This window comes from Lynx rufus, unplaced genomic scaffold, assembly GCF_022079265.1.
Source record: "Lynx rufus isolate CCGP_SWC_20201006 ecotype Redwood Valley unplaced genomic scaffold, mLynRuf1.p SCAF_13, whole genome shotgun sequence".
In the NCBI taxonomy this organism is placed as follows: Eukaryota; Metazoa; Chordata; class Mammalia; order Carnivora; family Felidae; genus Lynx; species Lynx rufus.
The window spans coordinates 36,382,289-36,454,377 of NW_025814827.1; the positions used below are offsets into that span (position 1 = coordinate 36,382,289).

The 72,089-nt window shown below is 39.1% G+C and overlaps 1 protein-coding gene and 2 pseudogenes across 1 annotated transcript; all 3 read right to left on the reverse strand.

Annotated features, from left to right (window-relative positions):
- Positions 1-17,914: 17,914 nt before the first annotated feature.
- Positions 17,915-33,333, reverse strand: TMCO5A (transmembrane and coiled-coil domains 5A). Its single transcript, XM_047074710.1, has 11 exons — positions 33,296-33,333; positions 32,133-32,282; positions 31,352-31,475; positions 30,668-30,718; positions 29,879-29,950; positions 26,855-26,911; positions 26,387-26,446; positions 25,894-25,958; positions 24,456-24,513; positions 22,449-22,489; positions 17,915-18,113 (listed from the first exon to the last, which is right to left on the reverse strand). Exons 1-11 carry the CDS (start codon positions 33,328-33,330, stop codon positions 17,915-17,917), a joined length of 912 nt encoding a protein of 303 aa, XP_046930666.1. The 5' UTR covers positions 33,331-33,333.
- LOC124509036 (uncharacterized) lies at positions 21,983-22,080 on the reverse strand (annotated as a pseudogene).
- Positions 33,334-51,905: 18,572 nt separating the features above from the next.
- LOC124508254 (tropomyosin alpha-3 chain-like) lies at positions 51,906-52,719 on the reverse strand (annotated as a pseudogene).
- Positions 52,720-72,089: the final 19,370 nt, after the last annotated feature.

The window sequence follows — 72,089 nt, forward strand, 5'->3', positions numbered from 1 at the left end:
GACTGCGAGATCATGACCTGAGCTGAAGTCGGCCGCTTAACCGACTGAGTCACCCAGGCGCCCCTGACAAAACTCTTAATTTTTAAAAAGGAATCCCAAAATCTAGACTTGAGATGGTATCTCTAGAATTTTAAATATTTGCAACAAGGGTAAATTTTTAAAAAGCACCATGAGAGGAACAAGATGTAACTAAATTTGATTAAGCCTGTGAGCCATCACTTTGTTATGCCTGATTTGTGATAGATGGAAAAATTCCTTCAGACTCATTCTTGCTTGTACCTCAAGTCATTCCTTGGCCCCAGAACTTATGACTGCTGAACTCTGGCCTTTGTTGACTTGTAGTTGTCCCATACGCTATCTTCTCAGGATTTGGCTTCTTGATATTGGAAGGGTAAATTAGTCAATCTAATGAACTTAATCTAGTGGGAATTGTTCCTTGGATCTTTCCCTCTACCTCTGTCAAGATGTTCATTTTATGAACTAAATTTTAGGGATAAGATTCTTAGCAGGTCTTGTCTAAAGCTGGGGATTTAAACATGTGAAAGGATTACAAGTCCTTGGCAGGCCAGAGGGAGATATTTGGGTACAGCGGCAAGTGGCACTTTGTACAATCTCCCAAGTCAGAGGTGTCAGCAAGCTGCCAGCCTCTAGGGCCAGGTCTGAAAACCTTCTGGACATGTATCATTGTGCTCATGGTTGTCATTGTTACCAGTATCAGTGTCAGGTAAGTACTGACTTACAGAGGACCATTGACAAACTTTTGTCAGGTCTCCCTTTCTAAAGTTGAGAGTGTTTTTGGTGTTGACAGGTAACCTTGTTTTAAAATTTGTTGGTTTAGGGGCGCCTGGGTGGCGCAGTCGGTTAAGCGTCTGACTTCAGCCAGGTCACGATCTCACGGCCCGTGGGTTCGAGCCCCGTGTCAGGCTCTGGGCTGATGGCTCAGAGCCTGGAGCCTGTTTCCGATTCTGTGTCTCCCTCTGTCTCTGCCCCTCTCCTGTTCATGCTCTGTCTCTCTCTGTCCCAAAAATAAATAAACGTTGGAAAAAAAAATAAAAAAATAAAATAAAATAAAATAAAATTTGTTTGTTTATGTACCTGGTAATTGGTACCATTTGGCATCTTCTATGTTGCCTAAACAGTATTTAGCATACTTAATGAGATTCCCCTGAGCTTTTAAAACATTTAAATGAAACATTAAGATTCCACAAAAAGAGGCAGCTGGTGACACTTGGTTATAAGATAAACGTGGAGAACATGTTTTGGGGGTTTAGAAGTCAAAAACACATTTTCTGATCTTCTCTGCCCATTGGCCTGGAAGGCACCCACACTGAACCTTCCTTTGATTCATTGACACCAGTGGAATGTCTGCTGCTCCCATCTTCTTTGACTCCAGCAGAATTTACAAGGACCCAATGAAGAGCCTTAGATGGCTCATTGATCAGCTCTCCCCAGGCCACCCCAGCTCCCTCTCAGGAATAATAAGGTTCTGTGCCAGGATTGCACACATCCAACAGCCCATCATGAGTCATTCTTTTCCCCCTGGGTTAGTAAAATTTGAATCAGTGAGTTGAAAAGGATGGTGATTTGGTTCCATTTATCCCCCCTGGGAAGCAGGGTGGGGATGAGGATTAGGACAAACGATTTTAGGTATTTATTTGCAGAACTAATGTATAGTCCCCTTAGACAAGTGATGTCTTAACCACAGAGTACAGTCTTGTCATTAATGAGAGGAAAATGGAACCGGTTTCATTTCCCTTTTTAGGCAATTTTTTTGAGGCTAGCACCACCGTGTGGATAAAGTGGATACAGACTTTGTTTGTATAACAGGCCAGCATTATGCCTTTGGAAATGTGATTTTGGTATCTTCTTGCCTTTTTACCCTCCCTCCCTTCTTTCCTTCCTTCCTTCCTTCCTTCCTTCCTTCCTTCCTTCCTTCCTTCCTTCCTTCCTTCCTTTTTTCTCTTTCAAGTATAGTTGACACACAATGCTATATTAGTTTCAGGTGTACAACAGTGATTCAGCATTTATCTACACTACAAAGTGATCACTATAAGTCTAGCTTCCAGCTCTTTCCCATTTCTTATATCTTTTCTGAGTCATCATAGAGCATAATAGTGATAAAAATATCTTTTTGCAGCAGTGTCATACTCTGTTGGGCTCTCAAGGATCTTGTGCTTCTACAAAATAACTGAACTGCATGCTGGAAGATGGCAGTGGGAGATTCACAGGGTAGTTTTGTATCAGGCAGAGTGTAAATTAGATACCTCATTTGGGATTAGCCACTGGGATCTCAAGTGGAAGTTTCCGATGTGGACTCTGTGAGAAACACCAGAGCCATTACTGAGGCAATTTTCTGACCTGTATTGCTCGAGAGATACAGGCTGAATCAGAGCAAAGGAAGAGCAATAAAATCTGGTTGTAGGATATAAGAGAATTTTACCAAACCTCATGGTTTGGCTTCTGAGGGGTGGGAAAGTGAGGTAGAGTTTTTTTTTTGTTTTTGTTTTTGTTTTTGGTCTTTTGGAAAGAAGAGAACAATGTAGAGACTCTTTATGGACTGAGGCTTTGAGTCCTAAGAACATGGTAGGGGAGTGGTTGACAAAGATAGGAGAAAGAATTTCACTTCCATAGTGGCCTTTCCTGTGTAGCTGGCACCAAGATCTCTGGAGAAGGGTGAGGCTTGCTTCTTCTTGAGGATTGTTGCTTCATTTCGTAAGTATGTGTGTGTTGAGAGTGGGCTCTAATGGGTGGAGGGGGGAAGAGCTGTTGCTTATAAAGATTTAGCACCACTTAACATCTAATAGACCATTCTTCTAGCCTTATTCTTTCCTTTGCATAGTCTTCTGACCCCAAAAGAGAACATTTCCCCAGCCCTTAGGAGATGAAGCTGTGATTGTAGAAATTGGGGGAGTCAAAAACAAATGATGTGCTAACATAACCTCCCTTTGATGAGCTATTATAATGATAGGAAAATGTATAGAACAGTCCTTGCCACCCACCACTGTTGCCTTTATACATCTCTTTATATCCCTTCGTATAATTAGCTTGGCCCCTATAGCTATGGATATTAATATAACTGGGATTTCAGACTGAAAAAGCTTCTTGTGTTTGAATATGGGCTGATGCCAATCTGACAGGAGTTTCTAGGGGTGAGTTGTGGAACTCTTCTTGGTAGAAGGGCTATTTGTGTGACAGGAAAATAGGTGGGCCGGATGATCTGTGAAGTGCAGATTTAAGATTAGATTAGGATTAGAGCAGAGATAAATCGAAAAAAGAAAAATAGAGAAAACCAACAAGATGAAAAGTTAGTTCTTCATAAAGGTCAACAAAATTGACAAACTTTTATCTGAAAAAAAGAAGAACTGAATAATTAAAATCAGAAATGAAACTGTGGCCATTACTACTGATGTTACAGAAATAAAAAGGATTATAAGAGTACTATGAATAGTATGGGAACTAATTGGATAGCCTAGATGAAATAGGCAAATCTAGCAACACAAAATCTGCCAAATCTGGATCATGAAGAAGTAAAAAACCTATGTAAGGAGACTGAATCAGTAATTAAAAGTCTCTCAACAAAGCAAAGCCCTAGACTTGATGGCTTCACTGGTTAATTTTAACAAACATTGAAGCAAGCACTAACATTAATCCTTATCAAACTTTTCTAAAAACTTTAAGAGGAGGGAATGCTTCCTAACTCATGCTACGAGGCCAACACTTCCTAATATCAAAGCTGGACAAAGATACTATAAGAAAACTATAGACCAATTTCCTTTATGAACATTGATGCAAAAAGTCTCAACAAAATACTGGCAAATCAAACTTAGCAACATACTCTAAGAATTTTGCACCATGATCAAGTGGGATTTATTTCTGGAATGCAAAGATGGTCTGACATAAGAAAACTGACCAACAGAATATAACACATTAACAGAACGAAGGAAAAAAACACACATAATCATCTCAGTTGATACAAAAAAAACCCCACATTTGACAAAATTCAACATCCTTTCATGGTAAAAAGCATTCAACAAACTAGGAATAGAAGGAAACTACATAATTGAAAGCCATATATGAAAAACCTACAGCAAACATCACACTGTGAAGTAAAAGATTGAAAGCTTTTCTCTGAAAATCAGAAATGAGGCAAGAATGTGGCTTTCACCACTTCTGTTCAATATAATGCTGAAAATTTTAGCCAGAGTAATTAGACAAGAAAAGACATTCAAATGGGAAAGGAATAAGGATAATTATCTGTGTTTACAGATGATATGATCTTATATATAGAAAACCCTAAAGATTACACACACATGCGTGTGCATATATGCACATACACACATACATACACACGTGCTGGAAGTAATAAAATTGGCAAAGTAGTAGGATAGAAAATCAACATACAAAAATCAGTTGCACTCCCAGATACTAACAATGAACAGTCTGAAAGGAAAGGAAAGTTAGGAAGACAATTCCATTTACAATAACTTCAAAAAGAATAAAATACTTAGGAATTAGTTTAACCAAGGAAGTGAAAGATTTATACAGTGAAAACTACAAGACGTTGCTTCTCATAAATCAATGGGAAGACATCTCATGTTCATGAATTGAAAGACTTAATATTAAGATGTTAATGTTACTCAAGGGAATCTATAACTTCACTGTAATCCCTACCAGAATGCCAATGATTTTTTTTTCAGAAATGCAAAAAACCATCCTAAAGTTCATAGGGAATCACAAGGGACAGTGGATAGCCAAGACAATCTTGAAAAAGAACAAAGTTGAAAGACTCACACTTCCTGATGTCAAAACTTACAACAAAACTTTGGTAATCAAAACAGAGTGGTGCTGGCATAAAGACCTACATATAGATCAATGGATGAGAATGGAGAGCCCAAATGTAAACTTTTGCATATATATCCAAATGATTTTCAACAAGGATATCAAGACCATTACATGGGAAAAGCTCAGTCTTTTCAATAAACAGTGCTGGGAAAACTAGATACCCACATGCAAAAGAATGAAGTTGGATCTTCACCTAACAGAAGATACAAGAATTAACTCAAAATTGATGAAAGACCTAATTGTAAGAGTTAAAACTATACAATTTTTAGAAGAAAGTACAGTACGAAAGCTTCACAACATTGGATTTGCAATGATTTCTTAGATATGATACCAAATGCACAGGAAACAAAAGAAAAAAAGAAACTGGAGCTCATGAAAAATTTTAAAAATTGTGTATCAAAGGACAGTATTATTAGAGTGAAAGGCAACCCACAGAATGGAAAAAAAATATTTGTCATATTTGTCATACCACATATCTGGTAAAGGCTTAATATCCAAAATATATAGAGAATTCCCAGAACTCAACAGAAAAGCAAATAGCCTGATTCAAAAATGGGCAAAAGACTTGAATAGATGCTTTTCCAAAGAAGATATACAAATGGTCAGCAAGCACATGAAAAGATGCTCAACATAACTAATTTTTAGGGAAATGCAAATAAAAAAAAACAAAAAATATCACTTTGCACCTATTAGGATGGCTATTATGTAAAAAATACTAGCAGAAAATAACAAGTTGGAAAGGATGTGAAGAAATTGGAATCCTTGTGCACTCTTGGTAGGAATCTAAAATGGTGTGATGCTATGGAAAACATTAAGGCTTTTCCTTAAAATTAAAAGTAAATTTAAAAATATATGATACACCAATTCTCCTTCTGGATGTATATCCAAAAGAATTGAAAGCAGGGTCTTGAAAAAAAATGTGTACATCCATGTTCATAGCAGCATTATTTACCATAGCTAAAATGTAGAAACAAATAGAGTGTCCATTGACAGATGGATAAAATATATATCCATACAATAGAATATTAATTAGCCTTAAAAAGGAGGGGTATTTTGACAAATGCTACAACATGGATGAACCTTGAGAGCATTGCGCTAAATGAAATAAGCTGGTCACAAAAAGACAAATATTGTATGATTCCAGTTATAGGAGGTAAAGTAGTCAAGTTCATAGACCTACCAAGTAAGAATAGTGGTTGCCAGGGGGTAAGGGGAGGAGGAATAAGGAGTTATTGTTTAATGGGTATAGAGTTTCAGTTTTGAAACATGAAAAGAAATGTGGAGATGGATGGTGGTTATGGATGTACAACATGAATATTCTTAACACCACTGAACTGTACGCTTAAAATGGCTAAAATGTTAAATTTTATGTTACGTGTATTTTACTACTATAAAATGTTTTATTTTTTACAATTGAGTTTTCTGTGATTCTTTGAGTTCTGTCTTCTAATACTCTTTATCTATACAAACTGAGGCAATTCACTTAATTTCTCTGGGACTCAATTATCTTGGTGGCTTTTTCTAGCCCCCAATATCTACAAGTTTTGGAAGCTGAAGGATTATTCAGGCATAATACTTTCTTATTGATTAATTTCTTGAGTAGAAAAGACTCTAACCAAGTCATGTTCTTTGTATAAATAATGTAGTAAAATTTGGTTTAACTTTGGAAAGGCTAATGTGAATTAGTGAGAAACTGAGTTTCGAGACATATTTTAATTCATTAAAAAATTTTTTTAAGAAAAGTAATCTGTACACCCAGTATGGGGCTCAAACTTACAACCCTGAGATCAAGAGTTGCATGCTCTACCCACTGAGCCAGCCAGGCACCCTTCAGGGCATATTTTAAATAAATAGTCTTAAACACAATTGGATTTTAGAGGAGATAACAGGGTAGCTGGATAGAAGAAGCCACGTTTCATTTAATAAGAGTGAGCAAGTCAAAACTTGAGTCTGTACACATCTGAATGAACATAGTTTCTAAGTTAAGGGGACCTAAGGTAATATGGGTTATTATTCTTCCTTGAAATTCATGTTTTCATGATTCTCTGTGATGTCTGTAAAGGTGAAAAAGTCAACCTACTTGATTATTTTCTTAAAAATAGAATGAAAAGGAATTCTTAAGTTTCTTTTTTTAAAAAATTTTTTGATGTTTGTTTTTAAGAGAGGCAAAGAGTGCGAAAGGGGAGGGGCAGAGAGAGAAGGAGACACAGAATCTGAAACAGGCTCAAGTCTCTGAGCTGTCAGCGCAGAGCCTGACGTGGGGCTCGAACCCAAGAACCATGAGATCAGGACCTGAGCTGAAGTCAGACAGTTAACTGACTGAGCTACCAAGGCACCCCAGGAATTTTTAAGTTTCTAAAAAAGTATTTCTTTACCATGGTAGAGTACAGCATTTCCTGTATTCACAGAACTTCAAAAAATTTACAGAACTCCAACAGAAACTTATGAATATTATGCGCTTTGGATGAAAGAAGACAAAAAAATCATAGAATTTTGGTTCATTTGCATTAAAGTATTTTTATGAGCGTGGAATTCAGTAATAAAAGCCAGGGAAAATTATTCTAATTTTTGAAGAAAAATTAAAACCCCTGTAACCTCATAATTAAAATCTGGTGGAATTCTATAACCTTTCCACATGGTTTGCCTTCTGTGTGATGGGAAAATGATGGGGGGGGGGCTTTTTCTGACTATTTTTTTTAAATCTCCCCTCTCTCCCCATGCCCCAGGCTCCATTCCATGCCCCAGACCACCATTCTCTTTGTTATTGAGTTCAACTTTTTTCTTTTCTTTTTTAAAAGATTCTACATATATGTAAGAATATGCAATATTTGTCTTTTTGTGTCTGGCTTATTTCACTTAGCATAATGCCTTTCAGATTCATCAGTTTTATCTCAAATTTTCGTTTCTTTTCTTTCTCTTCTTTTCCTTCCTTCCTTCCTTCCTTCCTTCCTTCCTTCCTTCCTTCCTTCCTTCTCTGTCTTTCAGGGGTGAATAATATTCCATTGCATATATAGATATACGTATATATGTGTATATATAGAAATGCGTATATATGTATATATACACATACAAATAGATACACGTATATATATATGTATATATATATATATATACATATGTATATATGTATATAAAGTACCACTTTTTTTTCCCATAGATGTATATCTATATGTATATGTGTGTGTGTGTGTGTGTGTGTGTGTGTGTGTATATATTCTTGATCCGTTCATCTGTCAGTGGTCATTTAGGTTGTTTCTGTATTTTGGCTGTTGGTAATAATTCTGCATTGCACATGGGAGTTCAGATATCTATTTCAAATGGTGATTTTATTTCCTTTAAATATATACTCAGAAGTGGAATTACTGGATCATATGGAAGTTCTAGTTTTTGTTTTGTTTTCTGTAAATTTTTTAAAAATTTATTTTTGAGAGAGAGATCAAGTGTGCAAGCATGTAAGTGAGGGAAGGGCAGAGAGAGAGAGCGAGTGAGACAGAGAGAAAGAGAGGTATAGAGAAGAATACCAAGCAGGCTCCGTGTTGTCAGCGCAGAGCCCAATGTGGGACTTGAACCCATGAACCGTGAGACCATGATCTGAGCCAAAATCAAGAGTTGTATGCTTGGGGCGCCTGGGTGGTTCAGTTGGTTAAGCGTCCAACTTCAGCTCAGGTCATAATCTCACAGTTTGTTAGTTTGATCCCTGCGTTGGGCTCTGTACTGACAGCTCAGAGCCTGGACCCTGCTTCAGATTCTGTGCCTTCCTCTCTCTCTGCCTCTCCCCCACTTGTGCTCTCTCTCTCTCTCTCTCTTAAAAATAAACATTAAAAAATATTTTTAAAAAAGAGCATGCTTAACAGACTGAGCACCCAGGCACCCGTTTGCATTTTTTTTGAGACTCTCCATGCCGTTTTCCATGATGGCGGTATCAGTTTATATTCCCATGAGTAGTATACAAGTGTTCGTTTTCTCCATATTCTCACCAATACTTATCTTTTGATTTTTTGATAATAGCCATCCTAATAGGTATAGGTGGTAACTTATTGTGGTTTTGATTTGCATTTTCCTGAGAATTAGTGATTCTGAGCATCTTTTTATACATCTGCTGGCCATTTGTATGTCTTCTTTGAAGGAGTGTCTTCTCAGGTCCTTTATCCATTAAAAAATTTTTCCATTAAAAAAAGTTTTTTTTTTTTGAGAGACAGAGAGCATGAGTTGGGGAGGGGCAGAGCGAGAGGGAGACACAGAATCTGAAGCACAATCCAGGTTCTGAGATGTCAGCGCAGAGCCTGGTGCGGGGCTTGAACTCATATCTTTGACATCATGACTTGAGCTGAAGTTGGCCACTTAACGGACTGAGCCACCCAGGCACCCCTTCTTTACCCATTTTTAAATTGGGTTATTTGTGCTTTTTGCTATTGAGTTGTAAGTGTTCCTTTTAATATTTTGGATATTAACCTCTTACCAGATAAATTGTTTATAAAAAATTTTCCGTTCTGTAAGTTGCTTTTTCATTTTGCTGATGGTCTTCTTTTACTGTGTAGAAACTTTTTAGTTTGATAAAGTACCACTTGTTTATTTTCGCTTTTGTTGTCTGTGCTTTTGGTGTCTTAAGGAACTAGAAAAAGAACAAACTAAACCCAAAGTTTGTAGAAGTAAGGAAATAACAAAGATCAGAGTTAGAAATAAATGAAAAAAAGAAACTAGAAAGACAGTAAAAAGGATCAACCAAACTAAGAGTTGGTTTTTGAAAAAATAAACAAAATTGACAAACCGTTAGCTAGACCAAGAAGAGAAAAGACTTAAATATTAACAGAAGTTAAAGAGAAGCGGTTCCTGGGTGACTCAGTTGGTTAAGCTCTTGATTTCAGCTCAGGTCATGATCTCATGGTTTGTGGGATTCAGCCTGCATTTGGTTCCACCCTAAGCATGGAGCCTGCTTGGGATTCTGTCTCTCCCTCTCTCTGTCTTCTCCTCCCCCAGCTCAAAAACAAACAAAGAAACAAAGAAATGCGAGGGCATCACAATTGACACCATAGAAGCACAAAGAATGATAAGAAAAAAATATGAATAATTATATATCAACAAGTTGGATGACATAGAAAAAAATGGACAAATTTCCAGAAATACACAATTTACTAAGACTAAGTCATGAAGAAGTAGAAAATCTGAACAGACCAGTAACAAGTAAGCAGATTGAATCAGTAATCAAAACTTTCCCAATGAAGAAACATCCAGGACCTGATGGCTTCACTAGTGAAATCTACCAAGCATTTGAAGAATTAATACCAATCCATCTTAAACATTTCCAAAATATTGAAGAGGAGGGAACACTTCCACCTCATTTTACAAGGCCAGCATTACTATGATGCCAAAGCCAGACAAGGACACTAAAAGAAAACAAAATTATAGGATGAAACCCTGGTGAACATAGATGAAAAAATTCTCAACAAAATGCTAGCAAACCGAATTCAACAGGACATTAAAAGGATCATACACCATGATCAGCTGGGATTTATTCCAGGGATGCAGGGTTATTTCAATATATATAAATCAGTAAATGTTATGCACCACATTAACAAAATGAAAGATAAAAATCATATTTCCATCTCAGTAGATGTAGAAAAAGCATTGACGAAATTCATCATCCATTCATGATAAAAACTCGCAGCAAACTGGGTACAGGGGGGAATATACCTCTACCTAAGAAAGGCCATATATGACAAACTCACAGCTAACATTATACTCAATGGTGATGAGATGAAAGCATTTCTTTTAACATTAAGAACAACACAAATATGCCTACATTTACTATTTCTATTCCCTATAGTATTGAAAGCCCTAGCCAGAATAATTAGGCAGGAAAAAGAAATCAATAAATCCAAATCAGAAAGGTATAAGTAACATTGTCTCTGCAGAGGATATGATCTTAAATATAGAAAACTCTAATAAAGACTCTACCAAAAATCTGTTAAAACTATTAAACAAATGCAGTAGTGTATCAGCATACAAAATCAACATAAATAGTCATTTGTGTTTCTGTGTACTAACAATGAATTATCCAAGAAAGAAATTGAGAAAACAATCCCACTTAAAATAGCATTGAAAACAATTAAATACTTTGGAATAAATTTAACCAAGGAGGTGGAAGATCTGTATACTGATAACTATAAAACATCAGTGAAAGAAACTGAAGAAGACACAAATAAATGGAAATACATCCCATGTTTATGGAGTGGAAGAATTAATATTCAAAGCAATCTACAGATTCAATAAAATTGCTATCAAAATTCCAATAGCATTTTTCACAGAAATAAAAACAACCCTAAAATTTGCTTGGAACCACGTAAGACATCAAATAGCTCAAGCAATCTTGATGAAGAAGAACAAAGCTGAAGGCATCACACTTCCTGACTTCAAGCTGTATTACAAAGCTGTAGTAATCAAAATGACATGGTATTGGTATAACAACAGAAATATACATCAACGGAACAGAATAGAGAACCCAGAATTGATCCCATACATATATGGTCAACTAATTTTCAATAAAGGTCCCAAGAGTGCATAGTGGGGAAAGGATAATCTCTTCAAAAAATGATGCTGGGAAAGCTGGATATCCACATGCAAAAGAATGAAATTGGATCTTTATACTGTATACAAATAACTCAAAGTGGATAAACTCAAAAGACTCAAATATAAGGTCTGAAACCATAAAACTTCAAGAAGAAAACATAGGGGAAGAACTCCTTGGCATTGGTCTGGCTCTTTGGAGAGAACCTTGGAAAGAAGAGATGTAGAAGTTTCTTCTATAATTTACGTGTCACCAGGAGCTACCCACTCTTGGACGCTAAGATTGCCTTTCTTGCCATCTTCCACGTTCCATGTGTGTACTGATTTTTGTCCTTTTCCTGAGGACTTTTGCAAAACTTTTCTGCTAGTTACTTTTCCATTTTATAACTTAAGGCTGTTTCTTTAGCTGTGATCCAGTGTTGACTCAGACTTGAGTCAAACATAATTGCATTTCTCCCAAAATTCACTTGTAAGAGTCACCAAAAGGCAACTTGTGGAGGCAATACCTACAACTCTGTGTGGTAAATTTTACTGGTGATTGAAGCATGTGGGGGTATACATTGCAGCACCACTTAGGAGATAATCTAAAATTGAATATTAGCTTTTCTGGTCTTCTGAAAGTCTCTTATCCATTTCCACGAACTTGGAGCTCACTGTGTCTTCATGTTATTCAGCTTTCTCTCTTTCTTCTCCTTCCAGATGTGATAAAATTCCTTGTATTTTATTATGAAGAGCATTTCATCTCTAGCACTTAACACTCCCCCACAATTCACACTTTACTTAACTCAAGATTTATTAATGTGCTTTCCTAAAAAAAGGTTCATGTATTTCAAGTGTTACCCTTTCTTTTCTCCCCTTCCCTATTAGTTTTTATAAGAGCAGGGAGAGAAATATGGAGGCTTATTTCCCCAGAGTTAAGAGTTATGACTTTACCTTAGAAGACAGGAGGGTACAGTTGATTTTGTGCTTAAATAACAATTGCAACAGAATCGCCATTATGTTAGTGCCCCACTATAAAGAGTTGGGAAATGCTAGTTTACTAGAAGGGCCACTGAAAAAAGACTCAAGAGACTAGATTCTTATCCTGGTTCTGTCATTAGTTGTGTGATTTGGAGGAAAGTACCTCACTGGGCCTGAAAGAGCAGTATCTAAATTCCTTGCCAATTCTGTGAATCTATGAATTGTCTGAGAGTCTCCCTGGTGGCTAGTTCTTATATAATTGCAGCCATGGTTGAGATTTCTCCCTTGACAGGTGGGTGGACAACCCACTCTGGACTATGTATGCCCCACCTTCTCCTTGGCTAGCTGTGTGGTCAATGTCTGACGTCAGAAACAATAGAAGTTTTATAGTTCAAGCTTGGAGCGAGACACAGGCACAGATTCTGATTTTTTTTCAACTCAGAACTGGCTTCCTTATTTGTACACTGGGCATAATAATAATCTACTTTGGAAAACTGTGTTTAATACAGTAGTGCAAGTGAAACACTTAGTAAAGTGCTGGCACGTAATATACACTCAGTAAATGGAATTTATGATTGTTAATATCATGTCTGCTATAAAAGGGCCAGATGATTGTCTTGGCAGAGTCTTTCTGGGTTTGCTGATATATGTTAGTGTATGTGGTAGAATGTACTCAGGTTACCATACAGGTTAACTCCTGAACTTTGGTTTTGTTGAGTGGTAAATATAATCTGAGAGGGAAAGCTGAATGGTTCTTAGTAGCCATTTCTTTTCAAGTTGTGTGGAAGAAGAGAAAGGTAGATTGATTGAAGAGTTGAGAAGAGGGAAGTCTTTGAAAAGGAAATATTAACATGACCAAAGGGGGATTTGATTTAGTTTTTAAAGTGATAAGCGACATGTGTCCTTTACCTGTGTCTCCATGAATCTTTATTTTTTAATTGAAGTGTGACACACAGTATTATAATGGTTTCAGGTGTACAATACAGTGATTCAATAATTCTCTACCTTACTCAGCTCATCACAAGTGTGCTCTTAATCCCCTTTATGTATTTCACCCAGCCATGAATCTTAAATTTATATATTTATAGCATTCAATATAAGTAGCACTATGGAGTGAGATCTATTTTGGGGATTCATCAAAGCGTGGAATCCTGTTTCATGGTGGGCAGAGACTGTAAGGAAATCCTTCCGCTCAAGACACACATTCTGAAGATTTTAGGCATTTTGTAATTGTAGGTAGTGATTCAGCCCTTGGGATAGGATACTATATCCTCAGTGCTCGATGTTCACACCTGACTCTGGCCTATGAATCTGTGAAAAATTGAACAGATTTGTTACTATTGTGGACCTTCTTTCCCCTTTCTACATCCAATAGGGGTGTACTTTACCGATGGAAAGAAATGGCTTCTGAGGAGATCCTGCAGACACCATGGAACAGTGCCCTCTACTGTTCCTGAGGGAACCTTGTGGCCGCAGTCAAATCCTGAGGGAGGCACACTGTTCCAGAGCCAAAGCAAGATGGTCTGCTTTCTCCGATGATTAAGACACTGAAAACTGCTGCACCTACAGCCAGTCTCTTCTGTAAATATTCAGCAGGGGAAGTAACCGCCACTTACCTCCCCTGTACTTGTTTCTAGGCAGGTTCCAACCCCTCATTACATATGAATGACCCCTTCCTGTTTTCACTGAGTAGGGCTTCTACTAGTTTTGCTCTTTAATGAAAAGAACTTTTAAAACAGTGATTTTAACCATTGATTTTAACCATAGCCTTTAGAACTCTGTTTCTCAGAATTATAAAATCAAAAATTTGATACCACTCTCAGAAAGCATAGTTACTAGCTGTGATGAGATAAAGGCATATAGCATACAAACCAGCTAGTATATATTATACTAGTAGGGGATCAACCTATTTTTCTTCCTTCCTTTCTTTTCTTTTTTATTCCTCTTTCCCCTTTCTGCCCCTTCCTTCCCTCCTCCTCCTCCACCTTTCTAATAAAATTATCTAAAATACAACAGAATCTCCTCCAGTTATGATATTACATGATGAAAATTGTTTTCCTGAGTTTCTCTACCTTTTTTTTTTTCCTTGCTGGCTTTCTTTACCCTCTGAGTAAACATCCGTGCTCTGAATTCTCTCAGCTGCTGCATTCTGGGTATAACCCCAAACAATACAGTCAACATTTACCTTTACTGAAACAACAAACAGAGAAATTCTGTGGATTTCAAGCTGGTGTTAGGGATTTGTGTCCCCTACAATAACTTTTGAGCTGTTTTTCAGCATCTTTCCACTTGGCTACAGCAGAGAAAATATAGTGAATAATGAAATATGCATGAAAGAAAACTTTAAAAAAATTCTCTTAAAATAAATGACTCAAACCACAATGTGTGAAAGTACTCTTTTTTTTTTTTCATGATTGAGTTTCAAATTCATGCATTTAGAAGGTGTGGATTTCTTGCTTTATCATGCGGTGGGGTAAATGGGAGCTGGCCCAACCTGATCTTTTTCTTCTGCCAAGAATGAAATCCAATTCAATGTGGCATGGCCACCCAGTAGGAAGAAAACTGCCAGATTCCGCTGGATCCTAAAATTCCAGTGCCATTCAGCGTAGGAATAAATGTTGCATGCAGTGCAGACCTTTATTGACATGGTGGGTGCTAGGTAAATAACTCAGGTATGTGTACTGTCTGCAGGTGTTTTGTGTTTTTACTCTAATAATTGCCAGGAGAAAAGGGTTTGGGGTTTTGTTTTTTTTTTTTTGAAACCTGGGATTAAGAAAGAATTTACTTATTGTAGGTAATTTGTCAAGAAAGAGAGTTGTTTAATTTTATGGTATTTCAATCTGGTTGCTTCTATTTAAAATATCCATCTAGGGTAAAAGATGTTTTTAGCTTTTCAGCAGAACGGTTTTGCTGACACATGGTCGGCTTTAGTGCTTGGCCTCTTACTCTTCCTCTCAGGCTGGCATCATCCTTGGATCTGATGTCCCCTCCTATTGGACATAGGCATGGGGTATTACTCCCTCCTCTGTTTTTCTGCTGTGGGACTCATCGTGTATGCACATAATCTGTCTCTTCTTTTCACCTGCCCAAAGACAGATGGTATGTCTTCTTTATGTCCCCAACACTACACAAAACTAGGGATTTAACTTCTTTTTCTTCCTTTTCTCATTTCTCTTCCTTTTCCTTCTGCTCTCAAATCTTGAGCAATATGACCTCATCATTTTGAGGAATGATTATTTTTAAAATGTAGATGTACAGAAATGTTGCCTAAACAGACCAGTTGATACTAAGTTAGAAAACCCAGGTTTGACTGTAGAAAAGAATGGCGTGTTGAATATTGACTTTAGTAAATAAAGGTTTCTCTTCTCTAGGGGCAGAAGTTCCAGAAAAGCCTGAAAAATGCCTGGAAGGGAAGGTGTGCTCCTTGGGGCCTCCCTTGGTATTTTGAGTATTGAGACTTCAGACTGGCCCCCTGACCTCCCACTCACCCACCCATTGTGGGTGTCCTGAGAGTAGGTTGACTTTCTAGACTGAAGGGTTTCCTAGGCAGGCAAGGGTGAGGCTGGCAAAAACTAAAATCAATCTTGGTCCTTTAGAAACTTGACACTGGAACAGAGGGCTCCGTATAGGAATAGAAGGAGAGATGCATCTTGAACTCTGGCACTGGGACCTTAAGCATAGGCACCCTTGGCTGAACTTAACGCTGAAGCATAGGACGTACTTCCTTCAGCAAAACACACTGTGCAGGGCCTTAGACTGCACATGAGGCAATCTTAGGTCTTGGTCTGTTGAGATGGTTCTGTTTGATTTCTCTTGTCCTGGCATAATTAAAGGTGACCTTTTCTATTATCACATGTGTCTCAATTTTTTTAATGCTGACTTTATTTTTGAGAGAGAGAGAGAATGGGGGAGGGGCAGAGAGAGGGGGACTGAGGATCTGAAACTGGCTCTGCACTGACAACAGAGAGCCTGGTGTGGGGCTCAGACCCACCAACTGTGAGATCATAATCTGAGCCGAGGTTGGCTGCTCAGCTGACTGAGCCACCTAGGCACCCCACATGTGTCTCAAATTGGAGGGTAAATTATTTGATCACCCTGTGTAGGACTAATTGTCAGTGTTGACATTGTGTGGCCTCAAGAGGCAATGAATTAAGGGGTTTTTATGTTTGTTCCCTGCTAGTGTGGAAGGCAGAATGACCCTTCCCTGCTCTTGGATTTCAATGCTGTCAAGGCTCTGGAGAATTTAGGAGGCTCGGGAAGCTTCAAGAGGGAGTTTGAATATATCATGTTAATAAGGCACGTGGATGCTTCAGCAATTAATTGGAAAAATAAGAGGTTTGATTATATGTTATCCCAAGTTTTGAAGCAGTTTATAGTCTTATGCTATTTAGTTTAGAATCCTTGCTTTAGCCTTACAAACCTAATTATGTACATGTTTTTTTTTTTAACCGAGGTGTTTTTTTGTTTGTTTGTTTGTTTTTTCCAATGGCTTTTCAGTATCTCAATCTATGATCTTGAAAAGTTGTGGTTCTTATTGGCAGGAAGACACATGCAGTGAACTATAGCTTTAAGAATTTGTTTAATTGATCAAGTTGGTTGTTTACATGTAAAGCTAAAATTAGTGATTAAATGGGCATCTGCTTTTGCCTGCTCAGTATCCCTTTCTCTTTTTTTGAGGGAAGTGAGGCCCTTTTTCTTACAGAAACACATTCCATTGAGTTTAGGTGGAGTTAACTTCCTTAACTCTTTTCCCCCTAACCTCCTCTATCCCTTATAAGAGGTTGGAAATGTGATTTCACAGATTCATGCTTGACCAATCAGAGCACTCCCATTCCTTAGGCCACACTGAGTTTGGGGCAGCGGTAGGCACTTGACCCCAGCTAAGGCAGTTTCTCTGAAATTGCCTGCTGTAGCTATTGGAAAAGATGGTTTCATTCTACCAAGGCTGCTAATCTTGTACTATGGGACTTAGGTTGTTGGCACTTTCTTTCCACTAAAAGGAGAATGCCAATGCAAAGAGAGAGTGGGGAAATCCCAGTGGCATTGCTTTGAGACTCCTGGACCCAGCCATGCCAGAAACCGCAGATTTTTGGTTCCATGAGGCAATACCCCTGCCCTCCCCCACTTTATTTCTGCAAATTTACAAATTAGCTTAAGTTAAGGTCACTTATAACCAAAGAGTTCTAATATAAGCAGTGAGCAATCTTCTGCATTGCAGGGATCCAGTCTCTCAGATTTTAAAGATTTTCTAGAAGAATATATCAATTCTAACTTTGCTGAGCATCTATGACATTGTTTCCCAAGTAGTCTAGTTTGTTTACTGTCTGGTGCTATTTAGCTTATCCTGTAGTCCTAGAAATCTGTTGACAGAGCTTTCTACTGGGCAAGATCAATCTTGGAAAGACAACTGGAGATGGAAGATAATCAAGTAGACAGACCCGAAGGGAAAAGCTGAAGGAAACCTCTTCCCTCCGCACATTCCGCCATCTCTTAGTCTACAGACTCAGACACCACTTGTCTTCTTTTGCTCAAGATTATTTCTTATGTATCAGTGGGGTAACATGTCCTCTGTCTCAAGTGTGAGAGATGGAAAGAGGAAGCATCTTAGCTTCCACAGGATGCCCCTGCTCAATATCTTGGGCAGTGTGTTAATAAGGAGATCTGGATTTATAAAACATATGTGGAAAAACAAGTAGCCCAGCAGTCTGATGAAAAATAGGGTGGTGGAAAAGACATATTGAAAAAACCTGAAAAGAGAAAGTCAAGAAACTGTTAACCAGAGGTTAGGAAACCAGGAACAAAATCAAACTTATGCCTAAATGCATGTCTGGCTCCTTTTTGATCTTCAGATGTCTCCCACTAAGTGTTGTCTTCATTACGAACAACCCCTTATAAAGGCAGCTCCTTCCCATACTCTGGCTAGCCAGGTACTCTCTCTTTCATCACCATGTTTGATTTTCTTTTAGTGTTTATCACTGGCTGAAATGATCTTGTTTTATATTTTGTTTTATTTTTTTGTTTTGCAGAATTGTTTTCCAAAGTATTTTGCACCAATTTGTAACGCATCAGCAGGGTATGTGTTTCTGTGGGTCCATATTTTCTCTAACACTTGATATCATCAGATTTAAAAATTGTGCCAAATGTGTGTAAAGTAATGGGCTTAATTTGCATTTCCCTGATGAACATTGATGCTGAACATCTGCTCATAGGTCTTACATGTCTGCTCTTGCCCATTTATCTAGTAGGTTGTTTGGGCTTGTCTTACTGATTCGTAGGAGTTCTTTATATGATCTTGATATCAGTCCTTTTCCATTGTGTGTATTGTGAATATCTTCCCTCTACTTTATAACTTTTATTTTCTCTAAGGTGTTAGAACAAAAGTTATTAATTAAAAAACTTTTTTTAACGTTTCATTTATTTTTGGGACAGAGAGAGACAGAGCATGAACGGGGGAGGGGCAGAGAGAGAGGGAGACACAGAATTGGAAACAGGCTCCAGGCTCTGAGCCATCAGCCCAGAGCCTGACGCGGGGCTCGAACTCCCGGACCGCGAGATCGTGACCTGGCTGAAGTCGGACGCTTAACCGACTGCGCCACCCAGGCGCCCCAAAAGTTATTAATTTTAATAAAGTCTAGTGTATTAATCTTTATTTAGAACCAATGTTTTTGTGTCTTAATCAAAAAACCATTCCCTACATCCAGGCCTAACAGATGTTCCTATTTTCTACTAGCAGTGTATTCTAGTTTAAAATATGTCCACACATTATTCGATATTCTGCCCTTTAAGAGACTCTCCTCCCTTGTACTGTGGGCTGGACTTAATGACTTGGTTCTCAAGAACAGAGTATCATGGAGGTGACAGTGTGTGACTTCCTAGATTACACACTAAAACCATTGCAGCTTCCTCTTTCCTCTCAGGAGGAAGCCAGCTGTCATGCTGGGAAGGATACATAAGCAGTCCTGTGGAGAGGTCTGTGTAAGGAGGAACTGAAACCTCCTGCCAACAAGCAGCAACATTTGTCCAATGTGTGAGTAAGCTACCTTGAAAATAGATCCTCCAGTCTAGCCTTCTAATGACTCTAACTTGGCCAACATCTTAAAAAAGTTTTTTTTGGTAAATGTTTGTTTATTTTGCAGAGAAAGAGAGCACAAGCTGGGGAGGGGCAGAGAGAGAGAGAGAGAGAGAGAGAGAGAGAGAGACAAAGAATATGAAACAGGCTCCAGGCTCTGATTCAGATGCTCAGCCACTGAGCCACCCAGGTGCCCCTGGCCAACATCTTAACTGCAACCTAATAACAGATGGTGAGCTAGAACCACCCAGCTAAGTGGCTCACAGATTCCTAATCCACAGACATTGTGAGATGATAAATGTTTGTTGTTTGAAGACACTAAGTTTTGGGATGATTTGTTATGTGGCAGTAGATAATTAATGTCAATTTTTAAAGATTTTTTTTCTTTTTGGACATTTAGTCCTTAACATATCTGGCCTTGCTTTTTTTTTTTTTTTATTTATTTTTTATTTTTTTAATTTTTTTAATTAAAAAAAATTTTTTTTTTCAACGTTTATTTATTTTTTTGGGGACAGAGAGAGACAGAGCTTGAACGGGGGAGGGGCAGAGAGAGAGGGAGACACAGAATCGGAAACAGGCTCCAGGCTCTGAGCCATCAGCCCAGAGCCTGACGCGGGGCTCGAACTCACGGACCGTGAGATCGTGACCTGGCTGAAGTCGGACGCTCAACCGACTGCGCCACCCAGGCGCCCCTGGCCTTGCTTTTTAAATATAGTGTGTGTGTGTGTGTGTGTGTGTGTGTATTTAAATGTGATCCAATCTCATTATTTCTCATCTGAATAATCATTTTTTACCCTATTTTATTTTATTTTATTTTATTTTATTTTATTTTATTTTATTTTAATGTTTGAGAGGGAGGGAGGGAGGGAGAGAGAGAGAGAGAGAGAGAGAGACAACGTGAGTGGGGGAGGGGCAGAGAGAGACAAGAGAGAGAATCCCAGGCAGGCTCCATGCTGTCAGCACAGAACCTGCTATGGGGCTCAAACTCATATCATGACCTGAGCCAAGATCAAGAGTCAGACGCTTAACTGACTGAGCCACCCAGGCACCCCTCCCCTACCTTTATTGAACAATTCTTCTTTTCCTCTGTGACATACAATCACTGTCACATATCAGAGTTCCATATATGCCCTGTTTCTATTTCATTGGTTGATTTTATTCCTGTGACAATATTACACTATTGTAATTAATGTAGCTTCACAGTAAGTCCTCATAACTGGAAGGGCACGTTCCCCACTCTTTGCTCTCCTTTAAAATTGTCCAGGTTATTTTTGAGTTATTTACTCTTCTATATCCAGTGTATTTTTAGAATAATTTTATTAAATTTAATGAAAAATCTTTTGGGCAGTTTGGTTGGAATTGAAATGAGCTTATCATTTGAAGAGAATTGATGTATTTATGATTATCTCACTATATTTCTCTTCTTTCATTCATGTTACTTTTCATGTTTCCTAGTGAATTTCTGTAAATTCCCCTTATAGTGGTCTTGATTTTTTCTTAAACTGATGAATTATTTTGACCTTGTGGTTTTACTATGATTTGCACAAGCAAATTTCTACTTTTTCCTTTCCTGTATAACCCTTACCCAGTTGTGCTAGGTTGCTGCTTGAGGCAGCACCAATTCACTACCTACCTCCATCCACCAGTCAAAAACAGCCCGTTCCTCATCAATAATTGGTCTTGGTGATAGGAGTTAGGATCCATTATAGTATAACATCTTGGTCAGAATTAGAATCAGAAAACTTTTACAAATCTCTTCCTAGTATTCTCCTTGAAGCTGAATACAGTATTCATAAGAAAGTTCTGGGATGTTATTCCCAGAGAAAATCCTAGGCATAATCTACCTTTATTATCTCTTGAGTCAGTGCCCGATATACCAGTGCCCCATAGGATATTGGAGCAGAGCAAGAGAAAGACCCTTCTAGTTTGATATGATGAGCTAGATTTTTAGGATATTGTCAGATTCTCTTCAGGATACCAACCCTCTTTTAAAGCAGATACTTCTTACCCTGGGAGCCCATGCGGGTAATTTCACGCTAAACACTGGTGTCAAATTATAGGCGAAGGCAGCCTTGGAGTTCTAGGGCAATTCTGCTAGCTTTCAGGGAGTATTGTATTTAGGGATATCTGAATATGTAATAATGAAGGGGTATCCCCCTTGAGCAAATTTTCCAGACAATTGAAGCTGACCTTTAAGCATCAATAGTTTTACGTTAACCATTTTGATGGAACTCTGTCTAAATCATATTTCATGCCACTTTGAATATATGTTTCTCTTTGCCTTCTTAAATAAATTATATTGAACATAATCTGACCTTTTCTTACAAATGCAGGGGCTTCATGAGTGCCAATTTTACTTTGCTATCACAGTGATTCCCTCAGTACTAATATCCGCTCGGTTGTTTGAATCTTGAGCTCTTACTCAGTTTAACAAGTATTTTTGAGGAATTATGTTCTGGGTACTGTTGAGTGTGATCTCTCTTTCATAATCATTTTCTCTCATTTGCTGTTAAGTAGGGGTATACATGGATTTACAACTCTCTAGTATTTCTAATGTAACATGTTGACATTGTATTAAGTTTACGGGGGACACATCTCACACAATAGTGTGAAAATCCAATCATCTTATGAATCATAAAAAGGATCCCCATTTCCAATCTTGATGTTATTGGGGAGCCAGATCCATCAAGCTAATTCAAATCATTAAAGGGAAAAAGGAATAAACATGAGATTTGCCACATCTATCTTAGGTAATAAAGTTCTTATTTCTGATTACTACTAGCCTATTAGCTTCTAAAACTGGAAAATTGAGATTAGGGATTGCCTTGGGATGAGGAAGTCATACGTTAGAAGTGAGAAACTTGGTCATCGACACTAGTTTGTTGACTTCACTCTGGGGGTATGTGTGTGGGTATGTCTACAAGGGTTTCCTTGTCTAGACTTTGTTGTCTGCCAGGATGGCTAAGTGGAACTCCCTATTTTCCAGGAAGTTTACTCAAAGGTGTCTCCTTACCTTTTACAGAACCAAGTTCCCTTGTTTTGGAGAGAATCATCCTGGGAGAAGGAAAGACATTAATAAATAAGCAATTTCTGGAATCTACCATTCACTGTCAAATAGCATTCAATGAGCCATTAGTTAATGTTATATTTAGATAATGTCTTGCAATTTTTTATATGCATAAACAGATGGAATTTTCAGAGACAAGCATATATATTTGCTTGTATGTATGTGTAATTTTGTATTTGTTTTTAATATATTGATAGAAATGAATGAAAGCCTGAAAAGGCAAGGTAGGTTGCCCTTTTTTGTATGTAAGGTCATACAGCTAATAAGTGGCAGGGCCAGACTTGGAACCTGGGTCCTTTGAATCCACATTACACCCTTACCTCCTGCTTAACCAGTAACCCTTAAAGAAGTTTACAGGCTATGAAAACCACACAAATGTATTCTAAGAGAAGTTTTAAGAGTTCTAAAAATATAAAGATGAGGATATTTCCTGGATTTCTGTGGCATCTCTCTTCCAAAATATTTTCTCAGCTATTTCATTTTCCTTTTAGCTTGCTTGTGAGATAAAAATGAAGAAGTACAATCACATTTTAAAATTGTGAAAATGATGCTCACAGAATTGGAATTAGAAAGAAACTTTCTGGGTTACGAATTTTGTTCCCTAGCTTGAGTGAGATTAAGCAGCATGCCAGCTGGTCATTTGCTCAGGCAGGCTGTAAAGGTTGTTCAGACATCATAGGTCATTGAACCATCATGGGACTCTGGTAATCTTGAGGAAGATTTTTTCTCTGATAGGTGGTGAGAAGGAATACTTTGATTAGTCAGTGAGAATAGATGATGGGATATATCAGGGAGCATGCCAAGCTTGGTTCTAGAGAGGTGGAGTCCAGTTAATTTCCGGAGTTTTGTTGTTGCTGTTGGTTGTTGTATAATATGCAAGCTTGGGGCCAAAATAACTTGTTCAGAATAATGGGAACCATGGTCACTGTGAACATGGTCTAATACATATCCAAACATCTGGATGACCCCAACGACAATAGATGATTGTTGATATTTGCTTTTTAGGAATAAAATACTTATTTTTTTTGAAATTATGAAGACTATCTAAATGATAAAGTTTCTGGTGAATGTCAATTTTGGCTCTAAAGCCAATATAAGTTACAAAATTAAAGTCTAATGGAAGTTTATCTTTTTGCCACCACAAGACACGAAGCAGGCCAAGAGGATGCTCTAAATCCAATTGTGTTCTTTAGAATGTTGCATATATGCTAATGACATCATGATGTTAAATATGAACAGACACTGAAGCTGTTACATAAAGAAGTAATGACTTCTCATGTTTTAACTCATGGGCTAATTCTGGTATATGCCCTGGTGCTCTGTGTAGTGAGAAATTTGGGATCCTGTTGGGATCACCAGGAAAGACCATTGTGATTATGGGAGATGGGAGGAGTGTCCTGTCTTGGCCTCTTCTCCACAAGAGTGTTCCTTCAGTTAATATTTTTTCCTGCTTCCATTCTAAACTCTGTGAGGTTTGAGGCTAGTTTGTTTTTTTTTTTTTTTTTTAATTTTTTTTTTCAACGTTTATTTATTTTTGGGACAGAGAGAGACAGAGCATGAACGGGGGAGGGGCAGAGAGAGAGGGAGACACAGAATCGGAAACAGGCTCCAGGCTCTGAGCCATCAGCCCAGAGCCCGACGCGGGGCTTGAACTCACGGACCTCGAGATCGTGACCTGGCTGAAGTCGGACGCTTAACCGACTGCGCCACCCAGGCGCCCCTAGGCTAGTTTCTTTGAGAACAAGTCATTTGCATGGTTCTGAGAGAAGAGAGACCATTGTCCCATAGCATCTTTGTATGTTTAGGGTTGGAATGCTTTAGAATTATGTGTGCTACTATTCTTGGAAAATGCACATGAGAAGATTGGTATGTGTCTGGTGGCTTATAGTGTTTTGGAAACTCCCTTGAAGGTAATGACCCTGAGAAAAGCTGAAAGTGGACTGAAATGGTTACCTTATTATTTTGGCTGCTACACTTTTTTCTTGCAGAATTCATGCTCAAGACTTTTGATCTAGGAGAGAAAGAACCAAGGTGGGAATTGAATAAAGTACATTTAAATGTTCATATTACATCATGGTTATTTAAAAAAGTTTTATATTCTAAAGCTATACTGTCCACTATTGTAGCCAATGGCTACATGTAGCTGTTTACATTTAAAGAAAATAAAAAAATCACTTCCTCCGTCACAACAGCCATCTTTCAAGTACTCAATAGATGCATAGTGGCTACATACTAGATAGCACAAAAAATTCCATTGGGTAGTCCTGTTCTAAAATCTTGGCTTAGTAATGAAGCCATACTTAATGTTCAGAAAGGATCTCAGGAGACTTGAAGGTGTCCATTAGGGGTAAGGACCTCTAAGTCCTGGTGCCCTGGCCCCCACGCCACAATGTGGACTAGCCTATTTAGAGGCTGTATGAAGCCTAGGTCTTTTCCTCTTAATCCCAAGACTCCAAAATATTTAATACATGGAAATACTTCCCATGTGAATTAAGATTTAAATTTTAAAGAGGGTCAGGGAATGGAAGTGAGGTTTTTGGTTTTAGTTTCTCACTATTTAGACTCTTGACATACTCAAGGAGTATTTTTTTTTTTTTGCGGGGGGGGGGAGGCTTTTCTCTTACTCTAATTTCTAATTTTAATGTTCATAGTTTAATATAGTATACAGTTTGCGTTTCATAATATGATTGACTTAGTTTGTGTCTGGAGATTAGTTTCATGCCTATCCCATATGGTTGAATTTCCATACATTTTGGGGAAGTGAGGATGGTATTAATTTTAAGACCTTTATTATAAAATTTAAGGAATGCCCATTTTATCAGGGTGCCAGACCACTAACCCTTTTTATTTATTTTACTGTACTTTATTTTATTTATTTAATTAAAAAAATTTTTAATGTTTATTTTTGAGAGAGAGAGCGAGCGAGTGCGCAACTGGGGGAGGGGCAGGGAGAGAGACACAGAATCAGAATCAGGCTCCAGGCTCTGAGTCGTCAACACAGAGTACCATGCAGGGCTTGAACTCCCAGACCAGAGATCATGACCTGAGCCCAAGTTAGATGCTCAACAGACTGAGCCACCCGGGCACCTGACCATTTTTAAAGCACATGTTCTTGCCCTTAATATAAACCTGAATAATTGACAGTGTGATTACAATTATGAAGGAAGATATGTTTCTGCAGTCTGTTAAGAAAGATAGGAGAAGGACCTGCATTTTTAAATAGATGTGGTTGAGTGGGGGTCAACAAGATCACTAACAGAGAGGAAAATTATGTGGTGTTGGGGCTCACTGAATTCCAAATAGGAATTGGTCAGAGAAATGTTTGCTCTGACTCCGGCTGAGATGGGGTTACCACTAAAACCAGGATGTTCCTTTGTTTGCCAAAGCTCACACTTCTCTCTCAAGGAACCGAGTCTCTAGTTCTTCTTCCATTTTCCTCAGAGTTTCCTGGTACTTCTTCAAAGAGAAATAAAAGAAACCACAGTTACTTGCTAGAAGCCTTATGTGCTTTTTGCTGTTAATAACCATGTATTACAGCATTGTCATGTGAGTGTTTGGTATTCCCACTGCCATTTTGTCTCCTTTCCCAGTGCACCAGCCCCCTACTACTCCAGATCTCTTACTGCACTTCACCACTGGGCAGGTCCCTGTGGTTATTGGGATTATAAACAGGAAAAGTGCTCATTATTAATTTAAGAGGTCAGAACTTTGGAGATGAGGGCAGTAATAGAATGATTCTAGTGGTAGAGTGTCATCCTCCCTAAAGGCCTTTGTAATGCCACCTTGAAGCATTAAAATTGTTGCAGTGTTCTTTGAAAAGCCTGGTTTCACTTCATCCTGTACCTTAACAAACGCATTACTATCCCTTTACAGAGAAACTGTACCTTTATGCAGAGGGCCTGATCTTCACAGAGCTGTGCCACAAATGTATAGTCTTCCATTACCTGGGAAGTCAAAATTCAGTCTTAAATTTTACTCAGTAAGTTGCTATAAGAATAGTAGTATACTTGTTTCCTCTTAGGCCCCAGGCCTTAAATGTGCTTTTCTAATTGTTCTAAATATGTATTTGCTGTATGTATGAAACCATGCCTTTTTTTTTTTTTTTTTTTTTGTGGATGAACAGGCTGTACTTAACAGTCCCGATGGAAATTACTTGGGGACAGTTGGGAGAAAAATAGATACTAATTCATAGAAGGTATAGATTATGGAGAATATTCTGTAAAAAATGTGAAAAGAGAAGGTAATCTGGGGGACTGTATTGACATGATGTAATACATGCCTTCAAATCTTGTGACCAAAGATCAAGTTTTCCTTACTGTGGGAGAAGGAACATTGAAGTTATTGTGATTTACCTTGGTCAGCTTTTGCTCTTGGTCTGCACAGGAAGCTTCCAGCTGTTTTAACTTAGCCTATAGAAAGGGAAAGAGACTGGTAACTCAGCCAGGTAAAAGCAGGATTCCATTCTGAAATGGGATCGCAAACATTATCTCATAGGTGGTTAAAGTGCGTCAGGACCAATTTTAGATGTCTTTTTAATGGAGGGGAGTCAACCTTGAGATGAGAGGACACTTGAATTGAATCTAGTGTGAAGTAGCACTAATTTGGTGTGTATGAAGATGTTACGTGGCTGGAGCTTAGGGGCGATTGGTAAGAATGAAATGAGGTGGGGAAAGGTAGACATGTAAGAGATTACAATAGGCCCTTATAGCTTCTGGAGAGTTTGGTTCTTTATTCTAATTGCAGCGAGAAGCCAGGTGAGAGCTTAAAGTTGTAAAGATACAATCTGGTTTGTCTTCTTTCTTGTTTAAATTTATTTAAAAAAATTTTAATGTTTGTTTATTTTTGAGAGAGGGAGAGAGAGAGAGAGAACGCGAGAGTGAGTGAAAGAGAGCAGGGGAGGGGGTAGAAAGAGAGGGAGACACAGAACCCCAAGCAGGCTCTAGTCTCCGAGCTGTCAGCACAGAGCCAAATGCGGGGCCCAAACTCATGACTGAGATCATGACCTGAGCTGAAGTCGGACGCTTAACTGACTGAGCCACCCAAGTGCCCCTGGCTTGTTTTCTTTGTAAAGAATAATCTTTTCTGTGTGTGGAAGGTAGACTGTTTAGGTCTAAGTATAAAGGCAGGAGGACTAACTAGTTAGGAGGCTACTTTAGCATCCAGCTGAGGGGTTATGGTGGCTTGCAAAAGGGCGGTGTAATAGTAGTAGAGAGGAAAAGATGCATTTGGGGTATATTCTGTAGGCAGAGGGGACATGCTGCAGGCTTTCCTCTCTTCCCTTTTTAGCTCTATTGTTCCCACTTTCATTGAGCTACCATTTTTTTTTTTTTTCACATTTGGACTCTTCTAACAGTTCCTTTCCCCACCAGTCAATTGCATCTAGGGCCAGACAGCCAAAGGTGCTATGGGCTGTATTTTAAAGACAGTGGCCTGAGTCACAAGGAGTTGAGGTGGGTGTCCTATTAAACTGCTGAACTGATCACCAGCATGCAAGAGGAACAGAAGCAAAAGAGATAATGTATATTTCATAGAGTTAGAGATATAACGTGAGAATTCTTCAAAATAGGTGGACAAAAGGGAATGATTCAAAGCGTTAATAATACTCTTTAGGGCTGGGCTGATGGCTGCCAGGAAAATAATGGCCATTGTTGTACCAGGAACTCTCTGTCTGGAGTCTGTCACAATCAGCTCACCTGACGTGGCCAGCATAGCCAGACTTAAAGTGTCACCGCTAGATTCGGGCAGACTTGCTGTTAGCAAAACTTGTTTTGGGCAGAAGAAGGAAGAAAATCAGTCTTCTAATCTCTGCAGTTTTATGGCTAGGATAATCAAGGAGCTTTAAGCTCCTTTCTAGTCTTAGCTCAAGTTTATTCCCCATGTACACACAGGCTCCTGATTTCTCTCTTTCCAGATAAGTGTCCTGGATAGGCATGCCCAAACAACTTACTTGAAGGCTTTGACTTCCTCTTTTTTATGTCTATCAATGCTAATTTGGCCACCAGAACATAGAGCAGTAATTCTCTATTCTTTCATTTTCGATTTCTATTTTAAATGTGTCTATATCTTCAGAGTCTTCATACACACAGTATGGGCTTAAGTATGGGCTTAAATGTGGGGCTTAAGAAGCAAAAGAGATTGAAAGATAGGGACAGTGTGTTTTTCTGCTCTTTAATTTGCTTGTTCTTAAATGACATATATAAAAATAAGTATCAATTAAAAAAAGCAAGATGGGGCCTGGGTGGTTCAGTCAAAAGAGCACGTGGCTCTTGATCTCAGGGTCATGAGTTGGAGCCCCACACTGGGTGCAGAGATTTCTAAAAAAAATAGAAAAAATAAAAAAAAACTTAAACATCATAAAAAGAAGCAAAGAAAAATTAGATAAGGCAAGGACAAAGACATATTCCTACAGAAATTATCAATAAGAATTGAATCTGCCTTCTGAAAAAAAAAGATCTCTAAATCTTGCATCTTTGATCAGATGGGTTATGGTTGTGCTCAGGTGCTTAACTGTGAAACACAATTAGGGAAATGGTAAGCCCTGTATGATGCACTTAGCAGTTAGAGGTCACTATATACTTGAATGACCAGTTGAATGAATCCTTTGCTGGATTGGAGTCAATGACAGGGTGTGTAAATTACCTAGCACACAGTAGATTTACAAGTCCAAACTCTGCCTCTATATGAATTCATGCATATGCTTCTGCCATACTTTTAAATAATCACCTTAAAATTGTGACTTTTTAATGTTTTAGAACTCCAAAAAAAGAATATTTTATATACACAATTTCATTCAGTTTTCAAACTGAGGCTGGGAGGAACTGATTAAATTGCTCAACTTCATATATCACACTAAGTACCTCTGGGTCTGGGATTTAAAATTTTTTTTTTTCAACTTTTTTTTAATTTATTTTTGGGACAGAGAAAGACAGAGCATGAACGGGGGAGGGGCAGAGAGAGAGGAGACACAGAACCGGAAACAGGCTCCAGGCTCTGAGCCATCAGCCCAGAGCCTGACGCGGGGCTCGAACCCACGGACCGCGAGATCGTGACCTGGCTGAAGTCGGATGCCCAACCGACTGCGCCACCCAGGCGCCCCTGGGTCTGGGATTTAAATGAGGGACTTCAACTACCTCCAATGTTAGTATGTATTTGTGCATTTGTGCCCTCTTTTTGATGGAAAGAGAACAAAATATATGGCTTCAGAGTGAAAGCCCTTACTAAGGGCAGAGGAGAATTCAGCATTTAGTAGCCCAGGTTTAATCTGGCATGGCTGAAACTACAAAGAATTTATCCCAGCTTTGACAATTGTTTCCACTTAAAGATTTGTTTTCCTGGTCACGCAGACCAAACCCATTCGAGATTGCTTTTTTGTTTACCTTTGACTTTTCTGGGGTTCCTTTTAGATCTTCTTGTTCACACTTGGTTGCCTTATGTGATTTCCTTGTAAGCTGTGGTTTCAAACAGAAAAAATACATTTCAAATAAAAAATATATCAAATAAAAAAAATATAGCAGACAAAGACATTCTCTGATGTGTGGGAGACAGTAACTTGGCCCAGATCAAAGCTGCCAGGAAATGGTCCCTTGATGGATACTTGGTGTCTTTGGGAACATCTTTAATCTACCTCCATTTATTCTCACTAGTTTTGACCACCAAAGCTGCTCAAAGCAGGAGTACTTCCCTGAACCCCTAATCCATGACAAATTATTCAGGCCTGTGGCATGGGTCAGAAAGTAGGGGAATCATAAAGAAATCCACTGTATTTTGACCAGTTGAGGTAGAGGGAATACCTGGACAAAGAAGAAGGAATTTTTAGGAATTAAGTGTTTTTAAAAGTCTCTATTGAAAGCAAAATTAACCTCTCACCACAGAGGTCCCAGTCAATCCCTTTAGAAGCAATTTCCTTGTGATAGAATGAAGAACCTATGGGATCACTGAATACCTGGGATGCCCTATCCACTCTTTTCAATTTGACACTTGCAGGGATAATCCATGGCACTTTGGCCAGGAGACTCAGCCTCAGGAGAGTGGATTAGTAGTAGTGCCAAGGCCCAGCACAGGCCTCTCTGACATGTGGGATCTTCTGTGATTATTTGCCCTCCCTTGCCTCTTTGATGAGTGGTGCTGCTGTGGGGACACCAGGGAACACAAAAGCCCCATGTCACCTTTCTTTGAAGTTCTTCTATACTGTGGACCAGAGTCTCATTCTTCCTATCCTGTTGAGAGGATGAAGCAGAGTTTAAATGTGCATCTGTGTACCACCATCTTGATTTGGTTGACTGTTCTTTATTTTACCCCAGTGATATTTTACTACAGTAACTGTACCTTCCTGCATAATGTCAGGTAAAGGACCTGTGGTTTGATCTCCATACGTACACACCAACTTCCCAGGGATTGAGATGACCACATCCCTGGCTTCCCAATATTAAATATTACCAGAGACACCCTACCCTCCACACATCCCCTTCCATGCAAGGACATACTCTGCTATGACTTTTGAGTTGACTATATTTTGTATGTAAAAAGGGGAAACTGTTGTTTTTGACAGTGAGGAGGAATCAACCCTATCAATTGGCTTTTCCCTGCTTTTTTAAACATTTTTTTAAAGTTTATTGATTTATTTTGAGAGAGAGAGAGAGCCAGCAGGAGAGGGGCAGAGAGAGAGAGAGAGAGAGAGAGAGAGAGAGAGAGACTGACTCTGAAGCAGGCTCCATACTGTCAGCGCAGACCCTGACTCAGGGCTTGAACTCATGAACCGTGAGATCTTGACCTGAACTGAAGTCAAGATTCAGACAGTTAACCAAATGAGCCACCCAGGAACACCAAGCTCTTCCCTAATTCTTGCTTACAAGTCTGGCTGTCTCTTCTTCCAGCTCCTGCAAGGCTTTTTCCCTCTCTGTCATGGTGTGGTTCTCCTTTTCCCATTCTTCATCTTCAGCCAAGTCTCTGGTGTGAGCAATCTCACCTTCCATCCTGGATGATGCAAGCACACACTATGAGGAACTGACAGCCTTAGAAATAATAAAACACATGTCAGTTTTAAGGGTACTTTGATGACAATAAATATAAATCTAAAGTTGGAAACCCTTTCTTTCCTGGATCCTTAGGATCAGAATCTCTTTAAAGACAAGAAAAGTAAGATTCCCCCGATTACCACATCAAACACCCCAATGTACTTCCAGCTCAGGTGAGTATCTTTCATTCTTTTAGGATTTTCTTTGTTGTTGTTGTTTTAATGTCTATTTATTTTGAGAGAGAGAGAGAGAGAGAGAGAGAAGGAAATTAAGTGGGTTGAGGGACAGAGACAGAGGGAGAGAGAGAAGAATCCCAAGCAGACTCCATGCTGTCGGAACAGACCCTGATGAGGGGCTTGATCCCATGGTCATGACCTGAGCCGAAATCAATAGTTGGATGCTTAATTGACTGAGCCACCCAGGTGTCCTTAGGATTCTCTTTGAAACTTGCTGTATTATTCAGGGGTTTGAACCACAGACAAATACTGAAGAATGAAAAAGAAACTTCTTTGTTATAAAAAGATAAAGGCTCTAGAGCAAGCTGGAAAATTCAATTGTTTCTTCTCCTCCTAGTTCTTTCGATTAGGAACTTCCCACATGAAACCCCAATACTCACCTCTGAATCTCATTTTCTTTCTCTTGAATTTTGAGAAGAAGTTCCTGATTTGCTTCATCTATTCTCTGCATATCCCTTTCAAGGTCCATGTTCAAACTGTTAATGTTCCTCTTTGACTGGACCAGTCTTAAGATTTCCACTTTCTCTGACCTGTAGGCTCAGCCCCCAAAATGAATAAGGGCCAGTTATCTTAATATCACTAATTTTTTGGGCCAAAAAGGATATCTAGAAGACATATAACTCATTAGCCTGGCTATTTTTGGGAGCACACCTTTCCTTTTTCATTTTTAGGAAATTACATTTCTTAATAATGCTGTACAATTTGTTTCAATAATTCTTAACTCAGCAAAGGAGGTCTTTCTTGGCCAGAGTGCTCAGTATAATAGTGCACCTCCACTCTGGTTCCAGGAGAAGTTTTGCTTCCTTAAATAGCCTTTTGCATTGGAGAGAATGATTTTCAAGTTGTTCACAAAAGCTGCTCATGCAGTACACTTTTATCAAGTACATTTAGTCAGGAAGCTGGTACATAATTTATGATTGGACACAGGTTTATGCAGAACCACAAGAAGTTTCCACCAGCAGTTAGGGCTTCAGTCTTTTCCTACCTCCCCTCAACTGAAAATTTCTCTGCTATTGCCTACTAGAAAGCTTGAGAAAATCCTGTGGGAGTCACTCCATTGAGCACACACAGAAGTAATCCAGGTTTTCACTTTCAAGAATGCAGGTATCATTTTTGAAGTAAATTTGAATGAAATAATGGTAACTTAATGCTAGTGTAGTCTAGAAATGTATCTGGCACATGGGAAGCTCTCAATAAACTTTTCATTTTCTTGAAAATGAATTAATTCATTGAATTAATTGGTTTGTCTCTCAAATGACTAACTGGAAATAAGATAGTGAGGTAGAGGGGCATATGTATTGAGTAGGCACAAGGGACGGTTTTGGAAAAGAAATTCCTACCTTGAAGGGCTGGCTTGGATGGGGGCTTTGCAATGGCTGTCACTTCAGGAGGCCAAGGGGTGTTTGGGGCAGAGTACAGTGGAGGACAGATGGATAGGAGCTGAAGGAGAGAGCAAGACTAGAAGATGAAAGGAGGAATCAGTAGCAGACCTGCTTCATACCTTGGTCCTTGGATGTGACTTTGCATAATCAGGACTACTTACTCATAGTCTAGCTGATTGTCCTTGTGTTCTTCCATTGTAGATTCCCTAAAATACCAGCAGAGATGTATGTAATGAATTGGGGAAATGGGTCCATTTATAAAATACAGTAACTAGCCGAGAGTCCCAAAAGACAGGAACAAAATTAAGTTAACTGGTTTTTTTCCCTCCCACTCCTATAATTTTGCCATAACGAAACTTAGCTTTCTGATTCTTCTGCCCATGAATATGCTTATGCCTCAGTAAGGATACAGTGAGGATAGAGGGATAATGCTGGAAGATTCAATATACATCCTGCAGAAGATAGATGATTCACCAACACAAAACCCTTTGGAAATGTATCCGTGGCAGTAAGCATCAATAGACGTTATCAGTTGTTCTTAATATCTTTTTTTCCTCTATGCCCAGGTGCTTCTCTTAAGCCCCATGTGCATAGATAAATGTGCGTAACTGCCCTGGAAAATAATCTTTCTAGCCTGGTTTCTGCAAGAATCTCCAGATATTAAGATCTTTAGTATTAAATAGGACTCAGAAAAAACAAGCAGGAGTAAATAATTTGGCTTGTTCTGCTACTTAGTTTCCTCCTTTTCTGCAATAAAGTCTACCTCCCTTCTGATGTATGGTCTTCTGGATTCTGCTCTAGTCTATTAGCTTCTGAAGAGTCTAATCTTTCCCCACTGGAACCATCCAATAGAATCTCAGAACCTTCTATAGGGTCATAATTCTGCTCTTGACATAGGATGGGTGGGGCAGTATGTTACAATAGGATGGATGGCAATGGTTTCTCCTCATTTGTGCCAAGTTCAGAGCCGAGTCTTCCCTTTGGTGGCAGTAGTTTCAATGGATCTGATTTCTAGGCAGATGGAAGGGATAGCTTCTGTCTCATTTCTCTAGCAGATTGAGCACTTTCCTTGCCCAAGCTTGACTCATATGGGAACTCTGGGTCCTAACACCAGCAGCCTAATCCCATAATGTAGTCAACTAACTACTCATTCATTCAACAAACACTGAAACTTGGAAGGAGCACCTATTTTTGCCAGGCACTGTTCTAAGTATGAGGGAGACAGAATGGGAACGAAATAGCCCAAAGCACTTGCCTTTATGGAGTTTACACTCTAGGGTGTGTGTTGGGGGGTGGAAAGGGGTAACACAATCAACAGAAAACAGGAGTAAATTGATTTTATCTGGTATGTATATTTTGGCCAGATTAGGCACAATTTGTAACTTTTTATGTGTGCAAGTCACGGAAACCTGAAGTTTCAGATCTTGACTTAATAAGGACTGCATTGAGTTGATTTGTGGGCCAGAGTGACTTCTTAACATACTGTAGTTTCTAACAAACTATTTGTAAAATTAATGGCCTCTGATGACCCCCATTACCATCTCCCTTCTTCCTGAAAGAAGGCATTTCATTGCTTTATGAAGCTGTACACAGAAGAGTAATTAAGTAACAATTCAGGCCAATGGCCTCTCGGAGGAATTAATGGTAGGGAGAGTTCATTAACCCCAGCTGGTTATAGCTTCTTCAGGAAATGCCCTGGACCAAGGTTATCTTGGCGATTAATGTATTGGATAGAGACTTTAACTAGGATAAAAATAAAGCTCTATCTCCTTCCTGGGGAGCTTTTCTCCTTGAGGGGCTACCAAAGGCAAGCCCGTAGGGGCAGCAGAACCCCAAGCTTGGAGCCTTGTGTGGGAGGAAGACAACAGATAGCCACTAGTAAGAATTGCTAAATCAAGGTAAAAACAGGGCCTTGGGGGCAGGTTAAGGTCCTTGAGGAAGCCTTCCTGCTATTTGGGAGGTGGCTTTTGATTAACACCCAATGCAGCTGTAGGGCAGCTGTTAACACCGCCTTAACTTTTCCAGGCCACACCCTGACCTGCACAGAGTCGCTGCCAGAGTCACAGATTTTGCTGCATTGCTGCCAGGGATGCAGTGGCGTTTATGTGGAAATCTGTTGTGAAAACATCCTCTTTTGACAGGCTGGGCACTTGGGCTCTTTTTGCTGGGGCTTCACCCTCCTACTCTGAGGGGTCTGGTCAGGTGCATAAGCCTGAGAAACTGCCTGGGTCCTTGTTCTTTCTGCCCCTTCCCGGGGAGAGAGACCTATTTCTTTTGCTCATCTCACTTGTCCTCACTTTACTTTGGCAAAATCTTCTTGGATATTTTTATAAATGAGCCTGGTTTTGAGGCTCATAGCCAGGCAAGGCTCTAGAACCTCATTTTAGATCAGTTTTCAAATACAGAATCAAGTACACTATTTTCCTTATGTCCTCACTTATTTTTAGTGACTATTTCTGTACAGTCTTTAGGCTCATGAAATCTCTTTCAGTTTCCTTTCAGAATCCTTCTCAGAATAGCTTTCTCAAAAGCAGAAACTTGAACTAAACTGAAATGTGAAGCAAAAGAGAGAAAGAGAGTGTACCAGTACTTAATATTGTCATTATTTAATATCCAGTAAACTGCAGTAGTTTAAATTGGCAAAAGGTTATGTATTTTCTTTTAAAACTAAATCTATTTATTTTTGCCTGTTAAACCCTTTTTTATAGTTTTCATAGAATAGATATACTGTGGTACTTTCCTTTTTCACTTAATAATTTTTATGAACATTTCCCAGGTTGCTGTATGCTGTCTGTAATTATAATTTCAAACACTACATAAAATTGTGCTGAGTTGATAACATTCATAATCTGCTTCATCCTAACCTTCTTACCACACTGTTTACCCTTTTGCATACCTATCTCCTCTTGAGGGCCTGGAGAGTACCTATATGAATTTTCTAGAGCTGCCATGACAAAGTACCATAGGCAGGGAGGCTTTAACAACAGAAGTGTATTTTCTCACAGGTCTGGAGGCTGTGAGTCCTGATCAAGGTGCCGGAAGGGCTGTTTATCCTAAGGCCTCTTTCCTGGGCTCGTAGATGGCTGTGTCTGTTCTGTGTCCTCAACACAGGCATCTCTGTGTGTGTGTGTCTGTGTTGTAATGTCATCTTTTGAGGATGTCAGTCATGTAAGATTAGGACCCACCTTAATGACCTCATTTAAAATTAGTTACTGTTTTGAAGGCCCTATCTCCAGATAAAGTCACATTCTGAGGTACGAGGTATTTAGACTTCAGTGTATGATTTTGGGGGGACGCAAGTCACTCTACATCAGGTATTCAGCAAGTGCTTAACTGTGACCAAATTTATGAACATTCAGGTTGTTCTCTCTTTGCCTAAATAACAGCACTTCAGAGAATATATTTGTAGAGTCATCATATTTTTTCAGGTATAACCAGAGTATTAAAGTATATACACTTACATTTTTACCGGTTTTGAATGCCTATTCATTAATATATCTGTCAACTGCTTTTTACAGATGAGGAAAGTAAAGACAAGAGAGATTAAATGTCTTGTTGGGATTAAAACAGATTTTTAAAAAATCTGCCAAACCTGATACCGCATCTCTCAACATTTTCTGGTTCATTCTTCTGTAAGCCTAGGAAAGTGTAATAGGACAAGGGCATTTCCTCAGTTATAACACAGTGCTGGTATTGAGGAGCAGTTATTCTGAGTACTTCACATATTAGTGATATAATTTTCATTTTCAGTGAGGTCATTTCTTCTAAAGTAACCATGCTTGATCTCTGCTTTCATAACCCTTTGCTTTATTTTAAATTTGCTTCTCTAGCTTTAATTTAAAAAGTTTGCAGTTAGGAAGTGATTGTTAAATGGCAGATTACTAAAAAGGATAACTAGAACCTCTGCAAGCAGACTTTTGTAAAAATTTTACATTGAAATTTATTATAATTCTATACTCCCTTCTCAGTTCTTCTGTGTTCTTTCTGCCGTGTACTGGGAATACCTTTAAATTTGCTTGTTGGTCCCTTCTGATAATTACAGAGAGGTCTTTCATACATTGAGATTTTAGGATGTCTTTTGCTTAGCAGAAGTAATACTATGCTGGAATGTTTATAGAATAAATGGCTTGTGTGTAGCTTATCTTTGGCTCTATAATTCATTATTCTTCCTTTACTTAGCAGACATTTTTCTGAGCATCTAAGTGGGTAACAGGATGACCCAAAGATGACTAGAGTACTCTCAGTTTCATAAGGCTCTGCAGTGTGATAAATGTTATAATGCAGGCAGATAAAAATTGCTTTGGAATTCAGAGGGGGAGCATCTAACTTTATGATTTAGGGAAGCTTTAAAGGAGAGGTGCCTTTTGGATTGAGTTGAGTCCTAAAGGAAGAGAGAAACATTATAGATAATAGAAAGGTTACTCTAAGAGGAGGGAACAACAGGTTCAAAGGCACAGTATGCTCAGTATTGAAGGGTAAAAATTGACTATAGTTTCTGCCTAAAGTAGCACATCCCAATGTGTGTTACATGAACAGTGGGTTGTGTGACTGATAGATTTAGGTGAGACACAGAGGTAACATTTTTGAATTTAAAAATAATTTTAAATAGTGATAATATTTAGTAAAGCTATAAGTAGTACATTAAAACTTGATTTACAGAGGCACCTGGGTGGCTCAGTTGGTTAAGTGTTCAACTCTTGATTTTAGCCGAGGTCATGGTCTTACAGTTCATGGGATTGAGCCCTACGTCAGGCTCTGTGCTGACAGCACGGAGCCTGCTTGGGATTCTGTCTCTCCTGCTCTCCCTGCCCCTCCCCTGCTTGTGCTTTCTCTCTCTTTCTCAAAATATAAATAAATAAACTTAAAAAATACCCTTGATTTGGAGACATTGCTTTGAATGAGAATAAATTTATTTGAGTAAAAATAGTACGTGGTTTAAAGAAAAATAGTAAGTAGACAGTTATTCTGAGGGAAGATGAATGTCGCAAACATTGTGAAGGTAGAATGTGAGTAACTAAAGTTTGGGGATTAGTGCTCTAAAAGCACATGTGGCAAAGGACAGCTAGGTCGGCAGAGGAGCACCACGTACTTGTGCTCAGGATGTCGGGTTTCATCTTGAAGCACCCCAAGAGGCATTAGAGACTTTTAGGTAGAAGGGTGACATGGTCATCGTATTTGAGAAAGATAATTCTGGGGCAGTGAAGGATGGATGGGAGGAAGAAGCCCCCAGTGCTTGTCCATACTGTGCATTATGATCAGCCATCTCAGGGGAGATATTTTACTTTATGTTTCTGTTTGGAACGGAGGCTCAAGTTTTTATCATGCATTTTTTACCCCACTGGAAATTGCATATTAGAGTTTTTAATATTATGTTATTTTATGTTTGGTTTATAAGGGCAATATTAAATCTTCTTGGTGAATGATGTCTACCACACTTGCAATGAGAGAGTCTTTGTCCCTAACTCCTCCACTGTAACTTATGTAACCCTTGCTTTGAATAACTGCAATCTGTAGATGGTTTGGTTTCTCATTGTTCTTTGTTAAGTTTATTTATTTATTTTGAGAGAGAGTGAGAGAGAGACCGAGAGCGAGCATGTGCGAGCAGGCAGGGAAGAGGCAGAGAGAGAGGGAGAGCCAGAATCCCAAGCAGGTTTTGCGCTGTCAGTGCAGAGCTGGACAAGGGGCTTGATCCCATGACCTTGAGATCATGACCTGAGCTGAAATCAAGAGTCTAACGCTTAACCACCCGAGCCACCCAGGTGTCCCTCTCATTGTTCTTTTAAAATGTTTTCATTGGGGCTAATTCTTCCCCTAAATAGACATGTGCAAATCCCATGACAATTTCTGGTTGCTTTCAGTCACAAAACAATGTTCCCCTTCAGGAATCAAAGGATCCACTACCATGTCATAATCAAAATTCTGTACTTGGTATGGAGTGGAGGTTTCTGCCTGCGGTGGGTGGAAAGATTGCAATGGGGAAGGGGCTTATTGATTTTCATCTCTCTCCACAGGGAGCACGTCTACTTCACCTTTCTACTGGGCCAGCTACTCATTCAGACACCTACCAGGTAAAAGAGGAAAGGGGACTTGAAAGTCCTTCCTTCAGTGATTCTGTTGTGTGCCAGCACCCTGTCCCTCAAGGCCTGCTTGAAACTTAGACATGATGCTTTCTCTGGTAGATGCTTTAAAGAAGTTGTTGGAGGTTGCCTAAACATTGTCACAACATAACTGGAATCTGTAGCTTTGACCTGGACCATGGCATGTCTAAACCAGTCGTTCCTTTGCTTCTCCCTCGGTCACTAAGACTTTTGTCATCCTGCCAGCTTCACTTCGCTGATCACTTGCCCTTCTAGGTGGCCAGGACTTGCAACATAATTTGTAGTACTCTGTGAGCTGAGTTCAGTCTGTGTAGAACTCTGAGAATGCAGGACTCTTCTCTCAGAAATTATTAAGAATTTCAAGCCAGTGACAGCAGAACATTAAACCAAGTATAGATTCCTTTTGAATGCAGCTCCTTGTGTGACTGGACAAGTTCCATGTCCATGAAGCTGGCCTTGTAGGTGGTTCTCAGGAATGAGACCTAAGACAATCCTGTGCAGGCAGACACAGTCACATAATTCTTTGTCTAAACAGGCTCTGGAACATAGGCCAGCTCCCACTTGTTTACTCTGTTGTCAAAGCAGTTAGCTAACCTGTATCATGCCCTTGGATTTTCTAGATGACAGTCAGACAGTGGTCTCCACTATTCCCTAAGGTTTCAAGGACGCTTAATAAGATCTCCTAATGGGCTCACAAAAACCCTTCTCTTATATTATTTTCCTATTGTCGCTAAAATAAATCACAAATTTTGTGGCTTAACACAACACAGATTTATTATTGTACAGTTCTGGAAGTCAGAAAGCTGTCATGGTTCCCAGTGGGTAGCATCAAGGTGTTGGCAAGGTTACCTTCCTCTGGAGGCTCTAGGAAAGAATCTTTTTCCTTGCCTTTTCCAGCTTCTAAAGGCCAACTGCATTCCTGGGTTCATGGCCCCTTCCTTCTACCTAAAAGCCAGAAGTGTATAATCTTCAAATCTCTCTGATTCTCTGAGCTTTGCTTCTGTGATCATATTGTCTTCTTCCACTCTGACTTTCCTGTGTCCCTCTTATAAGGACCCTGATGATTACCTCTAGTTCATCTAAATAACTCAGGTTAATCTCCCCATTTCAAGACCCTTTGTCATATGAAGTAACATATCCACAGGGAATGGAGACAAGGACATGTTGGGGGCAGTCATCTTTCAACTTACCTTGCTTATCTTTTTTTAAAATGATTTTTTATTTATTTTTGAGAGAGAGAGAATATGAGCAGGGAAGGGATGGGGGGGTAGACCGAGGATCCAAAGCAAGGTCTGTGCTGACAGCAGCCAACCCTATGTGGGGCTTGAACCCACGAACTGTGAGACCTAACCTAAAGTCAGATGCTCAACTGACTGAGCCACCCAGGCACCCCTACCTCATTTATCTTGAGGCAAAGAGAAGCAGTCCTCCCATCCTTTGCTTTGAGTTCACATCTCACTAGGCTAGGGAGGGGTGTATACCCCATTGTGGGTATAGACACAGCACAGCCCTCTGAAGAAATCCTGCTGCCAATCTTGTCTCTACAGTAATTCTAAAAGTACGTGAGGAGTTTAAGAGTCATCTAAGAAGTTCTCCAAATAAACTGTTGATACTCAAGTCCTTATCTTAGGATCTATTTCAAATTCACTTTTGTCTTCTGCATTCCTGATTTTACTGTTAAAATATTCCAGTACCAATTAGTATATCAACTTTGGTCCTTATAGAAAATGTTATAATAGATTAGTAGGAAAACAGTAATACATCATTCCATTTTTTGAGTTAAAAGATTCATTTCCTTGTGATGAGAAGTTAATTTTGGAAATTCTGGGAAGTGGTTGTTTTCCTCTGTTCTCTGCTTTAAGTCCTGATACCTTACAGTTTTCACAGTTACATGATTTAGAGTAAAATCTTCAAGTGTTATTTCAAAGAAAAGTTTTTTTTTTCCTTTTCAAAATGGGATATTAGAATGGATAGCTGTATGTGACCTGTTTGACTTTGTCCTCTAAAGATTTAGCTCTGTGCCGGGCTCCATGACCACTCCCCTCGCTGATCATGGGGATCGAACTTACGTAGAATACAGCTAGCCTCCCTTTCTGTTTTCTTGACTCTCTGCTCCCAGCCTATCACCTAAGCTTGTATATCGTTCCTGTGACCAGTATCCTATTTTCTTTCTCAGTTTCAGGGTCTAGAATTGTGTCACAAACCTACCTGGGAACACAGTTCTGACTTCTTCTGCAACTAGGCTCTATTTTTGTCAGAACCTGATGCACAGATCTCTGACCCTAAATTCTTCCCCAAAGGTGGGCCCATCCAGTGCTTCTACCTCTCTCCAGAGTCCTGCCTGCCCAAGTCCTCATGGGTATATGGTCTGCCTGCTTACCAGAGAGTGCACCTATTGCCATTTGTTGGATTTCCTTGGTTCTAATCACTTGCCTTGTCCCCCTCCTATGTCTATACCAGCTCTCTAGATCTCAAATGCTTTCTGGACTACCATCCTCCCCTTTTCTGCCGAATCAGAACTTTGATAGCTGCCCTTTCCAGAAATTGTATTTTATCCCTGTTCTAACAGCTCATCCTCATGTGGAATATTCTGCTGGGGATGGACTGCTTTTTGTAATAATATTAATGTATAAACTGGGGTATTTTTTATGAAAGTGAAAAATGAGATTTTAGAATTGGGATATATTTTGAAAATTCTATGCATGGGGTATTGTCTGGTGACACTTAAACACATAAAGCATTTTAGGGAGCTATTTCACAAATAACATAGTGTTCTCAGAGGCTGAGTTATGCTACAGTTCTGGAGAGAGGGTGCTCATCTTTAAATTTTATTTTTTTCTTCTAATACTCATTGATTTTTGTTTAGGCCCTTGTAATATTTAATAGACCTTTTTCCTGTGAAAATGTAAATAAACAAAGATAAAGGTGAATGTTTTCTTAAGTCGATTTTAGTTTTGAACACAACATCTCTGAGAGGTCAAATTCAAGATAATTTCAGAATTCTAAACAGGTTTTATAACCTCTATTGGCAAGAGATCTGTATTTGCAGAATCCATAAAGCTTTTAAGGTATAGTTGATATTGAAACAATAATGACCCTGGAACAGGATATTTCCTGGAGATTGATGACTGGCTGGGAGGGGTTGATGGCCTGAGGTGTAGTTGAGGGCCATTAACCTCAGACAGTCATTAAAGCCCAGGAAATGTCCTATGTCTAGGTCGTTATTGTTATTATAAATTGAAAATGGAAAAAAGAAACAGGCATACAGATGATCTGAAGGGCGCCTCCATTTCCAATGGTTTGAACAGGGAGCGTTCTGGGAGAATTTATTCCCCTGTCCATTAGACAACCAATCTCTCTGAATCCTCTGTCACATCGTCCTTCAAGTGATGGGTCTTTGTGCTAGAAATCCGTGAATTCCCCAGATACCTGGGTAGAGAGAACCGTTCCCTTGTTGCAGCTACCTTTGCTCAGAGCAACTGTATTAAACAAATAGTAATGGTGAATAGCTTTGCCACTGCTCCTAATTGCACCCTACATTGCCATCTATGTCTTTCCCATGGGATCAGCCATTTTCTTTATTTAGCTGCAGTAAATTTCCCACAGCTAAATTTTAAGCCCTTGAATATTTTGTCTCTGCTTATTTCTCAGGTCCTTGGGAGTGAAAGTGCATGTTATTGGCTTTGCAGTTGTGCTGTCTAGAGTCAAGCTACATATGGCATCCCTGTTCAATTCCTTGTTCACTTTCCAAAAAGTTCTATAATTCAGTGATATTTTGAATTCCCAATTAATAAGTGATGTTTACTTGGGAATGTATTAAATTTCAGCTTTTTTACCAATCCTATGGTAGCAGATTCACCTTCCTCTATTTTTTTTCAAGCAAAATATTCAAAATGGAGAAGTTGTCACTTTAGGATTTCTACTTAGGTTTCATAACAAAGCTGGATGTGAAATATTCAGCTTTAATATTCTGCAACAACTTGCCAATTTTATTTTATTCATTGGCTATAGGCAATTTCTTATAAAGTTTTCCAAAAAATGTATCAGAGCAGTATGACCTGAAGATCATCAAGCTACCGTTTCATTTACTCACAAGGTTTGAGCCATGTTTTGGATCAAATTCATCATTGTTGACTGAAAAAAAAAAAGAACAAAAGAAAAACTCAAAATATTTCCCTTGATAACATTGGTCAGAAACATCAGTTTTATAGAAGAAGAGCATTTCAGTGTATAGTGCTAGGCTGCCAATATTGTTAGGAATTTTATAAATACATGGCCCATCCTCAAAAGCCTCCTCCTCTTCCTGTAATGCCTATGATGGTACCTGAAATTCCTGTTACTTATGACTTGGTCTAAGGTATTGAAATTTCCAGTTCAATAAATACAAATGGTAGGGGTGTCTGGGTGGCTCAGTCGGTTAAACATCAGACTTTGGCTCAGGTCCATGATATCGCAGCTCCTGAGTTTGAGTCCAGCGTTGGGCTGTGTGCTGACAGTTCAGCTCTCCCTGGAGCCTGCTTCAGCTTCTGTGTCTCCCTCTCTCTCTGCCCCTCCCCCGCATGCACTGTGTCTCTCTCAAAAGTAAATAAACATTGAAAAAATACAAATGGTAAGTTTTCAACCATTGATATTTACCTTAATTTTAAGTTATTAAATCTTCCAGGCCACAGTTGTCCTGGGGATTCAATATAATAAAAAGGGTAAGATTCATAAATAATAAAGGGAAGTATCATGAAAATATTTTTTTTTTCAAATCCCTGTCATTGTAATCTATGAAATTCCTTTTCTTGAAAGGGTGTTCAGAGTAATTCACATTCTCTTTGATGTCTCTAAAAGTCCTCCTCTTCCACCACTCATTTTCAGTATATATGCTGCCGAAGCGAGCACATCCACCATTCATTTTCATGTTGATACTTTTTTATTAAGCATTTCGTGTGTGTGTGTGTGTGTGTGTGTGTGTGTGTGTGTACGCGTGTGCACACTGCTCTGTTGCTATCTAGAATCTCTTTTTTAGGCTGACATTTTTGGTGAGGTGGGCTGACTTTCATACAGGCTGTAGGATTTGTTGTTGCCTTATGATGGCATAGCTCATGAAATGAATATCACCTGATAGGTTGGTAGTGTTACTCCGGTGAAATGTAGAACTCTATTTGCACCAGCTATGGCTTTTTTTTTTTTTTCATGATCTGATTTTGAGTTTTTATTTTTGTAGTGTGCCTGTTGATTTCCTAATTTATTTTAATTCAATAATTCTTCTCCTCAAACCTGTGAGTTCCTATATTGCCCCTTCTAGTGGAATTTGGTGCATGTTATTATGGGAATGGTTTGGGAGATATTACAAATGATGTTGTCCATGGTGACCTGTAAAATCCCCCATGACCCTCTACTGAACTAGGCATCTTGAATCTCCCTTTGGGCCAAATTCCCTCTATATTTCACACTGTTGAAAAATTCCTGGGCCCTCTCTCTGAGTGGTTCTGTAACCACATCTCTAGTCCATCAATCACTGCTTGTTGGTGAAGGCCCTGCAATCATCCTGGATAGTCTATACAGAAGCACACTGCCATATCTGAATTTTTGAATTGCAAGGATAGACTATAGACCATTTGAGGACTCTGACTTCAGATTACTTTTTCAAGTAATTTTTATTGTGCTTCTGTAAGGCATACCAAAAGGCATAAATATCCTGAGTGTACAACCACAATATAATCCAGACAAGAGAGGGAAAATGAGACAACATCAAATAATGAAAATGTGGCTGTCCTTATTCTAAAAGAAGATGAAAGCATGAGAAAATGTAACTATATTTGTTGTATACTTTTTTTTTATTTGGGTATAAGCTTCTAATTACTACTCTTCTTCTCTGTATTATGATATAATTATATATTATAGTACTTCATTGTAGGTAGTCAACAGCAGATACCTTAATAATATGTTGGCTAGGTTGCAGAAGGTTTTGGCTACTTTTAATTATTATAATAGTCTTACATTGTTTCAAAATTTTAATTTTATTTTTTAAAAAAATATTTATTTATTTTGAGAAAAAGAGAGCATGTGTGAGCAGGAGAGGGGTAGAGAGAGAGGGAGAGAGAATCCTAAGCAGGCTCTGTGTCATTAGCACAGAGCCTGACCCGGAGCTCAATCCCACAAACCACAAGATCATGTCCTGAGCTGAATGCAAGAGTTGGACGCTTAACCCACTGAACCACCCAGGAACCCCTCAAAAATTTAATTTTGAATTGGATTCAAAGCTGTGTTTCCCTCTTCATTCTACACAGAATGACTTCTCCCTACTCTATCTTCTGGCCAGGTGGAAGGCAAGGTGGAAGGAAAAGGACAAGGGTAAACACTTCCCTGTTAAACTGCCTGTGGTGAAGTTGAGTTCTCTGGTTAGTTGTCTTCATGTGTTTGGCTCAAGGTAATCATTTATTACCTTTTGTGGGCAGGCATGTAGGTACTGGTCCTCTCATATGTAGGTTCTTTGAAGAGTTTCCAAAGTCCTTCCCTACCTAATGCATAGTTTTGGATGTGAAAAATCTGGCTTTAATTTTCCACTCCTTTAGTGCTTCTTAAAGTTGTCCACCCAAAATCAAGGTCTCCCTTTCCTGGTGGTCAGCTTTCTTGATGAAGTCTAGAAAGACAGCTAGTATTTAGCAACTTTTTTCCTGTCTATTGACCCTTTGGAAAGTCATCCATCTATGACCTGTCAAAACTGGGGCAGGTAGCTTCATGGCTGCCTCTTCTCCCAGCATACTTTCCAGCTCTCTTTCCATGATTCAGGTAGCCCAGGTGTGCTGGCCAAACAGATTGCTGTCTGGAAAATAAACTGCCCAACTTCCCTTCATGTAGACACCTCCTGTTTGTTTGTTTATTATTTAAATCCAAGTTAGTTACCGTATAGTTTAGTAATGGTTTCAGTAGTAGAACCCAGTGATTGATCATTTACATATAACATCCAGTGCTCATGACAAGTGCCTTCCTTAATATCCATCACCCATTTAGCCCATCCCCCCACCCAACACCCCTCCAGCAACCCTCAGTTTGTTCTCTGTATTTAAGAGTCTATTATGGTTTGTCTCCCTCTCTGTTTTTTGTATATTTTTGCTTCTCTTTCCCTATGTTCATCTGTTTTGTTTCTTAAATTACACGTATGAGTGAAGTCATATGATATTTGTCTTTCTCTGGCTGACTTATTTCACTTAGCGTATTATACTCTAGTTCCATCCACGTTGTTGCAAATGGCGAGATTTCATTCTTTTTGATCACCGAGTAATATTCTATTGTGTATGTGTACCACCTCTTCTTTATCCATCAGTTGATGGACATTTGGGCTTTTCCATACTTTGGCTATGGTTGATAGCGCTGCTATGAACATTGAGGAGCATGTACCCCTTTGAAATAACATTTTGTATCCTTTGGATAAATACCTACTAGTGTAATTGCTGGGTTGTAGAGTAGTTCTATTTTTAGTTTTTTGAGGAACCTTCATACTGTTTTCCAGAGTGGCTACACCAGTTTGCATTCCCACCAGGAAAGCAAAAGAGTTCCTCTTTCTCTGCATCCTCTCCAGCATCTATTGTTGTCTGAGTTGTTAATTGTGACAAGTGTGAGGTGGTGTCTCACATTGTGGTTTTGATTTGTATTTCCCTGATGATCAGTGATTTTGAGCACCTTTTCATGTGTCTGTTAGCCATCTGGATGTCTTGTTTGGAAAAGTAGACACTTCCTATTATTAACATGGATCACTTTTGAACCCACTTCCCTTGAATTTAGGTAACAAGATAATTTACTCTCCTTCTTCCTCATGGAATAGTGTCTCCTTAGGCTACTTTTCTCACTACTTTCTAAGTTCTCTTTTTACATTACACAGGGAGAGGTGGTAATACTTGGTAGTAAGGCTTGTTCTAAACTGAGGTCTGTTAGTAAACCCTGTAGGGATATTCTGTGTATTAGAATATGGGAGTCTTAGCATATTTTAGTCTTGACCTCGATATCAGATGTAGTTCTGGGAAACGTGGAAAATTCCCACTTGATATCCTGCTTCAATCCAAAGGAAAAGGAAAAGGGGGAGAATATTAGATAAAATCATTATTGCTCTTCCTATCTTAAAAGAATAAAATCAGACTCTGATAACCAAAGGTGAATGGGCAGAAACCAGTATGAACCATTTGGGGAAATTTGCTAGACCAGAGAGGCTTGCCAGGTCTCCTACACGGAGTCCAGAAGGATGAGACTCCTTTCAAAGGCACCTGATGCAATAGTAACAGTTAAGAGAGAAAACAAAAGTCACATTCTATTCCTGTTGGCTCTGAATACCTGATCTCCCTCCTGGAAAGAGGAGAACTTAGTATATGAAAATAGAATCAAATTTCATGGGACTTGGGGGAACAGAGAACACTGATGTACTTTGAGTTCAGGTCTTCAGGCCCTGATACATTATACTCCAGGATGTCACAACCAACGAATATGATTTCTGATTACCTTTTGGTCATCACTAAGAGCACCTGGTTTTTTTCTGCTCTTGTTGTTTTGTTGTTGTTTTACTTTTTTTTCTTGACAGTTCAAGAGTTTACAGTGAAAATGCCAAAAAAAAAATCTAATGGAGAAAAAAAAAGAAAGGTAAAGGATTTTGAAAACTATAGCCTACTAATTTTGATGTCATTGTAAGCATCATTTTTGACTAGACTAGTTAAGTACATATGAGCACTTATCAAGGGAGAGTGATCATTGAAAGCAACATGGGTTCCATAACAATAACTGGGCCAATCAGATCTCGTTTCCCTTTTATTAGACTAGTAATTCTAAGTAAAGCCAAAATATTATGTATTCTAAATTCCACGGAGCATCTCACATTCTCTCATTGCATTCTCAAAGATATGGTTGGGAAATAGGAGTGAATTATTGTTTGCATAGGTGGATTCGCAGCTCTTTGAAAAAAAACCTCATTCATTAAACAAATAATTTTGAATTTTTGTTGTATTCTAGGCAATGTGCCCAGTCCTCAGGAGAAGAGACTAGAAAATTAATATTCATTAAGTGTCGGCTGTGTGCACTTATGCTTGGTGCCTTGTACATGGGATCTCTTTCACTTGTCCGAGAGGTGGATATCATCATCTCTATTTTTACAAGTGAGGAAACCGAGGTTCAGAGTTGTTGTCCAAGATCATAACATTAGTATGATGTGTGGCCAAGATTCAAATTTTGGTCTACTTCATGGTAAAGCCATGATCTTCCCATGATGTGATTTTCATTGCTCCAGAGAGTAAAGCTAATTACCAAGAGAGGAGTCAGCATAGTAAATTCAGCATCACATGCTGAGTCACTATAATGAGGAACTCTCCATCACCTGGAGCTCTGAGGCCCCTCAAGTATGAGTGAGATCTGTGCCTGACCCACCCACTCTCACTGCAGGTTTTCAAGGAAAGAAGGAAGGACTCTTTGTTAGAGATCACAGGATGTGATACCTCTGTTAGGGGAAATGTTGAGTTACATCACCTCTGAAATCCTTTCCAATTAGAGTAGCCTTTGAGTCTGTGACATTCTATGCCTACAAGAGTCACTCTACTTCTGAGAAAATGTGTTTGTTTAATGCCTTTTGACTTAATGATATAGTGAAAATATTATACTATGCTTTCATTTATGTTTTTAAATGTTTAATTTGAGAGAGAGAGAAACAGAATGTGCACAAACGGGGGAGAGACAAAGAGAGAAGGGGAACGGAGGATGCAAAGCAGGCTTTGTGCTGACAGCATAGGGCCCCATGTAGGCCTCGAACTATGAGATCAGGACCCGAGCTGAAGTTGGATGCTTAATTGACTGAGCCACTCAGACACCCCTATTTTAACTATGCTTTTAAAACTCTTTATAAATGTCATTTTTAAAGACATCATTTTTGAAATTTTTTATATATAATATTTTATCTTTACTTCAGATTATTCCTTAGGAAAGATGCTTAAATGTGGAATTATTGTAACAAAGTGTTGGAGGCTTTAAATGTGTGTGTGTGTGTGTGTGTGTGTGTGTGTGTATAAAATCCAATAGTTCTTTAATAAGTTGTTGAAGGAGGTCATCGGAGAATGTGACTGCCAGTTGATCTGAGAGCTGGACCCAGGCAACTGGAGGCTTCTCATTCCCTCCCCTGTCCTTGCAATGTCTGTTCTACCCATCATTCCCACAGTGGGAGCCATTTTCACAGCCTTGAGAGAACAGTGTATTCGTCAAACCATCTGGATATGGTGTACATGACTGAACTCAGTTAAAGGCCTCTGTATAAACTTTAAGGTTCTGGTGGTTGGGCACAGACATCTACTCATGTTGGGGATGCCCAAGACAAGCCTTGTATGTAAGTTCTGTTGCTTTTAAACCTGTCACCTGCCAATCTGGAATGGTTTACTTCTTTATTCAGTCTCTCCTTGCTCTCTCTGTATGAGGGCCAGTTTCACATTTTATCTGGGAAACTCCTGAGGTTTTCAACCAACAAAAGTATCTGTGCAGAATTATATTCCCACAAGCAGGGCTTGAGAGTACTTCTCTTCTCTTCTCTTCTCTTCTCTTCTCTTCTCTTCTCTTCTCTTCTCTTCTCTTCTCTTCTGTATTGAATGATTATCACAATTTTGGGTAAATATTTAGGTGAAAAAGAGTTATCTAAAATATGCTTCAGTTTTCTTTGATTATTCATGTGGCATATTTAAAAATTTTCATATTTATTAGCCATTTTATCCTTTTAATGTTCATTTTTCTATGAGGTAAAATACCAGTTTATATAAGTAATTTATATATTCAGAAAATTACCACTCTTATGCAGTGTATAAGTACACTTTCCCCCCCTCTATTTTGAGTTTTAATTCTCTTTTTTGGGGGGGATGAGGAGGGACTGATTCTTTATTTCCAAAAGACCCTTGTCAATTTTCAGAATCAAAACAGTTGTATTATTGGCTTTTCCTTCTCTGTGGAGATGGCGGTATGCATTAAGCTGAAAAATTACTTGCCAAAGGTGAGAAAGAGGTTAGACTGCTGCTTCAGAACTGTGGAAAAGTTATAGTAAAACCTTGGGTTGCGAGTAACTTGTTCTGTGAGTGTTCCACAAGATAAGCAAACATTTGTAATAAATTTTACTTGATAAATGAGTGATGTCTTGGAATATGAGTAGTATGTGATGCTGAATGTCACATGATCACCACTGAGCTGTTGGTTCTCTGTCCCTTTCTCTCTCTTTTCTCTCATTGTGGGATTGTGGGTGATCATCTCCTATGCTCGGATGCTCTGACTCAGGCTGTGATGTTTGGCATAAATCAGTGTTTTTTCAGAATGTTGGAAGGTGTTCACAACTGGCACTAGTGTATTTTTTGTCACTTCAAAACACCTATGGACAGTCCTTTGTCTTTCCATACAAGAGTAAGCTTAGGAATGCTGTGCTTCATTCTAGGTCAGGCTGCCTGCAGATATAGACCCTTTCCTCTGTTGCCTTATTACCAGTTACTTTATTGAAAAAAAAATTTTTTTTAACGTTAATTTATTTTTTGAGACAGAGAGAGACAGAGCATGAACAGGGGAGGGTCAGAGAGAGGGAGACACAGAATCTGAAACAGGCTCCAGGCTCCGAGCTGTCAGCACAGAGCCCGACCCCGGGGCTCGAACTCACAGACCGTGAGATCATGACCTGAGCCGAAGTCGGCCGCTTAACCGACTGAGCCACCCAGGCGCCCCTTATTGCCAGTTACTTTAAATACAGCATATGACAAGAGTTTATTACTAGTTTACTGTAGTCAACATCTGTACGAGCATATACAGTGGTCCCCATGCAGAAAAAGATTCCATTGAGCCAATAGATAGCAGTGATTCCATTAGTGATAGGGAAAGTCATCTTCTACAATAAGCCTCCTTTCTTATCTCCCTCACACCAGCCACTAAGGTTTTCAAACGTAAGTTCAGGTTAGTTTGATTATTTTTCTTTATATTTTCTTTATTATTTTCTATTATATTACAGTATTGTAATCATTTTTATATGAATATTTTTGGGTTGTGAAATGAATCATCTGAGCTGCCATTATTTCTTATGGGGAAGTTCACTTTGATATACAAGTGTTTTGGATTACAAGCATGTTTGTGGAATGAATTATGCTCGCAAACCAGGGTTTACTGTATTTGGAATGTTTTACTAATGGTTGCCACATCATCAACAAAAAAGGTAATTACAAAATGTGTACATCACAACATGCTTTTTTTTAAGTTTATTTTGAGAGAGAGAGAGCATCAGAAGGGAGAGAGAGAGGGAGAGAGAGGGAGAGGGGGAGGGAGGGAGAAAGAGAGAGAGAGAGGGAGAGAGAGAATCCCTAGCACACTCTGCATTGCAAGGGCAGAGTCTGATGTGGGACTTGAACCCACAAACTCAGATCATGAACTGAGCTGAAACCAAGAGTTGGATGCTTAACTGACCGAGCCACCCAGATGCCCCAAAAGTGATTTAAAAAAAATTTTTTTTAGAAAGAGGGAGTGTGCATGAGTAACACACTTTTAATGACTCTTTGCATTGTGCTCACATTCCCTTAAATGTTGTTCCCAGAGATGCTCAGACTCAAGCCCAACTGGAATCTCTAGGGAGAGGCAGATACTGGTGAAAAAGACACAGGAGTTGGGATGGGAGATGCGGCAAAAGGAGAAAGCAGTCATCCAGTTAGAGATCAGCCCTCAGTTTCAAGGCCAGCTTCAGGCCTGCTGGCCTCAGGTTGGAGCTGGGGTCAGAAGGAGAGGCAGCTGCAGGGCAGCTATCATTTAGGTCAGGCAGAAGCTGGTCCAGCATCCTTTGTGTACGGAGGTGTTCCTCTGTGGTGCATATTGGTGTATCTTGTAAATCATCACTTGTCTTCGCTAGTTTGGCACACTCAGCACAGGTCTTTGCCTGCTTAAGTTTATCAGTAAGATTCTTTATCTCTTCTTCATATTTGTCTCCATTCTGAGAGTACTTTTCTGCAGCAGCTCTCAGACACCAGGTTCTGCTCCATCAGGTCTGATGTCCTCCTTCATCTTCCAGCAGCTCTGAACTCTGCCAGTTCATTTCACTCCTCTGTGCATTCCAGGTCCTCCCTCAGTGATTACCAGCTTCCGGGCCACTCCTTCATACATCCGATCTGCCTCTTCCGCAATGTGCTCTGCTTGTCCGAATTGGGTTTTCTGGAGTTCCATCTTTGCTTCATCTTTTAAGGCTCCATTTTCAATAGCCTTCATACCGGTCTTGTTCTCAGTAGTAGGTTTCTGGGCTTCCTCCAGCTTTTGCAGGGCAGTGGCCAGGTGCTCCTGGGCAGGGTCCATCTCTTCCTCAACCAGCTGGATCCTGCGGTTTTAGGAGACCACCTCGGCCTCAGCTTGCTCCCAGACTCACCTTTCCCCTTCACTTCCCACTCCAGGGGCTCGGCCCTTTCCTCTGCACCACTGGCCTGCTGCTGCAGAACCAGCATCTTCACTGCCTCGATAGTAGTGGTCCTAGCCATGGTGTCCACCCAGCTGCTGCCAGCACTCGGCTTCCTGCCTCCTGTACTCGGTGCTGCAGCCACATCTCTATCTCTCTTTCTTAGATTTTATTTTTGGGGCACCTGGGTGGCTCAGTCGGTTGAACGTCTGACTTTGGCTCAGGTCATGATCTCACGGTTTGTGGGTTCGAGCCCCGTGTCGGGGTCTGTGCTGACAGCTCAGGGCCTGGAGCCTGCTTTGGATTCTATGTCTCCCTCTCTCTGCTCCTCCCCTGCTCATACTCTGTATCTCTCTCTCTCTCTCTCTCTCTCTCTCTCTCTCTCCATCCCCCCCCCAAAAAAAACATTAAAAAAATAAAGATTTTATTTCTAAGTAGTTTCTACACCCAACACGTGACTCAAACCCACAACCCCCAGATCAAGAGCTGCATGCTCTGCTGACTGAGCCATCCAGGTGCCCCTACAGCTCCTTCTCTTTAATGTTTTTTGGTTATATGAGACAGAAAGCTTCAAACCAGCTTAACAAAAAAATGGGAATTTACTGGCTCATTGATGGCTCCAGAGAACTGCCTTTAGGTAGTGTTGAGTTCAGGGGCTTAATAGCATCATCCACACTCGGAATCTGTCCATCTCTCAGCTTGCATTTCCTCTGGATTGACATAATTCAGGCATAGCTTTCTTCTTGGTGCCAAAATGGCCATGCAGAGATCCAGCTTTCTTAGTCACTCAGTGAAGGAAGGTTCCCTTTTCCAGTCACTGTGGTACTCGAATGAGTCTCACTGGTGGACATGGCTGTGTGTCCCTTCCTGAAACAGTCATTCTGCCCAGGAACATAGAATGTGGGAATGGCCATATTTACCTTGATCACCCACTTTTGGAGGGATAGGGACAGACTTACATAAGTCAAGAGGGAGCATATTATTAGCCCAAAGGAAAATTAAAGTTCTGCTACAAAAAAATTTAGATGTCTATTATAGTTTTAATTTTGCTAAAGATGTTTTCTGATAAAAAGACAAAATATTATGTTGTCACATTTAAGTTTTTCTGTAATTTCTTGACTAACTTTAAGACTTAAAAAGCCACAGGATCAACAAAATTACTTTTTATTTTCTTCAATTTTTTATGGTTTATATTTTTGTATGTATCTTTTAAGTAAACTAGAACTATACAGAGTTAAAAGTCAAATAAATTACTAAAAATTTTAGTAATATTTATCACTGAAACTGATTTGAGTTATCACCTTCACAACATAAATTTTAGTGAACACTACTTTCTATTTCTAAGCCTCTTACTGACTTTTTAATGTCTGTTTTTTAAAGATTTTATTTTTAAGTAATCTCCAAACCTAATTTGGGGCTTGAACTTAAAACCCCAAGAGATCAAGAGTTGCAGGTTCCATGACAAAGCCAGCCAGGTGCCCCTTTTCTGTGTATTCTTATGCCAGCGCTATAGTATTTTAGTTACTGTAGCTGTGTAATAGGCTTTGATATTTGGTGGGGCAAATAAATGGCAGGTAGCTTGAATGACAGGGGATAGGAAGACCTGGGGTCAAGAGTTTTACCTACCACAGTAGAGCCTGTTTTTACCCAGAAGAGGCTACCTGTGCATGTGGGCTCTCCTGGAGCTGAGGTTAAGGAGTATTGAAAGGGAGAGAGAGTAAGAAAGCAGGGTCACAGGGCCATGGAACCCAAACGTTGCTACTGCTTTAAAATATGGTAGTGCCTGTGTATTACCAGGCACTAGAGAAGATGTGGTCTTCTCTGTTTGGAGCTCAAGGCAATTTATTATGTAGGCAGTTGCTTTTTAGAACATTCTTTTTTTTTTTCTGACTTGTTTTTGACATCTCCAAGTTAGGCTATTGATGCCACTCATGCTTGAGAGAGTGAAACCAGTTACACGTTAGCACTTAATGAGCTTGTTGCTTCCAGGACTATTTACCAGGGAGAGAGGGTGGTACCTAACACTGAGAAATGACAGCCAACGGTTACATAAGCCTGTCATGAGGGCTACTGGAAACATTCAGGGAACAAAGGGGCCCCCTGCCCTCCTGATAACATCACTTAAGTGATGTCCTTTTTATCCTGTTGTAAGGCTTATTCTGTCTCTACTGCAGTTCAGAAGGGAATCTTAAAAGGGGTATTATGCTTCTCTTTAGCCATCAAATGTTTATTAAACTTAAAAAAAAATGTTTGTTTTTGAGAGAGAGAGCATGCATGCGTAGGGGAAGGGCAGAGAGAAAAGGAGACAGAGGATCCGAAGCAGGCTCCACGATGTAAGCGCATAGTTCGACATGGAGCTTGAACCCAGGAACCAAACTGAGATCATGACTTGAGCTGAGGTTGGATGCCCATTCTCCTGAGCCACCCAGGCAACCCAAATGTTTATTAAACTCTTAATATTTGCTGGGCATTGTGCTTGGGAATTTTAATATAAATAAAATATTATTCCCTTTTTAAAGGGTCCACTGTCAGGTCCAGTAGTTCTTAGTTCCTTGCATTTGCATTCTCAAAATTTAGGCTCCCACTCTGAGGACTTAAGGCACTTGACATTGCCCCTTGTGGTCCATTTAGAGGTCAGAATAAATTGCCTTCCATGTTTAAACAGATTCTATAACTTTTAGGGTTCCCACTTATGCCCACTTTGTGGAAGGAAATAGCCCACCACCCCACCCTCCACCATATCTCCTTCTGTTATCCCAGGCCTGACTCTGTTGGTAAGCATGCAGTATTAGGCTCTTTTTAAAAAATTGCTACTCATGATAGAATATATTGCTTTATTTTTCAAACTCAATGTGCCCCTTTTGCTAATGTTGACATGACAGGATTTTCTTACTCTGGACATCGTAAATCTGGACTCTTCCAAGCCTGAGCTTTACCTTATAAAGCTCCATTGTTGCATTTTTGGAATTCAAGGTAGTTATGATTATATTTTACTCAATTCCTATGAAATTCTGTTGTTAACAGGGACATTCTGGGGGGTCAGAAGATGAACTTGTAGCTACGTCAAAACCATTTCACTCTCAACAAAGCAAAGATACACTGGCTCTGGTTGCTTCTCAGTAGCCAGGGATATGCTTCTTTCTTCATTGATCCTATTAAGTGACCAGATCCTGTCTTTTGGGGTAAAAAATATCCATGTAATTATATGCTCTAATTTATCATTCAATGATCATATTAGTTATGTCGCCTTCTTGCATTCCGTCATCTGAGCCCCCCCCTGAGCTGTGAGGCTATTACCCTCTCAGGAAGGCACTGACTTACTCATCAAGGGGGACTACTTCCTCTCCATTCTGCTCTGTCTCCCTGGAAGCCTTCCAACAGGACATCAACATTTACAAATTGATTTGTACTACCTTGGCCAGAATGTAATTCTAATTCCAGTTTCATCTCCTGTAGGCCTTCTACAAAATTCCAACTATTCCTGTCTGAGTTTCCCTTTCTTGTAGTCCAGTAGTTGCCCCTCAGTTTTATTTATTTGCTGATTTTTTCAACGTTTATTTATTTTTTTTTGGGACAGAGAGAGACAGAGCATGAACGGGGGAGGGGCAGAGAGAGAGGGAGACACAGAATCGGAAACAGGCTCCAGGCTCTGAGCCATCAGCCCAGAGCCCAACGCGGGGCTCGAACTCACGGACCGCGAGATCGTGACCTGGCTGAAGTCGGACGCTTAACCGACTGCGCCACCCAGGCGCCCCTATTTGCTGATTTTTTGACAAAAATCTACCTTTTGTCAATCTTCTTTATCCTTCAAGGGCCCTATTTATTTTCTAGCTCTTCCAAGAGGCTTACCTGAATACTCAAGCTGACTTCAAAGTCACAGTCACTTATGTGTTACTAATTTGGTACTTAATTATTAAACACCTTCTATCACAGTGTAGCGGTTAAGGTCATAGGCCTTAGAGATAGTTCTCTGGGTTTTTGAGCTGCTTAAATTTGGGCAAGTTATTTACCACTTCTAGGTTTCAATTTCTCCATTGGCTTGGTAAAACAGGGCTAAGAATGACCTTTCCTGGTATCACAGCAGAATCCATCTAGTGTTCTGTATGTAGTAGATGCTCTAGAAGTAAGGAGGAAGTGCTTGAAGCTTCTTTTTGACAATGATGGGTTTGCTTTAGAAAATAGTTTCCTGGGACACCTGGGTGGCTCAGTGGGTTAAGCATCCTACTTTGGCTCAGGTCATGCTCTCACGTTCTGTGAGTTCGAGTGCTGACAGCTCAGAGCCTGGAGCCTGCTTCGGATTCTGTCTCTCTGCCCCTCCCCCACTTGTGCTCTGTCTCTGTCTCTTTCTCTCAAAAATAAATAGACGTTAAAAAAAAAACGTTTCTTAAAAAAAAGTAGTTTCCTTCTGCAAAATTTCTCATGTATGTTGAATAAAAGTGGTCTATAGGCAAAAATCTTTTTGAATTCTTAGATTAAGGATTATGGACTAATGCATTATGGTCTCAAATTTTCTGAATTAACAATGTGATGAAATTAACTCAATCTCATTGGAGCTCAAAACAGGGTGATAACAATTGTCATATACTTCCCTGACAGGTGTCAGAAGAATGAATAACACATTAACAAAAGAGTGTGGCCATATGTAAATTGCTGAAACATTGAGAGTTTCTGGCCTTTCTCATGAATGATACTGAAAGGAATTTAAATAGATTTTTAGGAAGTTTTCTTTGTGAATTGGTTTCTCTTAGATTTTCCCAGCAATCTTCTTGGTCCTGTTTAACCATTGTCATTTAAGTGAGGATTGATTTAGTAGCAGAGTTCCACCCCCCCCCCCCCCCCCCCGCCCCCAAAGAGCTTGTTTTAATGTTATTTTCAGAGAGTTACTGGCTGGCCCTAATTTGGTGTATCCTGTAGGTCAAGGCTTTTCATTTTGTGCCATCATATTGTCCCTCTTTTGAAGCCTCTCTGGTTAGCTCATAATTTCTAGTTTGAATTCTGTCACAAGTAACCTGTGGGATCTTAGGACCTTATTTTTATTTTCTAAACAAAGAGATAAATTTGATGATTCTCAGTAATTCTGAACATTAGCATATTTCCTTTATCACCATCAATTGTATGTATGTGGTGGAGGAAACACTATATTAACTGTATACAGTTTTTATATATGATTTTTTATAATAAATGGTCAGTATAATTTTATGCCATTTTCATAACTACCACAATCAAAATTTGTGTTTAAGTCTTTTACACTTCAGCATTCAAATGTTCTTAGTCACTGGCTTTTATAAATGACATACTGGTACACTGTTCTTCTTGCTTTTAAACTGCATCATTTTTAGGACTTAGAGTGTAATCTTGTCGAGATTTCCAGAACTTTGCATTTTCATTTCCTTTTTGGTTCAATTCATACATATGAAATATTACATATAAACATATGATGTATAATCAATACATAATATATCACATATATGCAATATATAATCCACTAAAGAGAACAATGATATATATATATATATATATATATAAATTATACCTTATATATATAACTTTTCCTTAATTGAATTATATATCAAATATAATATGTATTGAATATATATAATTTTATCCTTAATTGAATTGTGTATTGAAGGTCAGCTGGAAGATTTTGTCAGATAGATGTTCTAGCTGAAGGTTAGTCTCCATGATACATGGATTCATTCTTCCAATTTCTACTAATTTAAACAATTCTGAGTGGTTCCAGAAGCTTCTGTTGCCTCTGATCACGTTGCCTGTGTGAAACAAATTTCTGTAAATTGAACACAATTGGAAAAATTAATGCTATATTACGTGTGTGTGTGTGTGTGTGTGTGTGTGTGTGTGTGTAATCTTTTGAAGATATTTTAAACCAAAGGTTGGAATCCAAATTTGAGTTAAAAATTCAATGAAATTGGTTCCAACAATAAAAATAACATGACTGAAGTGGTTGGATGAATGCTCACCTTCAAATGTTTACCATTTTGCAGATGTGCAGGCAATAATGACTATTGGCACTTCATAACTTATTCTGCTGCCTAGAGGTTGTCAGATATTTTTTTAGACATCTATTCTGTGGGTCTCAATTTTAGAAATGTTACAATGGAAAAATTATATCTTGGAAACAAGAAAGCATGGTGTATAACTGTCAATCAAGTGTAACTTATTTTCCCTTGCTGCCCTGCTCCCAAAGGCATGTTAGTATTATTTATATTGTTTTGCCATAAATATGGCCCTTAAAATATTTAAGGTTTTGAAAGCCACAAATATTGATGATGTTGGGTGTGGCCCAAATAAAAGCCACTATATTGCATGAAAAGCTTGGTAAGAGTTTTGGTACCCTCTCATTCTTCAGGGGAGCCTTTCTGTTAAGGTATCAGAGGCTTTTCCCTTGCTTCAGGAAGCCCATTGTCCTGTCCAGGCAGAGAAATTAAATTGGTTGGATATTTTATAGATCTCTCTTGTTCCTCCTGGACACAGAAGAGAAAGCCCAACACCTGACGCTTGGAGAGCTTAAGCCTCTGAGTGAAAAATTGCCATGAATTTGAATGAAGATAAGAGAGAAGGGGACAGTGAAAGATGTTCCAGTGGTGAGAGATCATCGGTGTTGGCGGCTGCCCCTCCCTCTTATCTCACCTAATGGCGGTTGCCTGCCAATGTTTATTTGTCCATTGCCATTCACCAGCTGCTCCTCTACCATGTTGTTTTCCTTCCCAGATGGCAACACGATGTTCCACGATAAAACTGACACAAAAAACAATGCAAAATTTGTCTAAGAGAGGTTCAGCAAGCATGAGAAAAACATCTGATATCTCTCAGAGCCCGCCAAGTTCGCAGCTTACAGTGCCAGAGTAATTATGGGATGATTTGAACAGAGGCAATGCATGGGGAAGCCACTTCCAAATGTATCAGGTAGGTTTCCAGAAGAGGCAAAACATTCAGCTTTCTCGTTCCTCTGGCATCCTGACAGAATCAATGAGTGCTGCCTCTGGCTCCCAGAAGCCTCGTACATTATGGAATCTGTGCTTTACCCCATGCCGCCTAATTAATGGCCCACTATTTTAAAAACTCTTTTATTCAATTAGACTCTGCTTTCAATACGATAAACACTCTTGCTATCAAAATCCTGGGAAACCAACATTTATAGGCTGCCTTCTTGCCAAAGCATCTGCTTTTCTTTTGCCCTTGGTCTTTTATTTGGTCCATTCTTCATTTGGCTGTTTGATTCTGTAAAAATTGACTGCTATTTTGGGGAATTATATGAAAGGAGAGGGTTCCTCTGCCATTTTGGTATTCTGAGGGCTATTTCTCCCTTAGCCTCAACACAGGAGCACAAACCAAAGAGAATCATTTTATTATTATAGATTACAAAGAGCCACAGATGTTGTTTAAAGTGTTGTTTGTTTGTTTTTATTATGAACTTTATTGTCAAGTTGGTTTCCATACAACACCCAGTGCTCATCCCAACAGGTGCCCTCCTTAATACCCATCACCCCCCCACCCCTCCCTCCCACCCCCCATAAACCCTCAGTTCTCAGTTTTTAGGAGTCTCTTATGTTTTGGCTCCCTCCCTAAAATGTTTAAAATGGGGCATTGACTGGGTTTCATATTCATCACTATTACTCAAAGCACTGCCTTGTATATGGGTTACCATTATTACATTCTTCGTCAGATCAGATTTTTAGGTGGAATACTAAAGAGTTCTTTCTTAATTTGACCATGTGTCTCTTCATTTGACTTAGAATTGACTCCTAGGGATAATTGCATTCATGTCTGTTGGGCTAGATTTTTTTCATAGTTACAGTTTATTTGACTTACTTTAGAGACCATACTGAGAAAAATAGTTTTAAAAAATTCTATCTTGCATTCTAGGAATCTCCCCCAAACTGGTTCAACTGTGCAACTGTTGATTTTAAAATATTGTTAGTGAAAATAAAGAATAGAAAATGCCCAATAATCTTTGGTGAAAAATACTATTTTACTTAATTAATTCACTCTTTCTGACTTACAAGTGGAGTAATGTATTGATAAAGTTTAAAAACAGATTTTGCATTTGTTTGGTCTGGGAAGGAAGTTTTTATCGTTGGTAGTATCTAACGAAAAACTGTTCAAGAAATGTTGACACATTCCCACATATAGGGAAAGACTGTTGAAAGGCCTCAAGATTTCCTGAATAAGACCTGAGTTTACGTATTATCGGGGCCATTAACATTGGCTCTGTTACTTAACCTCTTGTAATCGCTGTGTCCTTTTCTGGAAAATGGAGGGAAATATGAGTAAATGTTACCAAATACAAATGTTGCAAGGTTCACATCAATTGACAGATGCAAAAGAATTTTATAAGTTGTAAAGCATGGTGCAACTATTTAGGTGGTATCAATGACATGTTTCTCTGTTTAGTTGTATCTTCATAAAGTCTTACTTGTTCTTAAACTGTAACTTTCCTTCAATAAGTGATTTATTTTTCTTTAATTTTATAATTTGTTTTTGCAACCTCAGATATCCTGGGGTACAGGGCCGTGTAGATTTTATGACTGTTGTGAATATTTGACCTTCTAAGGACAGAGAAAAGTTCTGAATATATTAACTTTTGAGGCCATGCTCTAAATCGGTTTTGTAGGAAACAGCGTCATTTGACATTTCATCCTTTTTGCAGGACAGATTGTTGGGCATCTTCCAAGTCAGCGAGAGCTGAACTTGAACTTTTTTCTTCCAGCATTGAAATCATTTGACTGTCTATATACAGGTGGAATTAATACAATGTTTATATTCTAGTTCCTCTTCATGTTAGATCAAAATGATTGCATGGAACAGAGCAAGGTCAGGTTGAGGACTCTCAGAATATTGAGAGAGGGTGATTTTACTAATCCATGCCTGTTAGAGTTCATATTCATCCAGAATAGAGCAGGGGTTCTGAATTCTGGCCTATAATCACCTGTATAGCATTTGTGCCTATTTGATTTCAGTTCTTCACAGATACTGTAGCTTACTTAATTATCTGTGATGAAGTAAGGAATTCACACTGATAGCCAGCAGAACCCATGTCCAAACATTCTGACTTAAGTGGTTTGGGGTGGCTTTTCATTATTAAAATTTTTAAGCTCCCCAAGTGTTTCTAAGGTACAGTTAGGCTGAGAACGACAAATTTAGAGGTGAGTAGCAATTAATTAACTACCAATAGGTACACACTGCTTAGGTATTTGGCTAGGTGAGGTGAGGCATGATTTTTGAGTGATCACTTGAACCCAGATGCCATGATGATATAAAAGTCATGTTTTTGAGTTATAAATATTGACCCTGAAAGTTTACATTTTCCTGCTCATTAATTTATTTAGTTTTTTAATATTAAACTTGGTGTTTCCACATGAAATACTAAACATATGTCACCAAGTTTCCAACTTGGAACAACGGATAAAATAAATTTCCTAATGGTAAATATTGACAAATGTATAATCCATATGCATGAAAGGTTTTTGAGCCCAAGAGGAAAAGGGTCATAAGACCAAAATGTTTAAGGACCACTGCTCTAATCTATTATTTTACTTTCTCCAGAGCTTTATGTCTATCTGGAATTGCCTTGTTTATTTGTATATGTAATGTGTGACTTTCCCAATTAGAATACAAATACTCTAAGTACAGTTTATTCACTGTTGGACTTCCAGTGCCTAGAAGTGTCTGGTGCAAGTGTCTGGTGCGAAATAGACACTATGTGTTGAATTATGTACTTTAAACATTCATATGTTTACGTTTTAATCCCCATTGTCTCAGATTGTGAGCTTATTTGGAAATAGGATTGTTGCAGATGTAATTAGTTAAGATGAGGTCATACTGGAGAAGGCCCCTAATTCAGTATGATCAGTGCCCTTACAAAAGGGAGAAGTTGGGCATAGACATACACACAGGGACTGAAGTTCTGTTGCCCCAAGCCAAGTTACTGAGAGAAGCTAGGAGAGAGGACTGGAAAAGATCCTTCTTTAACACCTTCACAGGGAGCAGGGCCCTGCTGACACCTTGATTTCAGACTTCTGGCTTCCAGAACCACGAGACATTAAGTTTCTGTTCTGTGCCACCCAGTTTTTGGTAGTTTGTTTTGGCAGCTTGAGGGAATGAATATAGTAGGTATTCAAAAAGATTGGTTAAATGCACGAATCAGTTACTGCTTCATGTGTACTACCACATTTCCACAACTCTCTGACCAAGTAGTGCTGTGTATTCTCTTTCTGCTTGTGAAGAAACTGAGGCTTAAAGAGGTTAAGTAACTTGCCCAAGGTTACATCTCTTTGCCTCCTTAGTCAGAGATCCTAAGCTCTACACTGTGTGGTCTAGCATATATACTATATAATAGTATATATGAAAACAGCAGGTCACCATGAGTAAGTAGCACAATGCTCAGAAAATGTACTCAACTTGGAAGCCTAGTATCTGGAATGTCAAGCATTGAATCTTTCTCTGTCTCTCTCTCTTTTTATAAGATTGATTTGTTTTAAATGTTTATTTTATATTAGAGAGAGAGAGAGAGAGAGATAGTGTGTGTGCACTCACACATGAGCAAGGGCGGGAGGGGCAGAGAGAGAGGGAGAGAGAGAATCCCAAGCACAGAGCTGACAGCAGAGAACCTGATGAGGGGTTGATTTCACAAATGGTGAGATTATGACCTGAACCAAAATCAACAGTTGGATCCTTAACCGACTGAGCCACCCAGGTGCCCCAAGCATTCAATCTCTTATTCAATTTAAAGATCCTCCCCTGTCTTCACCCTGTAACTCCCAGCCTGACTCAGGCTCAGAAATCTGCAGTGGGGAAAGAGGGGGATGGAGTCTGTCTTTGCTTTCTGTATTCTACCTTGTCCTACATATTTCTCAAGGTTAGGGTGAGGTGAGGAAGAGGAGGAGAAGGATGACTCAGAGTCTTTCTTAATTAGTACAGTGGTCATATGACTTTGTAGCCCTCTGAGTGGCAGTTGGGATAATTTTTTTTGGTTCTTTAGAGACCCCTATTCTAGCATTGTTCTCTGGCAAAGATGTAGCCTCTGGCTGGCTCTGGCCCTGGTTCTTTCTGTTGGAGTCCCCTGACCCTGGATGGTGACCACTTGGGCATGGCCCTTTGATGCCAACTCTAGTCCTCCTACTTTCCTTGGCATCCGTTGTGGCTCAAAGGACACACTTGGCTTGTCTGTCCCATAAACTCTGACAGTACAGACTGCTTCCACCCTGGCCCTCTCTTGTCCTTGGCCATAAAAGGCAGCAGTTCCTGCAAGCTTCACAGATTTGGATTGTTTCCAGACTAGTCAGCCTCCAGGTTCTGTGTCCTCCAAACTTCAGGGGTTGCACATTAAGCCTTCTGAGAGGTTTCCCTGAAGCTTCCCTTACTTGGCTTGAGTGGCTGGGGTGGGAAATATCTTGATACATCTGGAATTAAATAAAATGTTTATTTATTTATTTTGAGAGGGGGGGGCAGAGATAGAGACACAGAGAGAGCAAGCATGAGTGGGGGAGAGGCAGAGAGGGCATGAGAGAGAGAATCCCAAGCAGACTCCCATGATGCTGGTGCAGAGCCAGATGTGGGGCTCCATCCCACCAACCATGAGATCATGAACTAAGTTGAAATTAAAAGTTGTCTGTTCAACTGACTGAGCCACCCAGGTACCCCCAGATTTTAAAGTCTGTTTCATGATGTCATTATAGATCAGATCTTGCTAGGAATGTTATGACTACAATACCAAAAATACTGAGTATAATATAAACGTACACGTTCCAATCCATGGATCCCTCATTTTGAGCAATTCAACTGCTCTTAATAAACATCCTCTATATGCCAGGCACTCCACTAGGATAAGAGTAAGTCCCAGTTCCTAAATTGATGTCCAACAAATTCCTTTGGACAGTAGCCTAATGTGTATGTTAATGGACCTTGGGTGAGGACTAGAGAATGAGCAGAGCACTAGGAAGACAGATTGAGGAATTCTGTGGGTTTGTGTGCACTCGCGTGGCTTTGCTGTCAGCCAAGATGAACACCACTGGCCAGGCATTGGACTCATCACAGGCATGAGTGCAGAGAGGCCAATCCGACTGGTCGTCCCATGTTTACATCTGAAAACTTGAAAGGTTCATACTGCAGCTGGAGGGAGAGCCTAGTACAATATGAGGTGATATTTTATACTAGTTTATTATCTTGGGCAAAGCAATGCATTAACTTGGATGGCATATCATAGAAAAGATGTGTGGTTTGGTAAACAGAGCTTGGGTCAGATCATCCCTGTATGCATCTCAGCTCTTTAATTTAGTGAGGTGTGTAGCCTTGGACATGTTCATTTAAACTGTCCGAGTTTCAGTTTCCTTACCTGCCAAACATGGGTAATGAAACTTTATGCATACACACCCACTATGCTTAGCTAGCTAGATCTTTTTACCTTGTGCCATATATGATTTAAATAAATACAGATAAAACTCATGGTTGGGGGGAAATACAGATAAAGTGGGTAGTAAAGATTGGGGGAGAGGGTGAAATATAGAATTATAGTTCATATACTATATTACAGAAATAATACCTATTAAAATGCCTTGTAAACTTTGATTCAATATTAGTTAAAAATAATGTTTATATATTTTTTCTAGGTACTAGCTCTAATGAACACGCTCTCACTAAATTTGGATCATAAAGATGCCTGAGGTTTCTGCAGAACTTCTGTTTGTTTTCCTCTAACTTATTTTTTAAAAATTTTATTTAAGTTAAAGTTAGTTAACATATAGTGTAATAATGATTTCAGGGATAGAATTTATTGATTCATCACTGATATGTAGCACCCAGTGCTCATGCCAACAAGTACCCTCCTTAATGCCCATCACCAGTTGAGCCCATCCCCCCTACGCAAAACCTCTCCACCAACCCCCCAGTGTTTTGTTTGTATTTAAGAGTCTTTTATGATTTTATTTCTGAATTTCTGAAATTAGTATTATAAAATATTGTGGAACTGATACTTATTTTTATTTTTTAAAATTAATTGATGTATTTATTTTGAGAGAGAGAGAAAGCATGAGCATGAGTGAGGAGGGGCAGAAAGAGAAGGAGAGAGAGAATTGCAAGCAGGTTCCATGCCTTCAGCACACAGCCCAACATGAGCTCACTTAGGTAATGTGAGATCATTACCTAAGCCGAAACTAAGAGTCAGACACTTAACTGACTGAGCCATCCAGGTGCCCCTGGAACTGATTTTTGAAATGAGAATCATACTCTGAGATCTAAAGGCTCAGAAGAACAAGCTTAGATATGGCTTCTGTTCTTTCTGAAGATTTCTTTATTTCACATTCCAGTTTTGGCAACACTTTTATTCTGGTTTTCAGTAACTGAATGATTTGGTGTCTGCCAGTCATACCTGTACCAGTCTTTAGGTTGACAGATATTAATCTCTCTCCAAAACACATGACTCTTTAGCCCCCTTTTTTTGCTTGCGTGCACACACACACACACCCTTCCTCTTGTGTGCACTTTAGTATGCTTAATAAACTCTAGTGATCAAGTAGGGAGTTCTTTAGTCAGTAGGAAATTGTCTCATTTGTCTCTGGAAGAAAAAATTCTTAATTACCTTTTAGAGAATTTGTTTAGATTTAAATGATGTTAGAGTGTGGGTAAAGTTTTCCTTTAGGGAGGTGCAAAGCTTTCTATGTTAAGAGCCTATTAAGAGCAGAGAGTGATTTTTGCATTTATTCATTAGTTTATTCAACAAACATTTATTCAGCACCTACTAGATGCCAGTCAGCATTCCAGGCACTAGGGGTGTATCAATGATCAAAAGAGAATGAAAAAGGCAAAAATCTCTCATTGATCTAATTTTTATTTGGGCATCAGGCTATAAACAAGATATTTAAGTACAATATTTAGTGCTAGGACCTAAGGAGAATAAGGAAATCACAGGCAGGCAAATGAATCACTAGAGGAAGGGGAGTTCAGTTTGGAAAGGTAGCCAGAGAAGGTCTCACTGAGACCCTGACTTATGAATTGGCTTATGGGGCTGGGCAGGCTCTGGCTTATTCTGGAAGAGCAAGTTCAGAGACCTTGAGGTGGCAGTAGGCTTGCACTGGAGGGACTGGAGAGCAGCCTCTGTGGTCAGAATACAGTGAGTGTGATAGTGGGAGGTGAGGTCATTGTTAATGGGGAATGAGGGGCACTCATAGAGGTCTTGTACACCACAATGAGGACATCAACTCTTATCTTGAGGCCAATGGGGAACCAGTGGAAGGCTTTGAGTAGAGAAGTGATCTCTCACAAACAGTTTAGTGGGGTCACACTTGTTGCTTTGATGAGCATAGCCTACAAAGGCAGAAGTGGAGACCAGGTGGTAAGAAATGATCAACTTCTGGGTGTATGTTAAAAGTAGAGCCAATGGGATTTGCTGTGGGACTACTAGATGAGGAGGTGAGAAAAAGAGTTAAAGATGGCTCTAGGGCTTTTGGTCTGAGGAATTGGAAGAACTTAAGTCATGGTGGGAAACATCAAGGAGACATGTGTCCCCCTTTCTTTTCACTCCTCTCTCCTCCGCTCCTACCTCCACATTGCCTCTTCTACTTTCTTCAGCTCTTTACACCTCATTCACTGATATCTTGTACCTTCAAGCTCAGGAGTGTTCCATTTCTTTCTGTGACATATCAAAATACCATTTGCCATCTTGTTTACTTTTTCCATTTATTTTTAATTTATATTTACTAAAAAGAAAAAAAAAGCAGAAAAATTCCTGAAAAGCTAGATACAATATGGTGGGAATTATGACTTTTCAATCCAGAGCCTCTCTTGTCTTCTCTTCTTTTTTTTTTAAATTTTTTTTTTTTCAACATTTATTTATTTTTGGGACAGAGAGAGACAGAGCATGAACGGGCGAGGGGCAGAGAGAGAGGGAGACACAGAATCGGAAACAGGCTCCAGGCTCTGAGCCATCAGCCCAGAGCCCGACGCGGGGCTCGAACTCACGGACCGCGAGATCGTGACCTGGCTGAAGTCGGACGCTTAACCGACTGCGCCACCCAGGCGCCCCTCTTGTCTTCTCTTCTTAACATACAATGAAGCCAGAAGACTGGTGGAGTGGATATTAGGAAATCAACATTATTGTTTAGGCTCTGTGATCTTGGGTAATAAGCACATATTTTCCAGACTTTAATTTTGTCATCATTAAAACCCAACAAAGGGTTCGTGGCTGGTGATGGAACTTCTGGAGATGACAGCTAGGGAGCAGACAATTAGGTCTTCATCTTCAGCATTTCTACTGGTCACAAGCAACATGGCTCTCTGAATGATACAGTATCCTTGGAGTTGCTTCCTATTGATGAGATATCACTAGCAACATAACAATTTCTTAAGTACCTGTTCTTTTCTAGGTATGATACTAAATGCTACAGAGAATATCAAACATGAGAAACTTATGTTCTTCACCATAATCATAGTCATTTGCACAACCAACCCACTGAAGGGCATTGTGTGCTATAGTGACAAAAGGCCAAAATAGTGGAAGGAAGATTAATTCTAACTAGAGAGCATTCATTATAAAAGACTCTTAAGAAATTCACATTTGAGTTTCATCTTGAAGAAAGAGTGAGATTTTTATAAGTAGAGATAAATAGAGGAGCATGAAGAAAGGTATAGTATGCTGATGGGAAAGTACACTAACAAATACAGAAAATAGTGAATAGTTTAGCTTGGAGGGTAAGGATGTATTAGAAAGTCTCAAATGCCTCCCAGAGGGGAATAACTTTGATTGCCAGGAAATGGCCATCCTCAATATTGTTTCAGGCCTTCAAATCCATTTCTACTCATCCTTAATTCCACTCCTTTCTGTCACCATCTGACCCTATTTTGTTTCCTGCATTCTCTTCTTTTAAGCCAAGCTCCTTGAACAGTGCATTCCCTTTGTTCTATATGACATTTATTTTACTCGGCTTTATTTTTTTTTAATTTTTTTAATGTTTTATTTATTTTTGAGACAGAGAGACAGAGCATGAGCAGGGGAGGGGCAGTGAGAGAGCGAGGCACAGAATCCGAAGCAGGCTTCAGGCTTTGAGCTGTCAGCACAGAGCCCGACGTGGGGCTCAAACTCACGAACCGTGAGATCATGACCTGAGCCGAAGTCGGATGCTCAACCGACTGAGCCACCCAGGCGCCCCATCACTCAGCTTTCTTAAGCCCTATCTGCATGTAGCTTTGTAGTGTATGCTGTTCAATTCTAGATCTAAAGTCATAGAACATTTGGAAACAATGGTTAGTGAACGTGAACATCTTTGTATATGAAATCTCTAGGCCATTTCCTTTTTTTTTTCTTTCAATTTTTGAAATGTTTTGAGGAAAAACACAGAATGTGAGCGGGCAAGGGGCAGAGAGAGAGGAGACAGAATCTGAAGCAGGCTCCAGGCTCTGAGCTGTCAGCACAGAGCCCAAGCCTGGGCTCGAACTCCCAAACTACAGGAGTATGACCTGAGCCAAAGTCAGGTGCTCAACCAGTTGAGCCACCTAGGTGCTGCTAGGCCATTTTCTAATCACCAGTGAATTTAGGCTTTCACTATTTTATTAAAATATCCATATATATTTGATCCCCTTTTCTTTTATGACTTTGTTATTTAATTCTCCAATATCCCCCCATCTTGTGTCATCAAGTCTAGAAACAATTCAGTGATTTACTAATTGCCCTTGAGAATTCCATTAATAATCTTAAAATGTATAACATGAAGCACTGCTTTTGCTGTGTAAGTTTGGCTTTGTAAAGATTTCTGCAAATTGTATCAGTAACACAGGAGGAAATGTAGACACACATTTTATTCCTAAACAAGGAGTATACATTGCTATTACTTTACCCAAATCAGACCATTAACAATCTGTGTGTATGTACTATGAGCCTACATCAGGGGATTTTTAAGATGTGGGAGTCCATGAGAACTGATGATGAATAACTTACATCTTTCTTTTCACTAATCTCTCACAGACATTTAACATTTCTTAATTAATTATTATGCCACATTAGCTCTATCAATTCTTGTGAATTTGTCACCAGTAGATATCATAGATTCTTTTGGCATATTATTATTGTTGCAGGTCCTTCAAAATGTCATTCGTGGTCATCACTACTTTAAATTACGGTAGTTATTAAATCCACCATTAGATATTGATGTTTAATAAGCTGAAGAAGCATCATATTATTTCATCATCATTTTTTATGTTAAAATATTTTAATGTATTTAAATATAATTGGTTTCTTTGTTATTCTCTGTATTTTATTATAAACATTAAAAACTTACACTCAGAAAGGATCCGTAGATCTCACCAGATTGTCAAAGGAATCCATGGCACACAAAAAGTTAACCCTGAACTACATAATGTTTTGAATTAGATATTAGATATTAATGTTTTGATTAGAATGATAGACAAATAGGAAGAAAGAAAGAAAGAAAGAAAGAAAGAAAGAAAGAAAGAAACCATTGCCATAAGGTCAGACTTCCTCCTTTGACTCTCCTTTTCATTAATCAGTAGATGATCCAGAAGCAATGGACACTCTCTTAACATGTTGATAATATAGCTATTAGCAAAGGATTGAGCATATTTTCCATAGAACCTCCTTTTCTATTTAACTAAAGGGTTATGCATAGTGATAAAATACAGAATGCTTCAGCTCAGAGAGAAATTTAAAAAACCTAGAGCAATCTTGGAAATGTTAATATATCCTACCTTAATACCATATTTTCTTTGTTTGAGTATATATTTGGCAAAGGGGAAATGCTAACAAATAATTTCTAGAAATGAGATTTACTGCTCTGTCTCTTGATTTGAATATTTCCTCAAGCAACTATCCTTTAAGATTATGTATATATACACAAATACATTTATATGTATAGGTCGTATTTATGTACACATACATGGACATACATAGATATCAAAGTTTTATCTACTGTGTAGTGAAAAGTCATTTTTATTAATGATACACTTTATAGCTAAGACTTAAAATGGGAGTTTTCAATTGCCTTAAATGCTAATATTCTCTATTATGAATCTCTCTGGTTCTTATCTATTGGGGTTTTAAAAAGTGAATTTATAAAATTTCAACTAATTAATTACTTTGTCCAATTAGATTGTGTTATAATTTAGTCATCAGTTCCTCAAATATTAGTATAAAAAGTAAAATTTTGGATTTTAAAATTTATATTTGAAACAAATTGTTAATTTCTGGCAAAATTATTTGTTCCATTTATGTGCTGTACTATCTATCCATTGACGCATTACTTTTGATCCTTTGCCACAGCTTCTCATTGAAAGCAAGGTTTTTATTTTAGTTACTTTATAAAGCCTTTTTGTTCTAGGCAGAGGCAGAGGTGATTTATACCTTCTACATACCCCTTCCAAAAATAGTCATTTAAAAGACTATTTGTTCATATATTTTTTTCTATGCAGATATTGACTAGACTCGAGTGTGACCTATTACTATCTTGCTATGATAGGTTTTATTCTATTCGTGTATATTGGGTATCTCTAGTTGAGTTTATGTTTCAAGTCCTTTCTTTAAATGTCAGCCCCTGAAGTAGTCAGTTAAGTGGACTGAGTCCCTCTGATTGGGTTCCATGGTCCTTGGCACCATTTGTTGTCTTTCCAGTAAAGTAGTTGCCAAGGTCCCCTGGATCTGGCAGAAGCTCAGTAAACACCAATTCATGATAAATGGCACTTTCTGATCAAAATGTTCCAACTACCGGTGCACCTGCATGGCTCAGTTGGTTAAGTATCCGAATCTTGATTTTGGCTCAGGACATGATCTCACTGCTCATGGATTCGAGCCCCGTGTTGGGCTCTGTGCTGACAATGATGATCGTGTGGAGCCTGCTTGGAATGCTCTTTTTCTCTCTCTCTCTCTCTGCCCCTTCCCTACTCATGCTGTCTTTCTCGTTCTCTCAAAACAAATAAACATTTAATGAAAATGTTCCTACTACATTTTAAATCTCTTTTGATATAAGTGCTGATAAAACTTTATTCAGTCATATAAGTGGCCATTATAGACCTGTTTTATGCTGTGTGATTTAGGCTGTCTGTCGGATAAAGTCAACTTTGTTTTTTGGAATTTCAGAAAGTCACATTCGATAAAGACACAGTATAATACCTGAGGTATGTCACGTTAAAAAATTTCACTGCACTCATCAAGCAAGCATCTCCAACACATTACTTAGCATCTCCAACACATCCACCATACTTAGCACTAATCTAAATAGTAAAGTTGCTGTGCAGATCACCTGAGTAAATACTAAGTTTAGGATATTGCTCAAGATATCTTAAGAATGCTCAAGGATATCTCTCAACAAAGATAGCATTTCCCATGACAATATATTATAAAGTTGGGTGTTGACCTAGTAGGTTGTGGATTTGTTGCCTGTGTATAACTTGGTAGAACTCTTTGCCGAGGTAGAAGTCTGTGGGTTGCAGCTG

What these genes read in the sequence shown, in the direction of transcription:
- TMCO5A (XM_047074710.1), bottom strand. Translation starts at nt 33,330, where the DNA reads ATGGAAGAACACAAGGACAATCAGCTAGACTATGA. An exon ending in AAGAGCAAAAGCTGACCAAG is followed by an intron (nt 26,447 to 26,854) that starts GTAAATCACAAT and finishes TTGACTTCCCAG; the next exon opens with GTAATGGAAGACTATACATT. An exon ending in GTAGCAGCCAAAATAATAAG is followed by an intron (nt 22,490 to 24,455) that starts GTAACCATTTCA and finishes TCCTTCTCCCAG; the next exon opens with GATGATTCTCTCCAAAACAA.